Genomic DNA, 70,840 nt, shown 5'->3' with positions numbered 1-70,840 from the left:
TAAGGAGTGGGTAATAACGTCTGGGACTGACTGTTAAGGGTCATAGAGTTCACCCCTGAGGGTCGATGACCCCTGGGTTTCCTCAATTCGGACAGATGCCCTAATGGCCATCTTGGGGCATTAAGAGTTTGTTTCCTCCCTTCTTCCAGCAGGTTCCTTCAGACTCACTCCCCCAGGATGGACATAATAGAGATGCTTACGGCTTTTTGACAGACACTGGGTGGCTTTCATTTTCAGGCCCCCGCTCCCCAACACAAAGAACTCTGTTTCTTGCCTGTAGGACGTTCATTTTATTTTGTTTTAACATGGAAAAAGGAAGGAAAGCAAGAACAGTGTCCTGACAAGCCATAATGTTCTGAGATTGGCTGGACGGGCGGGGAAGCTCTGAGGTTAGTCTGTCCCTTCATCCATTTATTTCTCGATTTTTACTCTGATTTGGGGAAGGCATTTTCGGGGGCCGTAACAGAAAAGGGACAGAGATCTAACAACCCCAAAATGGAAAAGTTTTGAGTAAAGTCACCATAAACAAAGCCAAAGGACAGCAGCAGACTGGGAGAAACGTTTGTTACATCTATGATGAAGCTTAAGATTCAGAATAAAGAGCTGCTGTGAACAGTAAGAAAATGACAAAGAGCCTAGGAAAAACATAGTCAAAGACTGGAGCCAGCACAGAAGAGGAAATACAAATGGGCACTCAAGGGAAATAAAACTAATGTAGGTCGGGACAGCCTGTATGGCAGGACATTGGGACAATGGATCAAATGACCTGTAAAACGCACCTTCCCTTGGACCAGCGATTCCACCTCCAGGCATTTATCCTACACCCATGCATCTGGGAATTACATGTGTACAAGGATATCCGTGCCAACTGTTTGTAGGAGCCAGAGACCGGAAGCAGCTTCACTGTCTCCTTACACAAGCGTGTGCACAGCCATGTAACGGAGCACTCTGCAGCCACGCAAAAGAACATGCAGGCTCACCGGTTCACAAGGTCACCAAACTCTACTACGTGCAAGTTGCAGAGCCATGGGTGGTATGGTCCCGGGTTTTGAAAACTCAAAACATTCTATTTGCACATGCACATGTGACTGACTAGTTACACCAGCCGGCTTGACCTTGGCCAGCTGGGAGAACAGTCCGTGCATGGGATGGCAGGAGCCCAGGTGGGCCAGGCCAGGAGGGGACTAGCGGTCAGACGCTGGAGCCGTATTGAAGGGGGTGCCAATGGGACGGGCTAAGAGTGCAAGCAGGTGGGAGAGGGCCCAGGCGACATGGAGGACCGCAGCCTGACGGGGAATGGAGGTGCGCTGGTACTGAGCGGGGGCACAGGCCTCTGATTTGGGGGAATACAAACTCCCGGAAGTAGAGCTCAAACATCTCAGTTGGTAGAGAGACAGAAGATGAATGTATGAATGGTAAACGGCTGAATGAATGAGCACTGACTAAAAACTGACTTACTGGGAAGGGGCTATCCCAAGGAACCCGATTCGGCTTCGGCTGTGTTCAGCCTGGGACGCCCATGAAGCTTCACGTGTTGATGCCAAGAAGGCAGCCAGACACAGGCGCTGGGGCGGTGGGCAGCGGGACGGGCTGGTGAGCATGGAGCCGAGCTGTCTGAGCTCACGGGGAGTGCGGGCGGAGGGAGGCGAGGGCAGGGCAGGGAGCGGAGGAGGCCTGAGAGCAGCCCAGGACGGCAGCCAGGGAGGGGGCATCTACGGCAGGGGTGCCCCCCTCCCCCACCACGGCAAGGAGGCACTTCAGGGAGGGGGACGGCGTGGCAGGACCGTCGTGAGGGGCTGAGAACGGACCCTGCAGCAGGAACGGCCCCCGTGACCGTGCTGGGGGTGGGTCCTGCAGGGCAGCCTGTGGTCCCACGTGAACACTGACACCACCCTCCGCACCAGCTCTCCAAGTGACAGGCGTGGATGAGCCAGTGCCTGGTCTCCCGCGTTCAAGGGAAAGCAGAGGCCCCGTAGGGACAGGTGAGAGCAGCAGCCCGAGGCACCACGATCTTGTCTCCAAAGCGGAAATCCCTGCTCGGCCACAGCCACCCCAGGCCCCATCGGACGGCATGAGAGAGAGACCGTGGGGTCGACCGACGGGGCAGCTGCTCCTTGCAGGGTGGGCAGGAGCGAGCTGAAAGGTCCGACTCAGTATGCGACACTTTCCTCACGCCGCCTCTCCACTTGGGGGGGACAGGGGCTCAGGGGGAGCGCCAGGCCCTGCGCTGGGCTCACATGTGCTGCCTCCGGTGCCGCAGCTCCTCCGTGGGCGTGAACAGAAAGTCCTGCTGGCAGGCCTCACAGTGGTAAGGCCTCTGCAGCGCCGACGCCTTCTGCGGGGGCTCCGGGGCGGCTTCCTCAGCCCCTAAGGGAGAGGGGAAGGGCGGCTGAGGGGGCGCTCCACTGCGGGCTCTCACCCCCACCCAAACTCCGGGCACCCCAGGGGCTCAGGCGCTCCCAGCCTTTGGGGAATCTGGCTCTGCCTCCTCTGGGAAGCCTTCCTTGATCACCGTGCACACACAGGCAAATCTGCACTTTGTGTCCCAGAGACTGAAAGCGACAGCCTGAGAGGCCCTGGGGTGGGGGCTGTGCACGACAGCGGGCACTGGGTCAGCGTCTGCCCACTGCAGCATCCCCTGGGTAACAGGAGGGTGGACAGAGCCACAGACAGACAGAAACACAGCGGCAGACCCCAGAGAGACCAAAGAGAGACAGACAGAAATGAGAACGAGGTGGCACTCCAGGCCCTCCCCACCCCGGGTGCCAGCTGTCTGTGACCAAGTCTGTATGTGGCACCGGCCAGGCAATCCCCAGTGTGTCCAGCGAGTGCCCAGACGCACAGAAGGCCACCAGGGACAGACAGACAGCTGCGGGGGGCCCCAGGCCCCCAGTCCCCACAGTCGCATCCTTACCCGGGGGGCCGTCCTGCGGGGCCTCAGGGCAGGTGTTCTCATGGGCGACGCGCTCCCAGGGCGTCAGCGGCATGTGCAGGCTGCAGTGGGGGCAGGTCCAGAAGGTGCGGAGACAGTCACTGTACAGGTCCGTGTCGCTCTGTTGGGGGCAGGCCGTGTCAGGGCTAAGCCCCCGTCCCCGCCCCACCACACACAGCCAGGACCCGTACCCCTGGACGAGGTTGGAATGGGGTTGGGGGGAGCTCCCTAAAATCCCATCTTCAGGGGCAGGAGGGTAAGGGGCCAAGGTGGGGTCCATGCTCACAGCGAGGCAGTTGTAGGTGAGGAAGTCAGTGACTGCGTAGCCCCCTTTGGTGGGGTGGGGGGACAGGGTGGAGTTGCCAAAGAGGCCGGGGAGACTGGGGGCAGTTGTGATGGTCTGGGGTCCCACATAGAGGTTCTGGGTTTCCAGCCCCGTGAGACGCCGGAGGCTATAGAGAACCTGAGGAAAGAGAGACAGGAGATGGACTCAGGGAGACACTAGCAGAGCACCTGGATCTGACTGTGCCTGAAGTCCACCCTGGATTTTTCACTTACGAGGGCCAACTGCTTAAGCTAATCGTAACAGGTGTCAGACACTCATGACCTGAGTTTTGTCTAAAACATGCCCCGATGCCCCACCTCCCATCTCAGGCCCGTCTGCTCTGCCACCTGTGGGGCCACATCCAGACCTGAGTGTAGCCTTTAAGTCTGACCACCTAGCTCCTCCTCCCCGACACAACCTGTTCCTCTTCCCCTGGGTCACTGGGTCCCTCCACACCGCGACGAAGTCGTCCTGGATTGCACCCTGTCGCCCACCCCTGCCACGTGTAGCAGAATCAGGATCAATTCTCAATTCCCCACCTAAGAGGTGAGGGATTGGTTTCAAATCTGCTCTGCCCAGTCCTGTCCGACTGGCCTCCATGAGTAGGTACCTTACCGCTTCCCTCGCACACCCTGAATGCCCGTAACTGTTAATGAGGGGGAACCTGCACGGCGCATGCAGTAGGTGATTAATACGCATCTGAGGAATAAGGGCTACAGGGGTTAACAGCATGGTCTCTGGAGCCAGGCTCCTGGGGCAAACCCTGGCTCCAACCCAAGCTGTGGGATCTTGGGTTTATCATCGACCTCTGGTTTGAAAAACCCCGAATGTGCGCACAGTAGGGGCTCTGGCATCCAGGCCTCTGGAGCCTTCCTCCCGGTGGCGGGTGCCCTTCAGGCCCAGGGTGGTGCAGGCACCCAGGCAACGGTACCTTGGACGCCATGAACTGCAGCAGCTCCCTGCTCAGGGCCTCCACCTCCTTGCGGGGGACAGGAGCCGCCTCCTCCTCTTCCTCCTCCTCCCCCTCTGGCTGCCGCTGCCCCCGGCGGGCCTGACGAGCCAGCTGCCGGTCCAAGGCATGTTCCCAGTGGGCACGGAGCCGCAAGGAAGCCGCCAGGAGCCGGACAGCACTCTCACTATCCGGAAGCTGGAGCTCCAGCCAGCCATCGGCCACCAGGCGGCAGCAGTCACCATTGGTGTCCAGGGACCGGCTGAACAGCAGGAGGGACTGGGAGAGAGGAGGCAGAAGACAGGCAGTGGGTGAGGCGCAGGGTGTCATCTTTTTTCATTTTTTTTTAAAACTTGTATTTGTGTTTTCCCAGGACCCATCAGCTCCAAGTCACGTAGTTGTTTCAATCTAGTTGTGGAGGGCGCAGCTCACAGTGGCCCCTGTGGGGATGGAACCGGCAACCTTGCTGTTAAGAGCACCGCGCTCTGACCCACTGAGCTAATTGGCCGCCCCTCAGGATGCCATCGTAGAAGGGCCCAGCTGGGCTCCTGCTCACCCACCCATCCATCCTTCCACTGATCCATCTGTCACCTGGCCATCCATCCACCTGTCCGTCCAATGTACCCATCAGTTCCCTCACCCACCCACCTCTCTATCCACCCACCTGTCTACTCATCCACTTGCTCATCTATCCACCTGTCCAGCCACCCATGTGCCCACTCATCTACCCGTCTACCCAATGTATCCATCCACCCACCTACCCACCCACCCCTCTACCCCCCCAACAACCATTTCCTGCACGCCTACTCTGTGCCAGGGACTCCTCCAGGTGCTCGAGATACAACTGAACAGATGAAGTCCCTGCCTCCGTGGAGCTGACTTTCTACTTGGAGAGACAGACTAGCGAGGACGTCAGAGGAGGATACAGAGGACGTCCTAAGAAGGCAGGGTGGTCATTACCGGTGTGGGGGCAGACGGCTGAGGGAGAGTCCAGTCTTCATAGGCCGGGGTTACACACGTGTATGCCTTGTCACCACTCATCGAATGGTGTCCCTACCGCTATGCATGTCGCTCTATCCATTTTATCCTCAGATACATAAATACCGAACTCTAGTTAATCGGACGTGTGCTGATGTGTTTGAGTGAAGGGCACTGATGTCAAGAACTTTAAACACATCAAGAAAGTTTTAAAAACCCACCTACCGCGATGCGTGGGGAGTGGACAGAGGGACAGGCATGGGATCAAGCAAGAGCAACGCCCCTGGGGCTCTTGGCAGCCAGGGGCTGGGTGCTCACCTCACACTTTTCTATTTTTCTGTTTGAAAACTGGCATGCTCCATTGGGGACATTCCATGGCACGGGGTCGGGGGGGGGTGGACGGGGCGGGACCGGCCACGCATCAATGGTTGGGGGCTGGGTGACGGAATAGGGGGTTCTGCATGTGATTCTGTCTCCCTTGGTGTATGTTTAAAATTCTCCATCATGAACAAACGATGCAGGGGGAGGGGAGACCGAGACGCCAGGCAGCACCGCAGCTGGCGAACCTCTGCTGCCTCCCTGAGGCCCTGCTAACGGCAGTGCTTTGCCCCGACCGCGCTCCGTTCCTTCTTTCTGATACAGACAAGAGCGTCTGGTGCGATCCTTTATATTTATTTGAGTTTCTGCTTACCGTCTGCCTCCCCCACTCATGTGTGAGCCCCACAAATGCAGGGAGTTTTGTCACTTCTGATCACGACTGCATCCCCAGCACCTAGAACAGTAATCAGTGCCTGGCACGAGGTCGGTGCCCGATAAGTGAAGGACTATGGAATTGAGCAGATGAGAGCTAGCTTTCACGGGGCCAGCAAAATCTGAGGCTCGAGGAGCCTGAAGGATTTCTCTTCCCGCCACCTTCCTGGGGGTCAAAGTGCAGGGGTCCTGGTAATGGGGGCACCCATCTGATGAGCAGGACAGGCATTAGGTGCGGCGTGTGGCCCTGGCGCTCTGGCTCGGCCACTTGCTCACTGTGTGGCGTAGGCCAGTGACATGCCCCCTCCCCCCCCAAGCCCCTTGTCCTCTGTGGTGAGATCACGGCCGGGCCTAGAACGGTAGGGTGGCATGCAGCGAGCACACCGTCAGGACTACACTTCCTGGCTGCAGGCACCTATACAAGTGTTATCTGCAATGTGAGCATGTCCTTGGCCTCCACCCAGGTCCGGCCACCACCCTCTTCCACCTGCCACTGCAATCACCTCCTTGCTGGGCTCCCTGCTTCCACCCCACCTCAGATGCTGTCCCGGCTCTGCTCTGAACCTTTCTGGGATGGGGGAGGGGCTCCAGTCTCACCTGCCTCTCTGACCTCATCTCCAGCCACTCTCCCCCTCACTGACTGTTCCAGCTGTTCTTTGTGCACACCAAGCATGTGTGTGCCTCAGGGCCTTTGCACTTGCTGTTCCCTCTGCCTAGGACACTCTTCCCCCAGGGATCCCTATGGCTCCTCCCTCCCTTCCTTCAGGTCTTTGCTCCATCACGTTTTCTCAATGAGGGCCACCCAGATTGCTTATTTCGTACTAGAACCTGTCCCCACTTTCACCCTCAACCCACCCTTCCTAGTCTTTTTCTTCTCCCCATCACTTATCACCCTCTAACATCTCATTTAGTGCTGTCCTGGGTTTAGTGCTAGAGTCCGTCCTCCCCCGCTACATGTCAGCTCCACGAGAGCAGGGACCCTCAGCACTCCTGGCACATGGCAGGCACTTAGCAAGGAACTGCTGAATCAATACCAGAGTGAGAAGAGCAGCCACTCAACAGTGTGCAGCCAGCCCGGGGGCCACCCCCTGCCTCCTGCCCTGGGGACGGTTATCACACCTGGAGAGCCGGGATGCGGACGCAGTTCACCAGGTACGGTTTGTTGGTCTCCAGCAGGGAGACGAAGGTGAGGAGCTGGTGCCTGCTGCTCATCTTGTCCTTGTCGTCTGAAAGGGTCAGAGGACAGCTCAGGCCCACCCCCGCACTCGTCTCCCACTCACACCCTCTGCACCCAACGGTGCCCCGGGGGCTTCCTGTCCCACCTGGGCCATTTACCCACCCGTATATGCTCACACATAAAAGGTCTGTGACTTAGTTGTAAATACTTTGTCATAATGAATATGACTCTAGCTATTTGGTAATATTAAGACATATTGTTCACTTATTAGGAGTATTGCGGGAATGCTAGTCACTATTATTACTGTTATTATTATTACTAAATGACATGATACCTGGGATCTGCTTTAAAATGCTCTGGCAAAAAGGAAAATACAGGAAGGGGACAGAAGAAACAAAGATGGCAAAATGCTGATGGCCACAGAAGCTGGGTGACGGTTTGTCACACTCTCGACTTAGATGATGTATAGAAATTTTCAAAATTAAACAATAAAGGAGAAAAACAACATAATATGAAGAGGGTAAACTGACTAGGAATTTACAGCAGTTAAAGATTAGAAGTTTCATATTCTATTTTTGACGTTTAAAATTATAAACCTTATCTTTTTGAGTCAGTATTTCCCATTTTAACATAGTATGCGCTTTTGTTTACAAGCAGAGAGAGGAGCTGTGTTCAGAGCTCAGACACAGCACACAACTAGCCGTCAGGTTGCGGGGGCAAAGGCCCCCCGGGAGCACACAGGCCTGCTTCTTAGGAGGGGGACCCCTGGCTGGCACCCCGCCTGGCCTGTGAGCAACTGCTCAGCTGAGGTGGCTTTTATGGCTTGGATTTGACTAGAAGGGAGGCTGGACGCACTGCCTGAACGCTGCCTGCCAGCCCCACAGGGGCCCCTGGGCAGGGCAGTATGAGGCCCCAGACCCCACAGGACAGGTCTCCTCACAGGCTCAAGTCCCAGTCCCTGGGTGTGGCCAGTGCTGGGTCAGGTCTGCCAACTATGGGAGGGCGAGGCTCAGCATGGAGGAGAACTCGCCAAGGCCACCCAGCCAGGGCTGGCTCCCCTCCTGCAGGTCCCACCTCAGCAGCCCCAGCAAAGGCAGAGTGTGGGGAGGAACGAAGGGGTAACTTCAGACGGGGGGGTTCTCTCCCCACTTGGGCTCACTGTACCTCGGCGCCCTTCGCCGTCCCTGGCCTCCTGCTCCTGTGTGTGCAGCACCTCGGGGCTGCTGGCGAAGACGCAGGTGGGGTGCAGCACGGTACCCTGCTTGGCCTGGGTGTGGAAAATCTGGAGAGGCCAAAGGCAGGCGTCAGGTGACAGAGGCCCTCAGACCTGCTCTTCCCACTGCTCGGAACGCTTTTCCTCCACCCTCTTGGCCGGGTTCCCTCCTCCACGCATTTCTCAGCCCAGAAGTCCCCCCGAACGGGAAGCCTGTTTGACCACACCCAGGCTGGTCAGGTGCCCCTGCGCTCCCCCAGCCCCCGGGCTCCACCCCCATCCCAGCCCCAGCCACGCTGGCTCATCTGTCAGGGAACAGGTCTGTCTCCTCACTAGACCATGAACCCCATGGATGGGTCACAGTCATGTCCCCAGCACAGGGCAGGTGCTGGAAGCTGTGTGGAATGACCACAAACAGGCAGTAGGGGCAGGAAGCAGGCCCACCTGGTCTGAGTCCTTGCGGCCGCTGTTGAACGGGTCCGGGATGGCGAGCTGCGGGTAGAGGCCGCGGCCCAGCACGAGCTTGAGCAAGGCCATCTGGCCCCGGGTCAGGGCCTGGGCCGAGCTGGCGGCTGCCTGCAGCTGCTCCAGGTTGTGCCGCAGCTTAAACTTCACATCCTGGTGGGAACAGGGGAAGGCGGGGTCCAAAGGGACTTGTACTAGGATACGTGGACCCGAGGAGTTCTGTAGACTCTGGGGCCAGGTCCTGTCCACAGACTCCTGTCTCTCAAGGTGAGGGCAGGGCTGTGTCCCCTCAAACCCCCAGGGCAGGCCATGTCCCCACTCTGGTAAACTCCAGCCCTGTCCCGTCCCCCCAAGCACCAGACGCATGGCACCCCACCTGGATGTCCACATTGTCGCCAGCCCCCCGGGAGGCTGTGCCACCCCGGTCCTCATCACTGGAGCAGCCGTCCTGGTCCTCCTGCAGACACAGCACCTTGCGCCTGCGCCCCCCCACCTCCTCGTGCTGGCGCTTCAGCTGGTACAAGGCCCGGCGCTCCCGGCGCTGCTGCAGCCGACTGTAGCTGTCCCCTGGCTTCGGGGCCTGGGCCCCAGCCAGCAGCCCATGGTCCTCCAGCAGCTCCCTGAACTGGCGCCGCAGGTTGGCCATCTCGTACAGACGGTGCTCCTCTATACCCCGGCGGCGGCACCACTTGCGTGAGTTTCTGCTCCGTTCAGATTTCACCTGGGTGCAGGGACAGACACCAGGTGTCAGGATCTGGCCAGCTGGGGAGGGGCGGGGGCTAACACACCACCCCCACTACCCCCGCACAGGCCGAACACCAGCCCGGGGAGGATGTGGGGCAGGGGGGCGACCCATCGGCCCTCCGTCATCTGCTTCCTTTTCTTCAGGTCTCAGCCCCACTGCCCCCCCGACAGGAAGCCCTCCCAGACCACATTCGGTCAGAGACCCCTCCGGGCTCTGTCCCAGCCCCTTGGCTTCCTCATCACAGCCCGTTCTGGGTGGTCACTGTCTCGGGACGGGTCTCCTGCACCGGACTGTGAGCCCAGGAGCACAGGGCAGGTGGTTTTGTCACCAGTGGGGCCCCAGCTTTGCCCAGCGCAGGGCCAGGCCCGGGCTAGGGGCTCAGGGAACGTGCGCTGGATATACAGATGCCACCCTAGGAGACTGGGCTTTCTCCAGACGGCACTGGTTTTCATCGGTTCTTTAGAAACCCCAGGCTCCCCCTCAAGCCTGGGCGTCCGCACATGTCGGTCCCATGAATGGTGGAGACGAGGTCTTCCAGCCAGACAGGACTGGGGGGGCCCTGCCACCGGCCTCACCTGCACCCAGGTATTGAAGACGTTGAAGAGTGTGAAGGGGTCACCCTGGTCACTCTCCAGGGGCCGCCGAGCTGCTGCACATTCCAGGTTGCTCTGGGCACTGTGGGTGAAGGGTGACTGAACGCTGAGGGCGGCGGCCATGGTGAGCACGGGCTCCGCCAGGTGGAACATGGAGCCCAGGATGAGCATCTTCCCTGGGGGGGGGGGTGGCACCACGCTGAGCTTGCCCGCCCTTCTCTCTCCATCTCACCCACAGAGGGCCTCCAGAGCCAGAGGGACAGAATCCAAGCCACACGCGGTGCTTTCTGGTCATGTGACCTTGGGCAAGGCCTCAGTTTCCCCATCTGGAGGTTGGAGACAAGCACAGTCCCCGCCTCCTCGGGCATGTGGTGGGCACTGGTAAGTGCTGGCTACTCCTGTCAGCAATGCCACCACGTGCCCTGCTTTTCTCTTTACAACCAGCTCCCCCAGAACCCCCCTCCCCACCTTCCTGGCACTCATGTTAACCTGCCAAGGTCATGCCTCTCTCCCCTCCTAGACCGTGACGTCCAGGGGGTCTGTACTCGGCTGCCTGGCACACGGCAGGCACTGAATTTTGTGCCTATCTCAGGATGACTCTTCCTGCCATCTCTGTTTAAGGTGGAGGCAGAGGAAGATGGAGAGGAGGGGGCGAGGGGAAGCGGGGGCAAGGAGCAGGGGAAAGGAGAAAGAACCGGACGGACGGACGGAGAGAGAAGGAAGAAAACCAGCGGGAACCGTAGGATCACGTGGTGCAATACCAGTTCCTGAAGTTTAGGCCCTTCCTGCCTGCCCCACGGTCAGTGGCCTAACCTCACGTGTCCCCACAACGGCCTTTCCGGAAAGTTCCTGTTACACATCTAGCCTCATAAGATGAAGGCAGGAAGCAGGACATCAAGTCTGTCTCCAGACCCCTTAGCTCCATCACCTCGGGCAAGTCCCTCCACCCTCTGTGCCTCTGTTTCCCCATCTATGAAGGCAGTAAGGGCAGCGTCCACCTGCAGTGAGGATGAGCTGTTTCACGCCGGGAAGTGCTCAGAGTGCCCGCCTGGCGGCTGACTGAGTCATTCAGGCCCAGGACCGCCCAGCACTGACTCATCCGTGTCCCCTGCCCTGCAGAGCCCAGGGACAGACGGTGTCAGCCTGCCTGCGGAGTACCTCCCGGCTCTGCCCGCCAGATGACCCTGGGACAGTGAATGACAGCCTTTTTGGAGCCTCACTTTCCTCACTTGGAAAGTGAGCGTCCCTCATTCCTGCCCCACAAGAGATGACGTGCCTGACACACTTGGCAGCCGCCTGACCAAACTCAGGCACTGGCACTCGCTGGTTCCATGCCTTTGGGCATAGCTGTCCACCCCCACCATGCAGCCGAGCCTGTTTCCTCATCTGTACAACGGGGGTGTCTGGAGGCCCTACCCTCACTATAAGAGAATGAAATGACATAAGATCCAGAAAGCCTTTCACTGGCATACAAGAAATGCCCATGGAATGCTCTTTTTCTTCTCAAATCTGATCTTCCTCGCTCTACCCATTTCCTTCAAAAACAAACAGAAATAACCACTTCACAGCCATGCAGACCCTCAGAGGTGGTGCTGTCCACCTCCTGTCCGCACCAAAGCTCCAGTTTACTGCAATGATGGGAACTTGAATGATATTAACACAGGCAGAAGGTTCTATTGCGCAACGTGCTTAGGAAATGGTACCAAGAGTGGTTGTGCTGAGCTGGGAATATTCTGTAACCTATAGATTTCTGATAAAACATCTTGAGTCAGGAGAATTAGGCAAGTCGATCACGCCTGGGTCAGCGTGTTCCTTAGATGGGGCAGGGACGATGCAGGAGAGAGGAAGAGGAAGAGGTTTTGAAATCCTTGACTGACCCACAAGATAGGTGCCAGGGCGGAGCTGGGGACAGATTGGGCAAAGTGGTGCCTGTTTGTTTACTGCTGTATCCCTGGCACCTAGAACCGTGCCTGGCACCAAGGACCTGTGAATAAATGCGCAGGGCCCAGAGAAGGATCAGGCCAGCCCATGAGTCACTTGGGGAGCAAGCAGTACCCTCCACCCCCCCAGTGCCCCGTGTGAGTACCCCAAGGGGCGTCCCTCACCAATCACGACGTCCACAGGCAGCTGGGCCAGCAGTGACCCAATGGGGGTGAGGGCCTCTGAGCTGTCCAGGGCCCCCTGGTCCCGGAGGTAGAGGATGGCTGTTTCTAGGCTGGCAGGTGGTGGGGGCTCAATGAAAGGGAAGGTTCGGGGGTCTCCCACACTCATGCTCTTCATCTGGAATGAGAACCAAACTCCCTGAGAATGGGGGACACATAGGCCACTGTGGAGCACTGAGAAGGCTGAGAGATCACAAGCTGATGACACTTTAAAACTCCTAATGTCAAGGCCATAGTACAGAGGCAGGGGAGAAGGGTCAGTGTCCGTCTCTCTGTCTGCCCAGCACCTCTTTTACCAGACCCTGACCATGGAACGAGCACATGACCTGAGCTGGGCCAATCAGAATCCTTCCCTGACTTAGGAACCTGGAGCTGGTAGAGAGAAGTTCCAGCAGCCTCTCTGGTTGTGAGGGGCCAAGATGGAAGCCCAGACCTGCTGTGGTTCTTTTTCCATTGCCTGGAGATTAGCCCATCCACTGCAGATGGAGAAATCCTTAATTTTCCCTAAATTTGACCTCCCTCCCACTCCCACTATGGATACACAAATGCATAAAATCCCCTTTTCTGCTTACAAGAGTTTGAGCTGGGTTTCTCTCACTTTCGACCAAAGAATTCCCATTAATTCAGAGGCCAGAAGGGTAGCGGGAGGTGGGGAAAATGAAGTGAAACATGTACCCCTCACCGGGCCTCGCACGAGCCAGAGGAAGGCTCAGAGAGCCAGCCTGGGGGTGCTCAGCCCAAGTCTCCCAGCGAGGTGACCTGCTTGCCTGGCCCCTATCTAGAGGCCACCAGACATTCTAGCTGTCCACTTGGCAACCAGCCATTCCACCTTCCTCCCTGCTCACCAAACCTTGACGTTGTCTGGGAGATCACCCAATACCCGTCCAAAGACCTTTAAATTAAAAGTTCTGGGCAGGAGGGCAGGCATAGATTTTTTTTAAAGCTCTCCAGGCAATTCCAGTGTGTGGCTGGGGCCGAAAATCAGTACTCCAATCCAGTCTGGCGACACCACGCCCCTGGACAATTACAGGTCACAGAGTGGGCACATATGACCCAATTCTGCCGACAAGACAGGTTGGGAAGTCAGCCCGGGGGCTTCCAGGAAAGGTTCCCGTGGCCTTTCAATAAGACACACAATGAGGGACAACTTGTTCCTGTCTCTGAATAGTAAAGGAGGAGATGATGCCCACGGCTGCCAGAGCCAGGTGGCATTCATGAGGTGGGCTTGGAGCCTGACAGCCTCAGATGGAAGCCCAGCTCCGCTACTTGCCGGCTGTGTGACCTGGGTCAGGTTACTTTACCTCTCAGTCCATCTGTCTCCTCATCCTTACATTGGAATAAGATGACCTGCCCCAGAGAGTTTTTTGTGAGGATCAAAATTGTTATACACATAAAACACTTAATACAGAGCCTTAGCCCACAGCAAGCACTAGGTAAGTACTTTTTACCATCATCACCATCATTATGAGGAAAGCTGCTGATAAACTGACGTTGGAAAGATAGAAAAAGGCCAGGTCCTGTAAGACATGACTGATCCATTGTGATAACCGAGCCTGGAACCTCTCTATCTCGAGGCTTCTTATTATATGAAACAGTACATTTTCCTTATTGTTCAACCCAGTGTTTTTCAAACAGCAGATTATGTGGGTCAGGAACTCCACGAAGTAGGTCACAACCAGCATTTTTAAAAAATGAAGTCAAACGAATAGAAATTATCAGAGTGTATCACCCGTAGGAAGGGGCTGGTTTGCACCGCTCAAGCACTTGTGAGCCTGCGGCAGATACCCCCCCCGCTCACCCCCTTTCCTTCCCTCTTCTTCCTGAGCGCAGAGACACTTCCCAGCCACCCCTGCAGCGAGGTGTGGCCTGGAAGGAGCTCCAGCCAGGGTGAGTAGAAGGGAAGTGCACCCTTGCGGACCCGGCCCGCAAAGGCCGCAAAGCCATCTCCCACGCTCCTTCCCCCTCGCTGGCCAGCACAGATGATGAACAGACCCCGGGGAGAAGATGGAGCCACAAGAGGGAAGGGGTCTGGGTCCCTGAATAAAGGAAACGCCTGCCAACCAGAGAATGAAAGTTCTGTTGTGTTGGCCGTTCTGGGAATGGGTCTATCTAAGAGAAACTAACTGCTGAGATATGAGCCATGACGTGTATCCAGAAACCCTCCTTTTAAATGCCACTTCTTGGAGGGTTTTCTGTTACAGCTCAAAGCACTCTGATTGAGTCACAAGGTTGTTCCTGTGACCCTGTGGATTTGGAAAACAACTGTCCCCTGAGAGTGGGATCTGACATTTGGCAGTGGCCTGGCCAGCTCTGCCCTTCCTGCCCTGAACCTGGGATTGGTCCTGTCTAAATGCCCCAGCACTCAGGATCCACTCCCCTCCCTGCCAGCGCCTCACCTGCAGCACGAGCGCGTCCAGGGCTACCCTCCGGATCTCCGGGACTGCATAGGGGGCGAAGGCATCGTAGTCTGACTCGGCATAGAGGCGGAAGCAGACGCCGGGGCCTGTGCGGCCCGCCCGGCCCTTCCGCTGCTCAGCACTGGCCTGACTGATCCAGAACTCCTGCAGCCGCTGCAGTTTGGCCTGGGGGTCGTAGCTCATCTCCTTCACCTTCCCTGGGTGGGGAGGAGGGGAACGGGGAGGAAGGACACCTGTGTGCAACAGCCACACGGCCCTGCACACGCCTCCACAGCCCTTCATTCACTGACACCCTCACTTACTCCTTTACTCCACTAACACTGAGCGACAGCTCGGTCTGGGCGCAACCCTGACATTTTGTGAATGTCATTCACATGTCCTTTCACTGATTTTCTCAAGGCTTTGTTTATTCACTGGTTCAGTCATGTGACAAGAATTATGAAGCACCTACTATATGCCAGGCACTGTACTCGGCACTAAGGATACAGCTGCAAACAAAGCAAAATCCCTGGTCTCACAGGGCTGAACAGACACCATATTTCATCAATTCTAAGACCAACCTGTTTTCATACTGTGTACCTTAAGAATGAATGGCATGTCCATGTTTAACAGACAGCATGTGAAAGTTTTCTTCATGGTACATAAAACTGTGGAATGTTTTCTCATCACTGGCATCCCAGATTCAATACTACGAGGTGACTGCTAACATTTATTGAGTTTGTGGGGCTCAATAGGAGAGGCAGGCGGTAAACAGAAACACAAATGCAGGGTCTCGCAGTCGGGGGCAAAGCACTGCCGTTAGCAGGGCCTCAGGGAGGGAGCAGAGATTTGCCAGCTGAGATGCTGCCTGGTGTCTCAGTCTCCCCTCCCGCTGTACCGTCTGTTCATGATGGAGAATTTTAAACATACACAAAAATAGACAGAATCGCACGTGGAACCCTCCTGTCCCATCTGCTCCACAGCCCTAAACTGCCAGCTCCCTGTTCTGGCCGGGCGTCCCCTTGCTGTATCCGCACCTCTCCACACCCCACACGTCTCCCAGGTCCCTGGGGTGGCTGGAGGAGCAGCTCTTACCAGAATCTACTACAAAGCGGATCCCATCAATGGTGACAGAGGTCTCGGCAATGTTGGTGGAGAGAATGCATTTCCGGACTCCTGGGGGGGCCACGTCAAATACCTGGGGGAAGTGAGGAGGTGACATCAGGGACTGACTCGGCCCTTACCGAAGCCCGGGATGCCCCACAAGCACCTCACACCCATATGTCTAAAGCAGCCTCAGCGCCTTCCACTGAATGCTGTCGTCCTCCAGTCTCCATCTCGGAAATGGCTCATCCTTCACCATATCACCTGGGCCAGAAACCTGGGCTGCCCTGGGTCCTCCCCCCGCCCTACCCCCAGCCACACCTCAACATCTTGATCATTTCTTGATGTCATACCATCCTCCCCAAACTCACCGCCCCTGCCCTGGTCCAGGCCCCTGCTTTCCCACCGGGACCCTGCTCCAATTTCCTCCCTGGTCTCTGGCCTCGACTTACCCCCTCCAGTCCATCTTCACATGCAGCAGAGGGATCTGCTAAAGCACAAAATGGCACTGGCCTCACCTTGCTCAGAACCTTCCCAGGGCTCCCCACGTGCTCCGGACAAACCCAGGCACACACTGGGTCCTCCAGGCGCTTTGTGGTCTAACCCTGCATTCTTCTCCAGGCTCATCTCTCCCGACTTCTCCTTCACAATCTAGACCCCAGGCACCCTGCACGCCGTTTCCCAGCTGCCCCATCTTTCTCTCACCCCAGGACCTTTGCACAAGCCCTTCTCTCAGACTCAAAAGAGACAGTCAAGCATAGTGGCTAAGAGTGGGGTTAGCAACTCTGGCCCGGAGGCCAATCCAGCCTGCCCCCTATTTTTGTGACCCAAGCTGTGATGGCACACAGCGTCACCTGGTCAGGCTACAGCTGCGTTCCTGCTGTAGGGCTGAGTCATTGTGACAGAGACTAGATGGCCCACAAAACCTAAAACTACGTCCTCCCTGGCCCTTGACAGAAAGTTTGCCAACCTCTGGTTAAGAGCATGGCCTTGGGTGCCAAATTACCAAGTTCCACAGACTGGCTCTGCTACTTACATGGCTTTGCACAAGTGCCTATCTCGGTTTCTGCACCTGTTTGGTGGGGATGACAGCAGGACATGTCAGACAGGGCTGCAGTAAGGACTCAGTGAGACCCCTGTACAGAGCTCAGACCTGCTGCCTCAAGTGCTCCATACACACCAGTGGGACACTCCTCCCTGCCCGCTTCCTGAACTGCCTTCCTCCCTTGTCTCCTGCTCAAAGTCCTGCGAAGCGGAGCTCCAGGGCCTTCTCCCTCATCAGGAAGCTCAGTCAGGCGTACTCCCCACCCTGTGCAGCCTGCATTTGTGGGGTCACATCCCCCGACCCCACCGCCTCCCCCAGCCCTCACAGCTAGACCTCTCCCTCCCCGCCCTGCCGGGCTGCATGTGACACCTTGTCCTGGTCGGCCACAGAGAGGGCACTGTGCAGTGGCAACACCACCCAGCGCTGCGTGTGGCTGGCATAGGTCTGGGCAGCCTCGAGCACGGCGCTGATCTCGGCCATGCCGCTGAGGAAGACGAGGAGGTCACCCCGCTCCTCGGGAGGGTACTTAGTGTCAATGGCCTCCAGCACCCTGAGGAAGGGCCGCGGGTCCAGCTTCTCCGACTTGGACGTTGTCGGCTCGGCCTCCTGCGGCTGGTACACGACCTGTGAGGAGACAGCCCCAGGCAGGAGCGCGCCCTGTCACTCTAACTCAGGGCAACAGAGCTGGGAGGCCCCAGGCTGACAGAGGAGACATGAATCAGTCGGAAGGCAGACAGCACACTCAAACAGGATAACAAAAGGACAAAGTATTGGAGCGGCTGGACGGCTCAGTGGGTTAGAGAGCAAGCTCTGAACAGCAGGGCTGCCGGTTCAATTCCCACATGGGCCAGTGAGCTGCGCCCTCCACAACTGGATTAAAGACAACAAGCTGCCACTGATGCCAGCGGGGCGGCCGGATGGCTCAGTTGGTTAGAGCCTGAGCTCTCGACAACAAGGTTGCCAGTTCAATTCCCGCACGGGATGGTGGGCCGTGCCCCCTGCAAATCAGACTGAAAACGGCAACTGCGCTTGGACCTGAGCTGCACCCTCCACAACTAGACAAAAAAAATTATTTTTTTTAAAAAGGACAAAGTATTAAGGTAACTGGAAGGCTTCTGGGGTGTTGGCAAGGTTTGATGTTTTTTAATCTGGGTGCTGGCTGCATACAGGTATTTAATTTGTGGAAATCAATTGCGCTATACGCATGATGTGTGCATTCTTTCGTGTTTGAAAGGTGGTCATCCAAACCATAAAGAACAGCGTTGTGTGAAGAGAGCCATGTTGAACGGAGCTGTGACTTCGGTTGAGGGACACAGCCTACTAGAGACCTCGAGGTAGGGAGCTAACTCTCCTTGGCCCACTGTGCAGTGGGAACACCTGGAAGCCAGAGGGAAGGGGGTCCATTAGTGCCATCCATACAGGTCCGCCTCCTGGGGCAGACAGGAAGGTAGGCGGAAGGAAATGCGGATCCGTAAGGACAAACAGAAGTTTTCTGGCACAGGGTCTATCTGTCTGTGTGCAGGATTCGAGTCCTGGCTCTGCCACTTCTGAGTTGTCCTGTGAACAAGTGACTTCACATCTCTGAGCTTCACTTTTACCCTCATGGCTTGTAATTCCTGGCACCGAACTACTGAAGTCGTGGAGAGGGACGCACATGAGCTCATGTATGTTAACTGTGGAGCATACAGTACACACTCAATAAATACTAGCTGTGATCATCATCAATATTACCGACAAAACTATATGCAAGCCACAGAAAGCAGGCCAAGAAACTGGGGGAAAGCTCAGGATACAAATTGCTGGGAAAACTGAAGAGCTGGGAAGCTAAAAAGGATCTCTGCCTAGTCTGGGTAGAGCAAATTGTAAGAGAACCTAAAAAACATGATTTCTGATGAATACCGAACTCCCTCTGTCCCACCTGAAAGGCCTGTCTCTTGATTTCAGCTTCTTCAGCAACAGACGTACCTGGGGGGGAGGGATGTGTAATGAAACACGGTGGAGTCAGGCCCACCCCCAGGACTGCTGTGAGAACGGGACGAGACCGGATGTGTCGAATGGTGTGGTCCCCAGAAAGTCTGCTCTTTTCTTCCCTGGCACACAGTCACCGAGACATGTCACCAGTCTCCCTTGTAGCTAGGTGGGGCTCGGAGAGAAGGGAAGCAACTGAAAGGTCATGTCAAACTTAAAAACAAACTGGACGTTCCCTGAACTTTGGCTCCTCCCCTCTTCCTACAAGTTATGCTTGTACAGACCAGGACAATGCCCCAGGACAGTGGTTCTTACCGGGCGTGGTGCTGCCCCCACGGGACATTTGGCAATATCTGGAGCGAGATTTGGTTGTCACAGCGGGGGGAGGGGAATGTTATTGGCTCCTAGTGGTAGAAGCCAGGGACACTGCTAAACGTCCCACAGCGCACAGGACAGCCCCACAACTAATAATTATCCAGCCCAAAAGGTGAACAAGACTGAGTTTGAGAAACCCTGCCTTACGAGATGATAGAGCAATGAGAAAGGAAGAGCCTAGGTCTCCAAATGACCACGTGGAACTGAGCTGCCCATCACCCTGGACCCGCCGGACTGTTAGAGAAATAAACTTCCATGTCATTTGAGCCTTTACATTTTGGGGTCTCCGCTAATAAGCACTTAGCACTCTTCCCGCCATACTGTAAATGCTCAGAAAACGGCAGCTTTAAAACAGACAGAGAGAGAGAGAATATCCTTATTGATTGAAGGGATGGGAAACAGAGCCCCAGAGCAGAGAGGGGACACGTCCGGGTTTGGCCCGGGGCTAGGCAGGGCACGTGAAGGGGGGGACTCACCGTGATGGGGAACAGCCTCCCGGGCACCTGCACCACAGGGGCACTGCCGAAGTAGCTGGAGAAGAGCGAGATGTTGATGGTGGCTGACATGAGGATGACCTTGAGGTCAGGCCGCTGGGGCAGCAGGCTCCGGAGGATGCCCAGGAGGAAGTCGTTGTGGAGGTGCCGCTCGTGGACTTCATCCACGATCAGGACCTGGTACTGGGGCAGGCTGGGCTCTCGCTGGATTTGCCTCAAGAGCAAGCCCACTGTCAGGAACACAATCTTGGTGGCCGCCGAACGCGTGCTCTCAAAACGGATCTGGTAGCCGACCTGGGTGCGTGGAGGAGGATAGTCAGGAGGACTCTGGGCCGGAACACCAGCCCCTCCCCTGGCCCAAACTGACAACTGAGCAGAGGCCCCCACATCAGACTCTGGAGTCCAACAGGCTTGGGTTCGAATCCCACTTCTGCTACTCAAGTGTCGCTGACTTTGGGCAAGCAGTTCCATCCCTTGGAGACATATTTTTTTTCTTCCAGACGCTGTGAGGATTATACGTGCTAATGCACATAAAGTATTTGGCACAGAGCCTGGTAAATGACATTAACTAATAATACTAATAATTAGCCTTTCTTAGAGTCCTTACTATGCACCACCAACTATTCTAAATGCTTTATGAGTATGTGTATCAACTCATTTCATTCCCAAGCCACCACAGGCTGTAAGAATGATTCATATCCTCACCTCACAGATGGGGAAACTGACATCACTCAACCAAGGCAACACAGCTAAAAAGTACCTCACATCACACACGCATGTGCATGCGATGGCAGAGGAGTTCTAGTTCTAAATGTAAAAGTTTTTAGAAAAATACATAGAACATCTTCATGACCTTAAAGTGGGCAAAGACTTCTTAAGCAGAACCCAGTGTGCCAAGCACAAAAGGAAAATCACAGACTGGATTATATTTCAATGAAAAGATACCATCATCAAACGACACCATTCAGAAAATGAAAGGCAATTCACAAAGTAGGAGACAAGATTTGCAATACATAAATCCTACACAGGAGTCTTATCCAGAATCGAAAAAGACCTATAAATCAAGAAAAAAAGACAGACAATGCCAAAGACAAATGGAAAAAAGGCATGAGCAGACATTTCAAAAAGAGGATCTCCAAATGGCCAATAAATACGGGAAACGGTGCTCGATGTCCTTAGTCATCAGGGAAATGCAAATTAAGATGGGATACCACCACTGGAAAAGCGAAAATGAAAACGATTAATAATGGGAAGTGCTGGTGACGTAGGTGTGTAAAAGGGTATGACCGCTTTGCAAAATGGTTTGGTAGTATCTACGAAAGCTAAACATATACGCAGATCTGATGACCCAGCAAGCCCTCTCCCAGATATACACCCAACTAAAATATGTACCAAAAGACACCCAAAGGCATGTTATAGAATGTTTAGCGCAATACCGTTCACAAGAGCCTAAAACCGGAAATCCCCCCAATTCCGGTACACGTGGTACCTCACCATGGAATACCATACAGCTCTGCGAATGCACGGAGCACACCTATGCTACAGTGTGGGTGAGTCTCACAAAACTAATATTGAGCAACAGAGGCCAGGCCCAAAAGAGAACAGAATTCTTTATTCCATTTATACACAGAGAAAGAGGCAAAAATAATCTGATATTCTATCATTCACTCAGATGTGATAATCTAGCACAAAAGTCCTAATTTATCACTAAGAATAGTGATGACCCTGAGGGCCTCAAGATAGTAAGTAGAAAGGAAACGAGAGGATTTCTGGGGTGCTGGTAAGGTTGATTTTTTTTTTATCTGGGTGATAGTTACCCAAATATATTCAACTCGTGAAAAGTCACAGAGCTATATACCAGAAGTGCCAAAAAAATGTCTACAAGTGGACACTTTGGTCAGCGTTGCTCAAGCAGTAGTTTGCCGTAATCAGAAATGTCTGGACGCTGATGGAAACCACTTCGAGCACCTCTTGTAATTGCAGAAGTCACACGTGACTTGTATTCATCTTTTGTTATCGGTATCTATTGAGTATTACCATTTTAATACAGTTTTCCTTTCTTAAAACGTGTATACATTTTTTGGCACCCTCTGTATTTATGACATGTGCATTCTTCTGTGCGGAAGAGTATTCTAACATAAATAACAAATTTTTTAAATAGGAGAGCCAGGATTAGAACCCTAGAACCCATTAGTAAGGGAGTGTCCTCATTCTTTTTTTATGGCTGCCTAGAAAAAACAAAAAAGATGAATTTTTAGGACTTTTCCAATGTTTTTACTGTTAAAGTGCTATACAGGCAGACCTCAGAGATATCGCGGGTTCCAGACCACTGCAATGGAGCAAGTATTGCAATAAAGCGAACTATAATCTTTTTTGCTGGTGGAGGGTCTTGCCTTCAATTTGCCAAAAACAGCGACATCTGTGAAGAGCAATACAATGAGGCATGCCTTACCGGGTACTGTTAGTGCCTTTACCTTTGGACCATATTGAGGCCAATCGGTAGATACATTTCTAGAAGAATCACCACTGGGTCAAAGGGTAACAAGAGTTTTTGTAACATCAATATTGTCAAGGGCAAGCAACTTATTCCTCAAGGTCACGTGAGAAAAGCCGGAATCCTGTTAGCCCCCACTCACCTGTGCTCCATACTGACTGAGGCTCTCAAATCCGACGCGCTTGGCCAGTGAGATGCAGGCGATTCGCCGGGGCTGGGTGCATGCCACGTGACTGAAGCCAGCGGCCAACAGGTACTGGGGCACCTGAGTGGACTTGCCGCAGCCTGTATCACCTGCCACCACCACCACCTGGTGCTCCTTCAGCGTCTTCAGGATGCGGTGCCCGTACTGGGCGATGGGAAGCGCCGCCCGCTCACGCTGCAGTTTGGCCAGCCGCCCAAAGGCCTGCTTCTGGCCAAAGTCCAGGTAGTGCAACAGGGCTTGGCGGAACTCGGATACTCTCTCCCGCGGCAGGTGCCTGCCCGGCGCCCGAGAGCCCCGAGTGGCAGGGCCAAGGACAGAGAGGTTGATGCGGTAACGCGGGTCGTAAGTTCGAGGTAGGTCGGCCAGTGCGGGGATGCTGGGCTCGGGACGCCCAGGTTCTTTCTCCTCCTTCCTGGTGGTCTTGAGCTTCTGGAATCTCTGTAAACGTTCAAAGAAGGCCCAGAACTTCTGGCACTCCTCAGAACCCTGGCGGATGTAATCTTCATCACGGAAGAAAGCATCCTCAAAGAGACGCCGCGTCTCTGAACAATTCCAGTCCCATTTCTCTGGGGCCTCCTCCTCACCGGGCACGCGGTGGCAGTCCCGGTGATCCCTGCCCTCCCTTGTTCTGGAGGGAGGAGGCATGTTGTACCTAATCACAGCACTGTCACAAAACCGGCCTCAGTTCTGATCACCTGGACCAAACGTTCTCATCCATTCCTCACCTCCTGCAGTGAGACGCCAGTGCTTGCAATAAGGAACCACTTTCTCTTCAAAGAGCTGATTTTCCACCTCATAGATGGCACAGGATCACCACAGGCGACAGCAGAGTAAGTGGCCAGGGGCCTGGGCCATGCTGGTGGCACACAGGGCACCTCATGACTCCTGCAGTGATCTCTGGGATATACACAGTTCACCCTGGATTTTCAGGCCCTGAATGCTTGGGGGAGAGAAGAAACTCATTCATCTTTAGAAACATTTACTGAAAGCCTGCTGTTTCAGAAGCGATGGACTAAGGGATAGTCATGAATAAGATCACCCTGAGCCCCCAGAGATGGTCACCGTCACATGCAAGAGACATGGCATCAGACTGACAATCCAGTGATTGGGGCTGTGTGAGTCTTTGCTGACGAAAAACACGAGGGAGGTGTGGTATAATGAAAAGAGTAAGCCAAGGGTTCCTAACCTGGGGTCTACTGAGCTACAGGACACCTGGGAACCCTTTGAAATTAAGTGCATAATTTTGCAAGTGTTGCATTATGCTATGTATTGCTCTTGCCTGCCTGGCACATCCCGTCCTTCTTTTTCTGATAATAGTACGCACCTTCCTTCGGAGAGCAGCCCTTGCCAGACTCCACATGGTTCTGGTGGCCTTTAAGTCAGAGAGCCCCTATTTGCTGGGCAAGTGACAAAGGCCTGGCCAATCATGGTACCCTACTCTCCTCTGAACCAGTGACTGGGCTGAGAGGTGGACACATGACCAAAGGAGGGCCAATCAGGGCCTTTATCTGGATTTACTGGGTTACTAGGAGGGAAACGCTCTCATTTCATCTACTGTGGCTGGGCAAGGATGATACAAACCCAGAGCTGGTTGTAGTCGCTCCTGAAGATGATAATCTTTCCTAGGTATTTATCCTAGAGAAAAGCCTGCACATGGACACAGTAAGGCATACACAAGGATGGCCACTCAGCCACTGAAAGGAAAGAAGTGGACGAGGGAGGGGGTGAAGCTTGGCGATATTACCTAGTGCTTGAGGCTTCGCGTCCTCCAGCCCCTCCCTTCCCAGCTACGTTAAGAAAATGTCTTTTTGCTTCAAGTTGGGTTTCTGACGCTCAGCTGAGTAAGTCCTAACTAATAAAGAGCATACATACCCTCATATGTGCAATTTTCTGGAGGGGAAATCCATCACTCAGATTCTTAAAGGGGTTTATGATCTTAAAAGGGTCCAGAGCCTTCCACGGTAAAGGCTTTGGTATCAGGCAGATCTGGGTTTGAACCTCGGCTTCCCCATTCACTAGATGTGTGACCACTGGCAAATCAACTTCTTTGAGGCTGCTTTCTTCATCTATAAAATGCAGACAGTGCCCATCTCCAAACATGGCAATGTTTATCACCTCGCCTGGTCCAGAGAAGCCAAATAATAGCTAGTATTCAAGTCCAGGGCTTTCTCCCAGTGATGACCAACACAGGACAAACAGTGAGAAGAGCCAGGGGCATATAACCTGGAAAACAACTGCACCCAAAGGGCCACAAGTCGCCTTCATAATGGTGTTAGCCATGCTTTCAGCTACTCTGCCGTCAGTCTCGCAAGGGTCTTCCTGGAGGAGTTCAGAGACTGGCTCTCTGAGGTCTCAGGGGGCACTCAGGGCAACCTTGGGCGTTCTTAGAGCCAGATACAGGTCTCCAGTGCGCAAGAATTTGGGAACTGGCAGAGAAGCAGTAGTCGTGGGGAGTGCACACGACTTCTTACTCAACACCTGGACCAGGTGATGCCAGAGCATCTTCAGAGGGAATTCCTATTCTAGGAAGGAGGGAAGAGGGAAGGGCCTTGAAGGGCTACCGTGATCGGGAAGCAGTGCTTCTCAGGATGAAACGCAGAGCGTTCTTCTCAGACTTTAAACTGCCTACGCAGGCACGTGGGCCCAACGGGGCATCCCCATGGCTCTCCAGGTGTCTCCCCTTTTAAGCTACCTTTTAGATCTTCTGCATCGATTCGTTTCTCTGTCACTGTGTCTCTGGCTATCTCTCGGTTTCATTTTCCTACCCGTGTGGCCTTGAGAGGTTTTCTCCGCGTCCCTATTTTTTTCTGTCCTCTCTGGCTCTCTCCATCTGACGGTTTCAGCGTCTGGTCGTTTTCAGTCCGTCTCGCTCACCACCTGCATCTTCGTTCCCTTTCCTAGTCTGGTCCTATCTCACTTCACTTACCTGATTTCCTCCCGCTGTTTCTACTTTTCAGTCCGATTTTTCTTTTTTTTTTCTGTTAAGTCCAACTGTCCTTCTCCAGCTGACGCTCGCCAGTCCTCCCTCTGCCTCTCATTTCCCACTTGAACCCTGTTTTCCGCCTCTCCCTTTTCCTCTCTCCAGGGCTCTGTCTACAACTTCCCCGCACGGGTCTGAAGCTGTCACGAGAGCCGACATGGACCGAGCGCTTCCCCATTCATCGAGGACTACTGCAAGCCACTCGTCGGCTTCAAGGCCCACGTGCACAGACCCCCCCCACACACACACACACACTTTTCTCACAAACTTAAGACGGTGCTATTGGCACTGTGATACTGAGCCGCAGAGGTTAAGTAAGGAGTTCAAGCGGCAGTTGAGGAATTCAAATCTCGGGATGCAGGCTTCCTGTACGCCTCTTTCTCCATTTCCCAACGTGATTCTCCACGCGTGTCCGCCCTCCCCCCACCGCCCACGCCACCCCGCTCTCGTCGCTCGCTGTCCCTCCGACTCTCTTCCCCTCGATCCCTCCTCTCAACCCGCCCACGTCGGCTTTGGTCGGCCGCACGCTATTTCACTGTCGCCGCCTTTCCGCATCTCCTGGTCTCTCGCTCCTCCATTTAAACTGTCCTCCTCTCCGGTCTGTGTCGGTTCCCCAGCTTCCATTCTGATCTTCCTACGTCTCCCTCCATCTCCTAAGCTCCGGGTGCGATCGCATTTCTCTCGTGGTCTCTGTAAGCCTCTCCCGGTGGAACCCATCCGCTCCCCGCCCCTCGACCTCTCCCGTTTTCAGCTTCGCTCCTCTCTCAACCGCCTAGTCTCTCGGTCCCTCAATTTGTCGCAGCTTCGTGTCGTGCCTCCATTTCTCGGGCCTCTCTGTCCCTCAGCCTGTCTCAGAAACGCTCCGGCTCCATCTCTGTCCGTTTCTCCCGGCCCCTCGGCCTCTTCCAATACATTCGCTGATCTCGGGATCTCCCGCCACCCCTCAGCTCGCTCCCGGGCTATCCCTGACCCACTCCAACTCCAGCCGCGGAACCACAGCCCCACGCAGCCGCCCCGCCCCCTCACCTCATGAACCGCCGCGAAAGCTTCAACTTCCGGTCTCCAGCCCCTCACGCGCGCGAAGCCCTTCCTGCGCCTGCGCACGCCATCTTCGCGGCTCGGCCCCGCCCCACCTCAGACAGAGAAGCCAATGGGTAGCTGCGAACGCCCAAGTCCCACTCTGCGCCTGCTCCTGCGCGCGCTCCGGCCCCGCCTCTTTTCGGCCCTCGCCTCGGGTGACACCGCGCCCTCTAGGGGTTGATGGAGGCGCTGCGGCGAAGACTTGCTCTGAGACCCGACCCCTAAACAGCCACTTGCACCCCTGGATCGTCCGAACCCTGGAATTTTAATCCAAGGGAGGTAGCCGGAGCCCAGACCCTATTAAAACACTCCCGAGGTTTATTCATTATAATTCAGCATAATTCTATTAATGTATAATTCACCCTGTCAATTCACTAATACATAGTCCAATTCAACGTCCCAGCTTCCTGAAGGCAGGGGCCATTTGTCTTGCAGGTCCTATGTTGTCCACGGGGATTATTAGATGGTTGGTAAATGTTTGATGAGTGAATTTGAAACCAGAGGCCAAACCAGTCCTGGGCTCCTGCTGCTCCACAGCCTCCAGCCAATAGATGGACATAGGAGTTGGGTCATAGAATAAGCGTTTATTATCAGAGCCGCGGTGGTCTGAGAAGGCAGCAGGTTAACACCTCCAAACACTGCGATAACATTCTCAGACCAGCCCGGAATATTTAAGAGACAATCTGGGCATTCCTCCAGAGGGCATGTGGTGGTTCCGAGTGTCTGCATGGAGTCTTCCCTCTGGTGATGGGGCTCTCCAACAGGCTCGTCCACCCAGGAGCAGTGATGACAGTCACCTGAAAAGAGTGCTAGGCCGTAAAGATTGTGATCAGCAAGCGTGGGGGTATTAATGATAAGTTTCAGGGTGATTTTCTTTTTCTTTTGTTTTGCCATTTGAACCCGTATAAAGTACAATTTACAGACGCTAATATACACACAGCACTGAGCAATCATCAGTCAACTCTCTCTAATGCCATCTATCTGGTTCCAAATCACGAAATTAAACCCCATGCCATTAAGCTATCACTTCCTATTCTCCATTCCTCTAGGCCCCGGGCAGGCACCGACCCCGCAGTTTCAGGGTAACTTTCTAAAACAGGGAACTGGGACAGGGGACATTCCAAGCTCAAACCACAGAGAGGAGGTAAATGAATTGCTCAGCTCTAAGGCAGGGAGAGGTGAAGCCAAGGACATTGCAAGGCCTCTTTTGTGGAGGTCCCAACCGGGCCCTGTTTCAAATTTAGTTAAATGAATGAGCAAAGTGAGTACTTTTTCATCCTAGATATGCCAGTCATTGTATAACATGAGGTTAATACTTACTTTTATAGCATGAGATTAATACTTACTTTTATAACATGAGGTTAATACTTACTTTTCAAGATTGTTGGAAAAATTAAATGAAAAATGAGGTACATAAACTTTTTTTTCACTATTGTACATGTAGGCACTCCATAAATGTTAGATCTTTCATTTTTATTATAGGATAATATTGCCATTCAGAAGGTACGGCCTTCAGTTCTGAGTCAGTTCGAGGCACCGGGGATACAGAAGTTAACAAAACAGATAAAGTCCTTGCTCCAGTGGAGCTCACATTTTCATGGGGAGATAGGCACAGAGATAAAAGTAAATATGCTTGTAGTACTATGAGCCGAGCCGTACTACCTTCTCTATGGAGAAAAGCAAAGCAGGAAAGGAATGAGGAATTTTAAGTACCATGGTCAGAGACATCTAGAGAGTAGCATTTGAGCAGAGTGCTGATAAAAGTGAGGCGGTGAACCTTGGGGATCCCTATGGGAGAGTATTCTAGGTAGAGGAAACAGAAAATGCAACAAATGAGATGTCAACAAACTTGGTGGATTCAAGGCCCAGTAAGCAGGCTTGTTGGCTGGAGTGCCGGGGTGGGGAGGGGAGGTTAGTAGGGAATAAGGTGGGGAGAGGAGGATAGAGCGCACACACCATAGCGAAGACTTTGGCTTCTAATCTGTGTGAGGCGGGAGCCCTGGGAGGAATTTGAACAGAGGAAGAACATGAGACATGATCTGACTTAGATTTTTTTTTTAAATTGGGGAATATTGGGGACCAGTGTGTTTTTCCAGGACCCATCAGTTTCAAGTCAAGTTGTTGTTTTCAATTTAATTGTGGAGAGCACAGCTCACTGACCCACATGGGAATCGAACCGGGGACATTGGTGTTATGAGCACTGCGCTCTAACCACTGAGCAAATCGGCTGCCCCCTGACTTAGATTGGAACAGAATCTTCTGGCTCCTGTGTGGAGATCAAACCACAGGGAACCAAGATGAGAAAAGGGGACCAGGGAGGAGGCAGCTGGAATAGGTGAGATTGTGGTGGCTGGATCAGGGTAATGGCAGAGAAGATGGTGAGAAGTGATTGGATTCTGAAGATCTTTTAAGGTAGAACCAGAGGGATTGGCGGATGGATTGGCCATGGAATGTGAGAGAAAGAGAAACATCAAGGATGATCCCAAAGATTTTGGCCTGAGCGTCTGGAAATATGGAGTTGCCATCACCTAAAATCAGGAAGATGCAGGAGGAATGCTGAGAGAGAAAAATCCAAAGTTCCATTTTGAGCATATTAAGTTTAAGTTATGTATTGGACATCGAGTTGGGATGTCAAGTGGGAAGCTGGATGTGTTAAAATAAAAAACAAACAGAGACCAACCTTGAAAATTCCCTGAGCAGACAAAACCAGTTTTGGCATACAAACAAAGCTGAATTTAGCATATTTTGCAAGACTTACCCGACATGAATCATTTCTTGCTTATGCTTCTGGAAATTATAAGCAAAACTTGAACTGTTTCCCAACATAGGTATGATGTAACCACTGACCAATTCCCTATTATTTGAGAAAATGCTAACATTATAACCAATCACTATGAAGAATAAACAGTCACACACCCCTAAGCCTCATTCCTTGTTTTGGTTTAACTGCTCCCTTGCCAACTGTCTTTTGATGTGTGCACAGTAAAGTTTTACTAATTACTACTTTGGTGATAGATTGGTATTACTGCTGTTACTTCTGAACTTTTCACAGGTGTAATTATAAACTTTCGGGAAACAACTTGAACGTAGAGAGGTCAATTCATATGTCATTATCCAAAGAAGAAGGAAAAGAAATTGATTCTGCTTGAAATCTGCAAAAGAGAACTATAAAATTTTAAAGGAAAATGAGAGGAGGTAAACAACAAATATGAAATCAAGAATAAAGTCACAAACTACCAACACTAGGATTGGGTAGCAAACTTGAAACTCGCTCTTGGAAAAACCATTAAGACCCGGTTCTTTGGAAACTTAAAGAAGTCAATACATTCAAACAAACAAAACAAACGAACAAACAAAAACAACTTAACCAAAAAATGGGACTTACAAAAAAACAAAAAGAAATATTGCTTTTAATGATCCAGGGACTTCTATGTAAAAGTTGTAGAGAAATATGTTTGAAAGCTTTCCTGAAATTGACCCTTCTTAACAAAAAGGAAGGCTGACACAAGAAATGAAAATAAACTTTCAAAACACACAAAGATTTTTTATAAAATGTACCAAAACAGAACTCTCCTAAACGGCACCTGGCCCCAGCAAATCAACAGCAGGACTCCCCCCCACACCCACTTTTCATGAAGTTATATTAATTATGTAATTTATATAACATATAAATTACAAATTATATACATTGTAAATTATATAATTTATATAATTCATTCTACAAGACAGTCTTAGTCTTAATAATTCATGTACAGGAAATCTGAACAAAATACCAAGGAATAAAATATGTATTGTTGAGGATCTACTATGTGTCCCTGTGTCAGATAAAGAAAAGAGATACCAAGATAGGGATCGCCACCTGGGAGCTCACAATCTAGTTGGAAGAAAACAAGGTGTAGACAAAGATAGTTTGGCTTTTTTTAAGGCCTGGGATGGATGGAGGAGAGACAGAAATTCAAGTGGCCCAGATGTTGCCCTTGGGGAATTTACAATTTAGATGGGAAATTGTGTTCCAGAAACTTGGAAAAGAGAACACTACTTACGCCCTGGAAGGAGGATGAATCAGGGAGGGCTCACTGGAGGAAGTGTCATTTGAGCAAGGTGCCGAAGGGAAATTTCGGTGATTAAGAGCATGGGCAATGGAGTCAAGCAAACATCTTATCAAATCTTAGCTCTATAATTTCCTTGCTGTGTGATCTTAGGCAAATGACCTCCCCTCTCTGGGCCTCAGCTTATAAAATGAAGCATCTCCTCCACCTCCCTGGGTTGTAAGAATTACCTTAAAGGAGAAACTACCGGTAAAAGGCTGTCCTGGGGTAATGACTCTACATGCCAGTGACACTGCTGTGTGATTTAAAAGGTCTGCGCAGGTGAAATTCTAGAGCAGCCCTGCCTAGTAGAAATTTGTATGATGATGGAAATATTCTCTGTCTGCCCTGCCCAATATGGTAGCCACCAGCCACCTGTGGCTATTGAGCACTTGAACTGTGGCTAGTGCAACTGAGGAACTGAACTTTTTATTTAAATTAATGGAATTAATTTGAATTTGAATAGCCCCTGACAACTAGTGGTTACCAACTGGGCAACATTCCAGACAGTGGCACCAGCTTGACGAAAAGCCCAGAGGCAGGAAGAGAATACTGCGCAGAGGATCTGTATTCGTTTCCTGTGGTTTTGGTAACAAGTTACCGCAAACTTAGTGACTTAAAACAACATAAATTTATTCAATTAAAGTTTTGGAGATCAGAAGTCTGAAATCAAGGCATTGGGAAGTGTGTGTTTCCTCTGGGGGCTTTGGAGAGGATCCATGTCCTGGCCTTTTTCATCTACTGGAGGCTGCCTACCTTCCTCGACTCATGGACCCTTTCTCACATCACGCTAACACCTGCTGTCCTTGTCACACCTCCCGCTACTGACTCTGAGCCTCCTGCCTCCCTCTTATAAGGAGCCTTGTGATGACACTGGGCCCACGGGATAATCCAGGATCATCTTCCCATCTCAATCCTTAACATAATCATACATACGAAGTCCCCTTTGTCATGTAAGATCACAGGTTCAGGGGTTTCGGCTGGGGGTCATTATACTGTCTGCTATCGAGTCTGAGCACCTAGAATATAAGCATGCCCAGTGATGGAGAGACGTCTCGAATACTAAGCCATGGAACTTGAACATGGCCTTTCTTTCAAAGTAAATCCATAACCTGTCACCTTCTCCCCACCTCAGCTGCCAGTACCTTGACGCAAGTCACCATCGCCTCGCACCAACAATGGTTGCAATAACTCCTCACTCCCCTCTCCCCTCCCCCACAGTCCAGTCTCCACGAGCAGCCAGAGAGATCCTCTTAAAATCCAAGTCAAATCAGAACATTTCTCTGCTAAGAATAGGGTTGCCTGATTTAGGCGGGGGGTAAAAAATACACACTGTTCAGTTAAATTTGAATTTCAGGTCAACAACAAATAATTTTTTTAGTACATCTCCCGTATTGCATGCACGGGACATACTCTTGCTAAAAAATGTTGTTGTTGATCTGAAATTCAAATGTAATTGGGAGTTTTTGTATTTTTATCTGGTCGTGGTAGCTCAGAACCCTCGCATAGATCCCCAACATGTGCTATGGCCTAGAAGGCTTTCCAAGTGCGTCCCCCTTCATCTCACACCACTCTCCCTCTGGCTCACTCTGCTCCATCCACACTGGCCTCTGCACTGTTCCTGGAACATGCCAAGCACATCCTGCCCCAGGGCCTTTGCACTTACTGTTCCCTCTGCTTCAAATGTTTTTCTCCCTCCTTTCTTCATGCCTTGGCTCAGATATCACCTTACACAAGAGGCCTTGCCTGGCTGACCTACATCCCTGCCTCACTCAGCCCTCCCTCTTTGTTTCCCTTAGGTTCAGCACGTATCACCACTTCACAGATTCCGTATGTCTTTATTTCTGGGCTTAATGTCTGTCTTCTTCCATGAGGATGTCAGCTCCCTGAAGGCAGGCATGTGTGTCTGTTCCGGTCGCTGCCACAGCGCAGTGCCTATCGTACGGCCTTGCACAGAGCAGGTGCATAATGAATGCTCGTTGCGTGAAGAAAGGAGTAAAGAGTGATATCATTGAGCTCCTGGATCTACGTATGTTAGTTCTGTGAAGCCTGTTTTGTGAAATGGGATGGGAAGATACAAACCAGTTTCCCTCTAGCCTACACGGCCATCTCCGAGACCACGTCATGGCTGGTTGATTTCTTGCTGACCACACTTTCATCCTTGCTCCGTGACTCCTTCAGGGCCCAGTGACACGCAGCTGGCAGTGACCGGCAAAGTTGAGCCCGCCCGAAATACAGGAAGAGCATGGGATTGAGGCAGCTATGAGCAAGGGCGAGTCCCACGACGAGGGGTTCAGCCCGCAGGGCCCGGGCCAGGAGCGCGGAGTGTGGGGCAGCCACGGTCAGCACCAGCCCCATCACATGGTAGGGAGCCCAGCAGACAAAAAACCCCGCCATGATGGCTGTGCCCAGTGGCCAGCAGCGTCGGGCCGCACGGCATAGGAGGACACAGTGGCAGCTGGCCACGACCACCAGTGGCCCCAGGAAGCCAAAAAGAAAGCGGGTGGCGGTCACTGTGTTCTCAGCCATGGCCGAGCCTCCGTAGTCCACCACGCACTCCAGCTGGGGTGGGTAGTACTCCTGGTGCAGGCGGTGGTAGATGGCCGAGGGCACGGTCAGCAGCAAGGCCAAGGTCCAGGCTGCCCCACAGGCTACCTGCACCCTGCACGCCCGCCGAGCCACAGCCCACCAGGGGGGCCTGAGGGCCAGCAGGCAGATGTCCGCACTGAGGGCAGCCAGGAGTAGGACACTGGCATACATAGACAGCAAGGTAACAGAGGACAGGGCCCGACAGCCCACAGCCCCATATGGCCAGTGGCCCCCACGGGCGACGGGCACCGCCAGGAGGGGAAGAGACAAACAGCAGAGCATGTCCGCCACAGCCAGGTGGAGGAACCAGGTGGCACCGACCCTTTGGCGGGCCTCTTTCCTGGTCACCCAGGCCACCATGGCATTGCCCGGCACCCCAAGCAGGAAGACAGCAGCATACAGCAGGAGTGGGGCCATGCGGAGGGGGTCGATGGAGATGCAGGTGCCATCAGGGCAGTCCACAGGGGAATCCAGAGTCTCGCCATAGTGGTCGTACTCGTAGATGAGAGAAGTGTTCTCCATCATGGCCCCAGACACCTGGACAGGACACAAAGGCTGTGAAACCTCAGTGACAAAAACTCTCAGGCCTTTGGATTCCTCAGGTGCAGGAATCCTCGGGTGCAGCCCATTCCTCGGGTGCAGCCCATTAACATCTCAGAAACTAGGATGTGACCACATTAGGACCCCAGCACATTTGAATATTGGAATTCTAGAATACCACGATGTTAGAACTAGCTCACTAAGCATGTTGGAATTCTATAATGTGCCAACCTAGAACCCCGCCCCAGCACATTAGAACATTGGAATTCTAGATTGCCAGTGTCAGAACTGGCTCGCAAGCATTCTGGAATTTTAGAATACTACAGTGTTAGAACCTCAGCTTATGAGTATCTTGGAATTCTAGAAATTTACAATGTTAGAACACAATCATAGTCAAAAATCCTGGAATTCCAAAATATTACACTATTAGAACCCTAGCCAATTACTAGTTGGGATTCTAGAGCAGCTCTGTCCGATTGAACTCTCAATGTCGATGAAAATGTTCTGTACTGTGCTATCCACAGTGGTAGCTGCCAGCCACAGGCCGCTACGGAGCATTTGAAATGGGGCCAGGGAACCTGAGAGACTAAATTTTCAATTTTACTTAGTTTGGTTTTATGTAAGGCTTCAAATGCACTTTGTTTCTTCAGTCATGCCATATTTTAATGGGGATACAGTGCTTGACATCAGTTATGAGTTGGTTTTGAAACAATTCAGTATTATGCCAGCTGGGATGATTACTGGTCTCGCATTCCTTTGGGTTGACTCCGCCAACAGGGGGCAGGTTCCATTCTATTCCAATTAGTGTTGCCGTATATGTCCATGTAGCAACACAGAAAGTGACTCCACTAGCTAAAACAGCATCACCATATTTGTCATGGAAATCAGGTGTGCGTTTCTGGTGAATCTGCCTTGTAATTGTTTGCTGGATGCTTTGAGCTGGGAGACAACTTAGTGCATTTTTGACCAAGGGAAACATCTTGAAGCCAAAGCCTAAGGACAGAACTGCGGCGAATGCAACTGCTGATCTTTTGGAACTTCTACTTCATTTTAATTAATTTAATTAGCAACCCCTGGCTAGCGGTCACCTTATTGGACAATGAAGTTCTAGAGCACTGAAATGTTCGAACAGTCGCCCATCAGCAGCCTGGAATTCCAGAATTTAAAATATTAGACTCTGACTAGCCATCAAGAGGGGAAAAGCTTAATATAGTCACAGCAAAAGTATTTGACTCGGTTCTTCTTCATCTCTATTTTTTTTTTATAAATGATGAAAATTATTAATATTTCTGTCATTTCACAAAACATCTTTTGTTGACATTCTACAAATGACACCATCCAATAGTGTTCCAATACTTTCTTCTTGTGAAGATAGTTTATATAGCTTTTTGACTTCTGGAATATTTGTTATTTCAGAAAGATTTTCCAGAGAAACTTGATGACCTTCTACCTGAGATATTAGGTTTTCTTGATCTATTTGTTTTTCTCCATCTTCAATGTAAACAATTAGAACTGAAGTGTCATTTACTGAGATACCAAATTTTTTCAAAGCCTCTGAAATATTGTTATTTGGGGAAAGGTTGAAAATAATTTCAGTAGATAGAGTTCTCGTCTTCATTTTTCCCAGTTTGTAGAGGTGAACTGCTTTGTTTGCTGCCACAAGTATCTGAAATGGATCAATGATCACCATAGGGTTTATTAATGAACCATCAATGGCACCTTCCATGGCCTTTTTTCTCAAGTCTCCAGCATTTTTTACATCTTTAAATAACAGAAGGGTCACCCTGCATTCGGGAAATAAGTCCAGCTGATGTGTTAACTGCATTTCGTAGGTAAGCAGGATTCGCCGCCTGCGCCGTCCTTCATCTGTATTTTTGAATCTGGTGTGATAAAAGGACCTGTGGAGCAATTTTGTCATCTTTTTTTTTTTTAACATAAACTAGGTCATCATGAAACATGCACACCTCACAGAGGTATGCTTGCTGGGTTTCACAACATGGACACAACTCTGTACCTAGCAACCAGGTCAAGAAACAGAACACTTATAGAATCCTACCGAAGCAAATTATCAACATAATGATAGTGTTAGGAAAACAGGAAAAATAAAATGTTGAAATAAAATAAAATTCTCTACAATTCATTCATTCATTCATTCATTCATTCATTCATTCATTCATTCATTCAACACAGCTCCAGAGTGCTTTCTCTGTTCCAGGCATTGGACGCACAGCAGGGGACAAGACATAGAAACCTCTTTTATCTTGGAACGGCCACTCTAGTGGGAGGAGTTGGACAGTCAGGAATAAAAAAAAGCTAAATACCCAGTATTTCTAAAGGTAATAAATGTTATGGCAAAAGAAAAGAAAAAACAGGGAATTTTTAATTCCCTGTGTTGGAGTTTTAAATGAGTGGTCAGAAAGTGCTTCTCTGAGAAGCTGAGCAAAGCCATAAATGAAGTGAGGGAGGGAGCTGGGGATCTGGAAGAAGAGAGTTCTTGGCAGAGGGAACAGCCAGTGTAAAGGTCCTGAAGTGGGAACATGATGGTCTTGTTCAAGGAACATGGAGAACGCCAGTGTGGCTGGAGTGAAATAGACGGAGAGGGATTAAGGGGAGATAAGAACAGAGATATCAGGGGCCATATGGGACAGTGTAAAGACTTTGTCTTTTACTCCATGTGAGATAAAAGATATGGGAGGTATGGGAGAGTGCTGAGCAGAGAAGCGACATAATCTATCATAGCAATAATAATAACTATTGTTGTTGGTATTACTATTAATATTATTAATAGAAACCACCATCCATTGACCACTTTGTGTCGTGTACCCAGCATTGCTCCAAGCAACTTTAAATATCATATCGCTTAATCCTTACAACAACCCTCTCTGATTTTAATACTATTCTTATACCCATTCTGCAGATGAGGAAACTGAGGCACAGAAAAGTTAAGTAACTTACCTAAGATTACTCAGCTAAGGAAGTAACACAGCTGAGTTTTGAAGTGTGTTAACCTTACTCCAGAATGCTGGACCCTGGAATATTATCATGCAAAAATCTTAGATTCAGGAGAGTTACAAGGCAAGACAGCCAGTGGCCCTGAGCAGACCTGGGTCTGTGACTCAGTTTCAGTTGGCTCTCTCTCTGTTTCCTTGTCTGAGAAATGAGAATCACCTGGGTGAACCTACCTCACCGGTTTTGGGAGGCTTTGAGGTGTTAATACCGTAAAGCACACAGCGCAGAGCAAGGGTTCAGGCAGATGGTAGACCTGTCCGAGTGACCTGACCCTGCGGCTATCTGCTGACTCTCAGGGGTGGCTGGCACTGCCCAGGGCTCCAGCCAGGGTTGACGCCACAGGAAAGACAGAGGGGAAGTTGGAGCACCGCCCTCCACTCCCTCCACCCTGCCAAGTTGTTGCTAAGCGATCAAGCCATTTTGTGTGTGCATGTGTGAAGTTTGGTACTCTGCTTTCATATTATTTTCATCACTGGAGTAAATGTGTGCAGGCTTTAAAATCTCAAACTCTATATCAAATATATGGTACTGGAAAGAGAACTGACTCTGAGTGGTGAACATACAATGTGATATATAGATGATGTAATACAGAATTGTACACCTGAAACCTATGTCACTTTGCTAACAATTGTCACCCCAATAACCTTTAATTAAAAAAAAAAAACTCAAACCCTCACCAGCTTTGTGGCCTTGGGCAAGTCACTTAACCTCTCTGTGCCTCAGCTTCTTCGTCTATTAAATGAGAATAATATACCTACCTTGTAGAGTGTTATGAGAATCCACCAAGTTAATAGGAGTGAAGAGCTGAACTCAGCGCATGTGTTAGCTGCTGTCACTGTTATCTGCTTATCTACTGCACCCTCTCTCCCCATCCTAAGACCCCACCTTTCTCATAAAAATCCAGGACATTTTCTGTGTGTAAGCAATTCAGTTGTGTGTGGTATTTCCCTTTTAATATAGTAAACAGAAATGGGAACATGCAACACCCTCTGCATCACCCCTTAATCTGTTCCTTTTAATGTGTCTTAGGTCTATTTCCCTATATTCACGAACATGGCCCCTATTTTCACAATGGCTTAAAAATCAGTCGATTGTCTGAGCGTGTCATGCTTATTAACCAGCCTCAGGCTGAAGGATTCTTAACGATAATTAACCATGAGTGGATTATTATTTAATACAATAAATTCTACTTATATATTTACATCTACATATAAAACAAAATAATTACCACGATTTTTAGTTTGTAATAATTCAAATAATAGATGACCTTTATCAAGTACCTGTTATATACCAGGCATAACTCTTATAACAACCCTGTGAGATAAACAGTTATTACTATTCCTACATCCCAGAAGATCAGGATTATTATTATCCCCATTTTCCAGGGTGTCAGCTCTTCCCTACTTTGGGCTCTGCTGTGTTCCCAGCACCTAGAACAGAATCTGGCACACAGCATGTGCTTAGGTGATATCTGGTGAGTAAAAGAATGAAGAGGGAAACTGAGGCACAGGGCAGGTAAGAGGTCACTTAGATTTCTATCTGTTCCTCGCAATTACAAGCACCCTTACCCGTGCTCTTGGCACACATGTGTTTGTATATCAGGCAGCCTGGCGGGAGCTTCCGCTCTAGGAAACCGTGGGGCAGAATCTACTAAAGCTGAACATATGAGACGCACACATGTGCTCACCAAAAGACATGTACTGGAACATTCGGCCTGAGATGGGAAAGCATCTGAATATTCACCCACAGGAGAACAAATACATATATCAGGGTATATTCGTGCAGTGGAATATCCTGTGGTATGAGAATGAACGTGGGTGGATGGAATAGGGAGCCAGACATACTGGGAATTTTACTGGATGATGCCATTCACATAAAGATGAAAAACGGGCAAAAGAATTCTATCAGGGTGGGTAGTGACTGGGGGTTAGCGGAGGGGACTCCAGGAGTGGGCTCATGCGAGTTCTTGACCCTGGGTGCCAGTTACCTGTGTGCCCAGCTCCTGGAGATAAACAGAGTTGCCCAGTTGTGAGGTGCGCGCCTTTCTGTGTGTATGTCACCCAGGACAATAAAGTTAAAGGACCTTTCTTAAGAGGTGGAATCGCTGAGTCAAAGGGCTTATTCATTGGGCATGGAATCATTTGATGAGTTTTCCAGAAGCTGCAGGTTTGAGAATGGCTATTTCCTAGACACCTGAGTGTGATAATATATTTGGATCGTTGTAAAAGCTTTTCTACCCAAGTCAATTCCAAGACTCTGGGATTCTGATGTGAATTCCAGTGTGATAGTGATTAAGATTCCATTTCTCAAATTTGAGTTCTTGTGCCCAGCTTCTGAAAAGAATGAGTCAAATAGGCCAAGATTGTAAAACTCCCCACCTTCCTCCTTCCCTCCATCCTTACCTTTTCTTGCAAGAGGGTCCCTAGTTTGGCTAAACGCCGCTGGGAGCACGATCCAGGCCCACAGCTAGGACCCAGGAAGTCTGGAGTCTCTCTCACGTGTCTGGCAGCTGGTGGATTCCTGGAAGTTTGTCCCGTTTGCCAGGGCTCCCATGGGATGCTCCTGGATACCGCCACCTCACCGACCCAGCAAGTCTTCATAACCCAGGAAAAACAGGAGTGACCTTTTCGTGCTCCCAGGGTGTGTTTGTTTGTCCTGTATTCTTCCCATGACTCACATATCCCAAAATTACCGGGCAGCAGATGAGGTCGGAGAGGTCTTGGTGGGTGGAAAGCTAACCATGTTTCCAAGCCAAGACTTGGTGTCACCAGCTTCCTGGAAGCCAGACCTGTATGTCCTTTGATCTGCAGGCCCAGGGGTCTTGGCTTTCCCCACAGGGCCTTCTGAGGCCTTTCTCACCGAGCACCCACTGCTCTTACCCCCCTCTCAGCTTCCAACTGTGTACCCAGCACCTCCTTTGCTGAGCCCCAAGGACAGGTAAACACTTTTCCCGCCTCTCACGTTCTGAGGGAGACAGCTCAGGGTCACATCCTCCACAAAAAGGCCAAGGCCATTGAGTGCAGGGCCTGAGGCCTCACAGGCAGACAGAAAACAAACAAGTCCAATCACCTCTGTGGGCCTCAGTTTTCCATCTTTAAAATGGGAAGATGTTGACCATAGTGGTTATCAACCTCCTCTCAGCATAGCGCAGAGGCTGAGAACATGGACTCGAGAGCCAGAATGATAAGATTCTTGTTCAGGCCCACCATTGATGAGTTTCAGAGCCACAGCACCCCCTGAGCTTTAGCTTCCTCACCTGTAAAGTAGATGTTTTGCTCGGAGCATTCAATGGGCAGAGATTAAAACACACACTACCGTGCTTGGTTCATAGAATACGCTATGTTTGTTAAATTAACAACAAAAAGAATATAACACAAATTCCTGAAATGTACATTTTAAGAATGCAGGCTTAGCCAGAGGAAGTGGCTGTCCAACTTTGGAACCCTTGGTTCAGCAGTTTTTTGTGTGTTTGCATGTCTCTCCGTGTATGTGTGCTTTAGAGGTTGAGGCTTATGTTTATACATTGTTTCTGTTGTGTTTAGAGAATTAAATCATGTTGTTAGAGGAAGTTGTTTCCGAGTCGAGACTGGAAGTCACTCTGGGGTGTCTCCAGGCCTCTCTGAGTGACCCAGTCTTGGCTGAGCCTGGCCTCCGACCCCCGTGGAGGCAAATACCCCCTTGCCCCCTCACACCTCATCTCCCACATTCTGCCAGCTCCAGGCCTCTGTGGGAGTCCTCTCTGGTCTGATCTGATACAAGAGTGTGTTTACAAGAGTGTGTTTCTCAGATCGCTTGATCTTAAACTCCTCAGCCACACCCTCGTCTCAGGGTGTACGTCTCTTGAATTCTGGAAGGCTAACGTTTTCTGGTGTCTCTGAAGCTGGGGGCCCTTCCCTTGGGGCCTGGGGGCCGCTATGGGCCCAGGACGGGATCTCTACACCTCAACACTGGGAGAAACTTAGAGTGAAAACACCCTAGAAGGTTATAAAATTGACCCATATGACATGGACATTTTTGTGGGTCAAAATGCATTAACTTCCAGTAAATCTATGGTGACAGAAAGCAGATTCATGGTTGCCAGAAACTGGGGGGAAGAGAGGGAGAATAAGGAGAGACTGCTAATGGGTACGGGGTTTTCTTCTGGTGATGAAACATCTGGAACTAGACACTGGTGACAGTTGCACAACATTGTGAATATCCTAAATGCCACTGATGGGGAATTTTATGTCATGTGCATTTTACAATTTTTTTAAAGTAATAAGTGAAACTTTATACCTCCTCACCCCAAAATAGTGCAATCTCGTAGAGTTCAACCTGATGGAATTCTAGAAGTCTGAAAGAGTGAATGGCTAAGATGAGAAAACCAGTCTCTTTCGAACAATATATATTATCATGTGATATTTGTTGCATGTGAAAGAATGTATGGCACATACATGTAAGTCATAAAGTGCAACAATTAAACATCTGTAAAAATCAGCATCCATCTTGGAATCTTTGAATATGTAGATCAAGGGTCAATCAAGTTTTTTGGTGAAGGGACAGAGAATAAATATTTTGGTCAAGAGGTCACGCATGGTCTCTGTCACAACTACTCAACCTCCCTGGTGGAATGCAGCAGCCACAGACTGAATGGACATGGCTGTGTTCCAATAAAACTTTATTTACAAAAACAAGCCGTGGGCCAGAGTCAGCCCACAGGCTGGAGTTTGCTGTCCCCTGATCTAGGTCAAAGACTCGAAGGCTAGAGTGTTGGAATCACAGACTCTTAGAACATTGGAGTCATACAATGTTAGCCAAAGGGATCCTACAATGTTAGTCAAAGACTGAATCACAGGATTCTAGAATGTCACACCAGAATCTTGTAGTGTTAGAAGTAAGGTTCCAGCTGTTGGATGTTAGAATCTTGTAGGTAGTCTAAACATTAGTTAAGGAATTCTACCTCTGAGTTGTCCAATACAGTAGCCAATGACCACGCGAGGCTACTGAGCATTTGAACTGTGGTAGATCTGAGATGAGAGGTGCTGTGAGTGCAAAATACACACCAGATTTCGAAGATTTGCTACCAAAAAAAAAGAAGAATGTGAAATCTCTCAATAACGTTTTATATTGATCCTATATTGAAATGAAACTCTGGGTCTTGGGGAGCCTGGTCTCAGAAACAGGGGATTTGGGGGGGAAAGCAGAACACAGCAGACTTAGCCAAACCCATCATCCACTTCCCTTCCTCACCACTTCCTCTTCAGACGTGTTGACCCAGCATGTGCCTAGGCCCCAGATTTGGCAATTGCCTGGGTTTTCTGCTCACTTCCCTCTAGGGAAGGACGGGTCAACACCAGGCAGAAGCTAAAGAGAAGTTACCTCGGAGAAGCCACTTATATCCCACTTATTGGCCTCCAAGTGTTTCTAGAAGACCATTGTGGGGCTCAGCTCTTGGGATAGCATCTCCTCCCCAAATCAGGATGAGGGAAAGACCTCATTGCTTACATCCCACTCCCCAAACTAGGAAAGCTAGAGGACGGCCAGAAATAGGGATGGAACATGGGGGTGGTGAGGCAGAGGAAGTCAGGGAGAACTTCCTGGAGGAGGCTGTGCCATGAAGGAAGGTACAATAGGGACAGGGATGGTCTTTTATAAACAAGCCAGGCAGCTGGGAGACCAGGCAGGAGGAGAGGCAAGGACACAAGCAGGAAAGGATGGAGAACTTGGACCAGACAGGGTGTGGGGTGGGAATAGGGTGGCATCCAGCATGGGTCAAAGGGACTCCTTCCCCTGGGATGGGGATGTAAGGGGTGAGGGAGGCTTAGGAGAAGATGCCAAGGTCAGGTTGGGCCAGGTGAGTGGGTGTGGAGGCCACACCCTGCAGAGAGCTGTGAAGATATCTGCAAAAGTGAGAAGCAAAAGTGAGTAGCATGTTCAAGAGAAAACTCTAGAAAGCCAACATTTAAGGTCAGAGGAAGAAACTTTGTGGAGGAGTCAGAGAATGATCACACAGAGACAGAGAGACAGAGACACCAGGAGAGACACATGCAGAGACAGACAGAGATAGAGACAGACAAAGAAAAACAGAGACAGAGAGAGTGAGACGCACAGAAAGAGAACCAGCCAGGCCTGGAGCCAGCCTAGGAGGAAGGCAGCAGGAGGGATGCTGGCAGTCAAGGGAGAAGGGACATCCAGGATCACGAGGGTCTTCCCGGGGCTACCAGGTGACCCCCATTCAGACCTGAAGGTAGTTGGGCTCAGGTCTTCCCCTCAATGACCTTGTTGCCAGGGGCTCTGCACAGGAACCAACATTTACTATCAAAAACCCCACATGGCCTTTTCTGGAAGCACAGCACAGCACCTGTCCATCTAGGAGCTCTTTTTACAAAACAATGTAATAGACATTTATCATTTATATCCCTCACCCAGTGATAACCCTCCTCCCCCCATCTACTACCCCTCTGACATCACATACAGCCATTATATTTCCACTGTCTCTATTCCTAATGCTGTACTCCACTTTTTATAACTATATATATAGTATATAAAATTGTAGTTGACATTTATTATGGTTCAGCTTCAGCTTCAGGTGTACAGGGCAGTGATCAGGCATCTACATCATCCCTGAGGTGGTCTCCCTAACGAGACAAGTGTCCATCGGATACCCTACAAAATCTTTACATTATTGATTACGTTCCCCGAATTGACTTTCGTATCCCTATGGCAATCTTGTGGTTACCAATTGTGGTTTCTAATCCCCTCACCTTCCCCCTTATCCCCACCCTCCCTCCTATCTAGCAACCCTCAGTTTTTCCTCTATGTCAGACAGCATCTTTAAATAAAAGTTGTACCCAAGGCCGACATGACAGTGCAGCATCAGGCAAGAACCCAGCCTTGCGTCCCATGCTTTAGGCTGTTCCCTCCACTGCACTCCTCCTGCTTTTGGAAAGAGCAGGAGGTCAATACCTATGACATCTAACTCGGTGGCCATGAGCCCTGAGTGCCTTCTGAGTGCTTGAAATGGGCCAGTCCAAATTGAGCTGTGCTGTGGGTGCAACATACACACAGGATTTTGAAGACTTGGTACCAAAAAAAAAAAAAGAATGTAAAAGATCTCGTTAATAGTTTTTCACATTGATTACATGTTAAAATAAAAATATTTTGGCTATATAAAGCAAAATATGTTACTATATTATTATTATTATTTTATATATTAAATATAGCAATATGATGTAAATATATCATATTAATAGCATTAATATTACTATACTATGTTAATACATATATACATGACTATAGTATAGTATGTGTTCTAATTTTCTTTGTGTGTGTGTGTGTTCTAATTTTCTACATTATATAATATAGTTATATATTTCTATATTATATAATTACTATATAATATATTGTTCAGATAATAGATAATCATAACATATAATCGTACAATATATAATATTCATATAATATAATTAACATTCATGTCATTGTTAATACATCATTATATTACATTATTAAATATATTATTATTATTTCATCTGTTTCTTTTTAATTTTTTAATGTGGCTACTAGAAAATTTAAAACCACTGACGTGGCTCGCACCATATTTCTGTTGGACAGCGCTAGTCCACACACTATTTCTAGCCAATCCCCCCACACGCACACAAAAAACACTAAGCAGAAAGGTTGTGACGTCAAGTATACACAACAACATTTCAACATTTAATTTTATTTTCATTATTCAAGTGACGGATGCTAGCTTTTTAAACAGTCAAAAACTTACACGCTCTATGGATTCCACTGATACAACATTCTTGGAAGGGCAAAAATTATAGAGATGGAGAGCAGTTCATGGTTGCTGGGGACAGGCTGGGGGTGCTGGAGGGAAGTGGGGTGGCTAGAAGAAGGGATCATGAGGGATCCTGCTGGTGACGAAAGTGTCCTGTCCCTGTATTGTATCAATGTCAACATCCCGGTTGCGGCTGCGTAAGTCGTTTTGCAAGACGTTTCTATTGAGGGAAATAGGTCACCAGCGCAAGACCCCTCTATGTTATTACTTACAACTGGACATAAGTCCACAATAATGTCAAAATAAAAGGTTTAATTATTTGTAAGTGCAAACAAACAGTAGTTTACAAAATAAAAGTCAAATTCCTTTGTGACCCCATTGTCTGGAGATACCCAACCAATGTCTACCATGGTCAGCCTTCAAAATGTATTGCTCACACTTGTTGTTCCCCATAACCACATACCATCTTTTTACTTAAAGCTTTTTCGAAACTTATTTAAGTAACATTGCTCTTCACTGTTTTTCTTGAAATCAACTCACTTATCAAAGCTTAGTAGATCCGTGGACTTTTGCTTTGTCCTAAACAAGAATAACTTTCCAGATGCCAGATAACATTTTTTTCCCAAGTCTGCATGACATAAATACAGAACTATTCTTTGAAAGGTTAGAATGTTTCTCTTTGTCTATTCTATGTGTCTAATGTATTGTATTCACACTTTCTGCCTGTGCAAACGTGTCGCTCGTTGTCTGGGGGTCCTCCAGGTGTATTGCTTTCTGTTTGTTTTCAATGTCCTTGCATGAAAAGAAAGGTTCCGTGCCCCTAGAAGGAAGTATTGACCTTGGAAACGAGGAAGGATGAGGAGATTTCACCTGGGAAAAGAAGGAGACGAGTTCAATACCAGCTCACCCAGGGCTGAGTTCAAATAAGCAGAAAAAAATGGACTAGAAGAATGGTGGAGCCATGTGCCTCCCTTTACACCGCCTGGCTCTTCTGGGCTGTGTTATCCGCCGTGGAGAGCGTGAAAGACTTGCTCTCCCTAACCATGGACTCTTCGGTCAACATATTCCGGAGCCTGGAAGGGAGGGACTTAAGGATCCGGGAGTGGAAGCCCTGGGCGGCGACCACATAGATTATGGGGTTGATACAGCAGTTGATATAAGCAATGGAGACATTCAGAGAGTCCAAACTGGACGTGACTTTGTAGGTGCTACTGGCCGTGGGGAAGAAGGCCATCATTACCCCTGTCACCTGGTAGGGCAGCCAGAAGACGAAGAAGCTGATCACCACTGCTGCCACCACCTTGAGCGTCTTGGTGGAGCGCGTGGCACTGCGGCTCCACGTCCGAATCAGAAGGAAGGTGTAACAGATTGTAAGTGTGACCAGCGGCCACAGGAAGCCCATGACCAGCCGGAGGATAGCCACGCCCCTCTGTTTATGGACATCATGTTGGCCATAGTCAACAACACATGATGTCTTGGGTGGAAAGTATTCTTTGTGCACTTTACGATATATGAAGGAGGGTATGGTCAGCAGCAGGGCCAAGCCCCAGGCCACACCACAGGCCACCCAGGCCAAGTGGGGCCCTCTGTAGTTCTGGCACCAGATAGGATTAAACACCAGCAGAAAGCGGTCTGCGCTGATGGCGGCCAGAAGCAAGATGCTGGCGTACATGTTCAGCAGGATGAGGGAGGGGAGGATGCGGCAGGCAGTGTCATCCAAGAACCAGTGTTGGTCCTGGACGATGTTCATAAACAAGATGGGCAGTGCCAGGCAGGAGAGAAGGTCAGCCACCGCCAGGTTGAGAAACCAGATGGCGTTGATGGCTCGTTTGGCCTCGAACCCCGTCACCCAGACCACCAGGGCATTGCCTGGCACTCCCACCAGGAAGACGACCGCGAAGATCACCAGGGCAACCACATTCGGAGTGCTCAGACTACCGGAGTTGGAAGACTTATCCACTGATACGTCGGGGTCCAGGGAGAAATCATAAAGGTAGGAATCAGTGGTGCTAGTTTCCATGGAGTCCTGGGTGGAATCAGAGAGGCAGGGAGAGTATGAGTCGGCAGACAAGTGCCAGAGGCCCATCAGAGCTACGTGGTTTGGAGCCCATCACTCCACTTCTCTGAGCTTCAGGTTCCTCTAGGGAAATGGGGGACTGCTGAGGGCTGAGAGCCAGGCAGGTGTCACAGCACTTATTAAAATACTGAAAACCCTTCCATGCTGATTTAACTCCCTGCCACCCTGCCAGCTCTCCCTGAAGTACCTGAATTTCCCCCATGATCCAGCCACCAAATGGTTAAAGCCTAGGCCTGTTGCCACGTGTGGTCACAACCCATTCTGAAGGGTCAGTGCCTGTGACACACTGCTTCTTAGACATTTTTAATGTCACCAACAAACTGAGATGATATTACTAGAGAGTTACCCACCACCACCACCGCCACCGTCACCCCCGTTTGCTGCCTTGCACCCCCTGAGGCTGCTCTGTGTTCTCTGGGAATGGTTACCCAGAGAAGGCAGTGGTTGAATAGGGTCTCACATACTCAGGCACAACATTTAAGGGGCAGGGGGAGATGGAGCACTGAAAAAACTCAGTCATCAAGGTAAACAATATCATAATGCAATGTTTTAAAGAATCAAAAACAGGGGCCGGCCCGGTGGCTCAGGCAGTTAGAGCTCCATGCTCCTAACTCCGAAGGCTGCCGGTTCGATTCCCACATGGGCCAGTGGGCTCTCAACACACACATACACACACAAAAAGGCCAAAAAAAAATGTAAAAAAATATATATAAAAAAAAAAATAAATAAACCCTTTCTTAAAAAAAAATGATTAAAAAAAAAAGAATCAAAAACACTTATTTGAAAAGCTGTATGCACCCCCACGTTCATTGCAGCATTATTCACAACAGCCAAGACATGGCAAGAACCTAACTGTCTTTCAATGGATGATTGGAGAAAGAACAGGTGGTACATCTATAAAGTGGAATACGACTCGGCCATCAAAAAGATGGAACACTGCCACTTGCAACAACATGGATGGACCTTGAGAGTATCATGCTAAGTGAAATAAGTCAGATGGAAAAGGACGAGAACAGTATGATTTCACTGATATGTATGATATAAAACAGAAAGCAACAAACGAACCAAACAAAACAAACTCATAGACATAGACAACAGAATGGCGGTTACCAGAGGGGAAAGGGGGTGTGTGGGGGAGGATAAAGAGGATAAAGGGAGTCAAATATATGGTAATGGAAGGAGACTAGACTTCAGGTGGTGAGCCCACAATGGAGTATACAGATGTCGTATTACAAAGTTGTATGCCTGAACTTTATATGTTAAACAATGTGACCCCGATAAATTTAATTTTTTAAAAAATCCACAGTGAGGGGTGGCCGGATGGCTCAGTTGGTTAGAGTAAGAGCTCTGAACAACAAGGTTGCTGGTTCAATTCCCACATGGGATGGTGGGCTGCGCCCCCTGCAACTAAAGATTGAAAACGGCGACTGGACTTGGAGCTGAGCTGCGCCCTCCACGACTAGATTGAAGGACAACGACTTGGAGCTGACGGGCCCTAAAGAAACACACTGTTCCTCAATATTCCCCAATAAAATTTTTTTAAAAAAGCTTTAAAACAGAATTGTACACCTGAAATCTATGTAAATTTACTAACAATTGTCACCCCAATAAATTTAATTAAAAAAAAAAAGAATCTACAGTGGGAAAAGTTTGAATAAAGACAGGCTGCTGCAATTGCTTATTCGTTTTATGAGGCTGCGTTATTTCAGCCCACAGATTACACTCCCAGCTGGGCAGCTCTTTGCAGGATGACAGGGTGCATGAAAACATATCAGGCGCTATGGGGTTTTATGTGCAGTCCTGCTGTTTGAATTTTGGAGGTTTGTGGGGGGTGTTTTTGGGGGGGCGGTTGGTAGAGCTTTGTTTACTTTTTCAACTTGGTTCAAGCAACAGGAGGATAGTCTGTTAAGCGTAGATATGCTGCACATGTGTCCTGGTGCTCTGGGTTCCAGGATGGCTCAGCTCAGATCCCAACTGTTCTACTTGAAATCTTCATGGCCCTCAGCAAATTCCATGACTGCTCTGTGCCTCCATTTCTTTCTGAGTTAACTCCTAGCAGCCTACTGGTTTTCATGGTCATCATTCCAAAACCTCAATCTCAGAGCAGAGAGAAAATATTTGGGGACAGCAAGAGAAAGAATGAGAAATGGGAATACGAAAGCGATCTTTACTTTGCTGGAGGGAGGGCAGAAAGGATGAGAGGAACAGAGAAGGATGTGAGGTTGAGAACAAAGATCATGGTCTCTAATTACCATTTGCTATTCAAAAGAGACCAGTCTCCTTGGGGAAGGGCTGACTCCTGTTCTGGGGCAGGAAATATACAAGAGGAGCCCAATACATCTCATATTGGAAAGTAAGGAAATCTTTAATGGGGACACAAGAGACAGCTTACAACGGCTCCCACTAGTCAAAGATGGGGCAATCTGAGTATCTAATAATAAAAATAACTGTGCTAAGGTGAAGCACATCAGTAGATAAAGAGCTACGAGTTTATATTGATAATTAGAACAAGCAAACCCATTGGTCATCTTTTTGTTCTGGAAAGGGAAGGAATCAAGCCTACATCCTGCCATTTCTAAACAGAGTATATTTCAGGGAAATAAAAAAGTAGCATGGGAAGGTCGTTTTTTAGAGAAGAATCTATGGGAGGAATGATAGAATTAAAGAAAGAATGGAACTGTAGGATGATCTCCGACAACTGATTGAAACCATCAGATGAAAACTTGACGGGAATTCCACAATTAATGGGTTGGGCTGGCACCCCAAACCCACCAATCAGCATCAGCACCCTGGGAAGAGAGGCAATCAGACATTGTGTTCTATATAGAAAAGACCCAGTACCACCTACAAAGTAATTGTTTTAAAAAATCGAACGTGAATCTAATCAAGGTTCTAGATCTAAAACTACCAGTTTACAGGAAAAGCAGGGGAAAGAGGAACAGAATGAATAACACCGCAGGGATGAAATCAACCCAATCAGGCCGAGGGAAACTCAACAGGACAAATGGTCGGGTTTCTCCCACTAGTAAATGGCCTTTTTAAAAAAGGAAAGGAATGTGTCATGGGTTAAAGAGAGATTTAAGAAGCCAAAGGCAATATGGGGACCTCACTTGGATCCTGAGTAGAATAATCAACTGGAAAATAAAACATTTCTGAGACAATCTGGGACACTTAGAAACAGACTGGATGTTGGACAATAGCAAAGAATCAGTGCCAGTTTTATTGAGGGTGATATGGGACTGTGTTTATGCTAAAAAATAAATAAAAGGAGGAAGAAGGCTGTTTCAGATAGAGATACATAACTGGTAAAATGGGATATCTTGGGTTTACTTGAAAAGTTTCCAGCCAAAGAGAGGGAGAGAGAAAGGAAGGAGGGAGGGAGGACTCTGGATGACTAAGAATGTCAAAGTGTTTATAACTGTTGAAGCTGGGTGATAGGTACCGTTGGGTTCACAATATCATTCTCTCCACTTTTCTGTGTTTGAAATTTTCCATAATAAAATCAAATAAAGAACAGAGAGGTCCTGAACACGTCTTCACAGACAGAGCTGCCAGAAATGTTATGCACCCCCCCTCAAGAGAGAAAGGGTGCCGAGAGTGGCACCTAGGCTGGAGAGAACCTTGTAAGCAAGCCTGGGCCCCACAGGCACCAGACATAGTAGGAAAATCTCTGTGCAGGGAATGGAATGATCACATTAAAGCAGTATTTTTTGAGCACCTACTTTGTGCCAGGCATGACCTTGGGTCTTTCAAACCTGACCACAACCCTACAAGTAGGTTCTATTAATATGCCCATTTTATTGATGAGGAAACAGAGGCACCAGAAGGAGCAGTACCCTGTTCCAGGTCACATAGATAGGAATTCAACCCTGTACAGAGTGGGCTACAAACCCAGGCAGGCTGCTGCTGACCATCTCCAAGGACAGACTCTGGACAGGGAAGGACCGTTCAGGGGAGAGCTCTGGGGCCCTTGGAGCTGGCCCATCCCTGGAGGCCATTTTGGCACCCACCCAGGGAAAGGAGACAGAGAGAAATCAAAGGTGTCATTACAGAAATATTCAGAGCTGTATTTTCAGTACACCTGAATTTGCAGGGTGAGGTTTATACCCACTGAAACACCCACCTCATGGATTAAATAAGATAAAAAATGTTCAGGGGCACCTAGCAACGTGCCTGCCATAGAGAAGGGGCACAAGGAATGGCAGCCAAGGCTATTATCACTTATCGATACTATGATTGTTGAAGAGCTGAGCTCTTTCTCTGAACCAATCTTCTATTTCTTGTCCCTTTATGTTGCCCTAAGGTCAGCCAAGCTGATCGTAAGGGGTCCTTGCTGGTAGAGATATATTAGTGATTAAATTATTCAAGGGAGGGGGCGTCCAGATGGCTCAGTTGGTTAGAGCACGAGCTCTGAACAACAGGGTTGCCGGTTCGACAAGGCTGCCCGTTCAATTCCCGCATGGGATGGTGGGCTGCGCCCCCTGCAACTAAAGATTGAAAATGTCAATGGGACTTGGAGCTGAGCTGCGCCCTCCACAACTAGATTGAAGGACAACGACTTGGAGCTGATGGGCCCTGGAGAAACACATTGTTCCTCAATATTCCCCAATTTTAAAAAAATGGTTGACACAGTACATTTCTTTTTTAAAAAAAGAAAAACAAAGAATGGGGGCCGGCCAGGTGGCTAAGTTGGTTGGAACTCAGTGCTCCTAACCCCAAGGTCACTGGTTCGATTCCCACGTAGGCCAGTGAGCTGCGCCCTCTGCAGCTAAGATTGTGAACAACAGCTCTCCCTGGAGCTGGGCTGTCGTGAGCAGCCAGAGATCAGCGTGAGCGGCCAAGGGCTGCTGTGTGCTGCTGTGGGCTACCATGTGCTGCCATGAATGGCTGGTGGCCAGTGTGAGTGGCCGGCAGCCATCATGAGCGGCCAAGAGCCGCTGTGAGTGGCCAACTGACAACTGGAGACCGACTGCCTCAGCCGGCGGGAGCACAAGGCTCATAACACCAGCTTGGGCCAGGGAGCTGTGTCCTATACAACTAGACTGAGAAACAACAGCTTGGACCGGAGTGGGGTTGGGGGGAGGCAGAAGAAGGGGCAGGGAGGAATGGAGCCCTGATACAAGGTACAGAGTAGATGAGGCTCGAAAAAACACTATGTCGAGTGAGAGAAGTCAGACACAGAAGGCCACATATTGTAGGATTCCATGAATATGAAATGTCCAGAACAGGCAAATCCAGAGATAGAGGGTGGGTTAGTGGTTGCCAGGGGCTCGGTGAGGGGGAATGGGGAGTGACTGTTTCATAGGTGTGGGATTTCTTTTCGAGGGTGCCGAAAATGTTCTGGAAATAAATAGAGGTGGTGGTGGCACAACATTGTGAGTGTACTAAATGTCACTGAAGTGTCCACTTTAAAATGGCAAATTATATATTAGGTGAATTTTACTCAATTAAAAAAAATGCCAGTGTCATAAAGACAAGGAAGGGCTGCAGGACCGTCCCAGATGAATGGGAACTAAGGAGCCAGGACCACCAAACGCAATGTGACAGCTTGGCCTGGAGCCTGGAGCAGAAAAAACAAATTCACTCTACAGGGCATTATTTAGACAATTGGGCAAGTTTGAATATGGTCTGTAGACGAGATACTAGTACTGCATGGAATGTTAAATTTCCTGACAATGATAATTGTGCTGTGCTCGCGTAGTGAATGTCCTGTCCTTGAGAAACAGACACTGGGGTATTTAGATGCAAAGGGGTATAATGCCTGCAGCTTACTCTCAAATGGTTCAGAATAAAGATGGTAGATGATAGATAGATAGATAGATAGATAGATAGATAGATAGATAGAGATAGAGATAGAGATAGAGATAACAGATAGGGCAAATTTGGAGAAGCTGGGTAAAGAGTATATGGAAGTTCTTTGTACTATTCTTGCAATTTTTCTGTAAGTGTGAAAATATTTCAAAATAGGAAGTTAAAACTGTTGAAATATTTTCATTGGTAAATAGCACCGGCCCTGAGCCATCTCCCCCTGTCATTCCCCCCACCAGCACTCCTGCTACTCTGGGATTTTTTTCCCTCCAGGTCTCCCTGCTCCAGTCATTAAATGGTTAATGCCAGGCACAGCCGGAGGCCCCAGACCCTGCTCAGGGGGGTTCTGCAAGTTGTCAAATATTTTGAAAGTCCTCCTTGGGTGGGAGACATGAGGCTAACTTTTCCTCTGCTGACTTCACAAGCTCTCTGCCATCCTTGGCTGCAGAATGAGTCAGACCCCAAAAAAAGAGCTCCATGCTTCCTACACACACACTCTTTATCCCTCCTCTCATCAGATGACAAAACTCCTTTCCTGGAATGAGCTCACTCTGCCATTTCCTCTCATGAGTACAGAGAAAATATGCTGATTCAAACGCTTGGTGGTTTCCATCTGAGACTTGGCAAATGGCTTGCAAAGTCTGGCTTTTGCAGCAACACTAGAGATTGGACATAACCAAAGTGTCCAGCAAGAGGGGACTGGCTAAATTAATGATGGCACATCCAGGCAACAGAATACTATGTAACTATCAAAAAGAATGAAGAAGTTTATGCACTGATATGGAAGGGCTCCGAGGTGAAATAGAAAAAGCAAGGACCAGAAAATGTGTAAAACAACGAAAAGAGGAAACTCACCTCTTACTTCTCCCTCTCTCTCTCTCTCTCTCTCTCTCTCTCTCTCTCTCGCTCTCTTATTCTGTGTGTGTGTGTGTGCGCGTGTGTGTGTTGCACAGTCTAGCTCCAGAAGTAGACATAGGACACTTGTAATAGTGGTGCCCCCTGGGGAGGGGAAGTAGGGGGTGGGTCAGGCATCAGAAGGAAGCTTTTCACTGTATGTGCTTTTGTTCTGCTTGTATATAGAACCATACCAGGAGTGCACTGACCATTCCAAAAAATGGGTATTATATAGAATATATAAAAGGATTTGTGGTTCTACAATTCTGTGAGTCTAAGAAGATTCTAAGAGTATTTCTTCATTGCATAAATATTAACTGGCTAGTAGATTGGTTCCTGGTACGTGTCCTCAAAGAGGTTACGGTCTGCATGGAGAGAGTTCTCATCCCCAGTGTCAGAGACAGTAACACACAGAAGGCAAGTTCTGCTTTTTTTCTGGAACATTCCCCCCCCCATTCCTACATGGACGCAACGTCTTTAAACAATCCACCCCCAGACCCACATGAAACCATTCTAGACTGTATCCTCTGAGCAGTGGGATACAAGGTGGCAGTGGGCACCTCAGTTCTGATTTATCTTCTTAAATGTGTACAGCATCTGTGTTTCCAAATCCCTAAGCATTAAGAAACATACACACTCATATTTTGAAAATCACGTACAAAAGACTAGCCTCCAGATTCTTGTGGATGCAAAAAACTGTTTCTCAGGTTGGCAAAAACAAACGTGATATAACTGCAGATGAAGGTGTAAACAGACAGAAACTCTTGTGCACCGTGGATGTGAAACGTAAGTTGGTATAACGTTTGGCAATATCTGTTAGAAGAAGCATTGCCAGTGTTCTGGAAACCCAGATGTGGGTTCGAAGACATAATTTTCATTTTAAAGATAAAATATTAGAAACCACCTAAATCTCCATTGATAGGGAACTCCCACTAGAATATTATACGGCTAATAAAAAGAAAGAGGCAACTCCCTTGAAATACATGGGGATGATAATGATACCTTTCTCATTGGTTAAGATGAAATTAGTAAGTGTGAAGTGCATAGCACAGTGCCTGGCAAGCAGCAGGCGTTCAATAAATGCTGGTTAATAATATATGATATTCGTGAAAAAAGCAAGATGTTAAGATAATGTGTGAAACATAGTTCTATTTGCAGTGGCTGGAGGAAGGATAATGTTACCTGCATTGAGCATCAACTGTCGGCCAGGCACCGTTCTAAGAGGTTTCCATGTATTATCTCATTTAATTTAACAATCCTGTTGTCAACCACTCCCCCCACCCCCCAAAAAAAGGTTTAGGCTCTAATAAAGAATAAAAAGCATTTCTTTGAGCAAAAGGAGTTGCAACTCCAGAGATATAAATTCAGAAAGCAACCTAAACTGGTCTCCAGAGAGAACAAAGAAAGGCAGGTTCATAAAGGTAAAAACCACAAAGTGTAATTCTTTCATGAAAAGGAAGACAGGATGGCTGGCTAAGTTCACAGGGCTGGGTTAGTTCCAATATGTACATGAGGGGGGTGAAAAACTACAGGAGGAGGTCAAGTCCATGGGTGTCTCCCGCTGCTGTTCCAGGCTGTTTATGGCTGGGCCTTGAGCTGAGCTTAGCAATTAACAGCAGCTCTGAGAACGAAGGCAAGAGATGGACCCAGGCCCCTACCCTAAGAGGTCCACATTCTAAATTTAACTGACCCTCTCAGCAACACTTAATCCGTGGTTTTTCATTATCACTATGATGTAGGTTCTAATTCTGTAGGATTTTTCTCCCCATCTTAAAGATAGGAGAAGGAGACCCAGAAAAGGCAAGTCCCCTCAGCTATTCCACAGACAGGCAGAATTTGAGCCCTGTTTTAATTTGAACCCCTGTCAAATCACTCCTTACTTCATTCCCCATGCATTATCCTTGAGCACCTACGGATGGTTTCTGGAAGGATCCACCACAAACTGGTGCCTCCGGTCACCTCTGGGGTGGTGATGAAGAACCTGAGACTCCGGGGAGGGCAAGGAGAGTGACTTTTCACTGAATACCCTGTGGTAACTGGCACTATTTTATAGGGAAAAAAAAGAAGTCAAGCTAATGGTGGGCTCTGTTCTGAAGTCCTGTTGGCTCAAACCAGGTCTCAGAAATGGGGTGAGGGCAAGGAAGCAACGCCAGCCCCCTCCCTGGTTCAGCCAGTGTGTTCTCCCGTTTCCCCTTTCACCCGCATGAAGGGGAGACCATCTGGCTACATCAGAGCCTGCTCGCTTGGCTGCGGGCCTCAGGGCACAGGTGTGCAAGGGGACCTCATGTAGCCTGGACACCATCTCCTTCTGATGCTCACAGAACCCAAGGGACAGACTGGTTCTGCCACCAACCACTGAAGGACCCGGGCCATCTCTGTTCCTGCCTCAGTTTACCCATCTCTACAATTCAGAACACCTGACCACCCCGATGAGTTAACTTGACCAAACTGGTTTCCTCCCCACCTCCCTACTTTCGCTCCTGCCATTCCCGCTGCCGAGATCCTTCCTGGATCTCTCCACTCGAGGAAGGAAGTCATCTTACACACACATTTCCTGGCCTGGAGAACCTTTGGATTCCAGCCCATGGCCTGGCAGTGGCTCCTTGACAAACTTACTCCTCAGCAGCCAGGAGTGGGAGAGTCTGAGATGGGGGTGAGGGAAGAAAGGGGAGATGGAGGACAGGGAGAAAGAGAAAGAAGAGAGAGAGACAGCAAGGAGCAGGGGGGCCCAGAGAGGAGAGGGCGAGGTGGAGGGTTCCTGCACCCACACCCCTTGGAGACTCACCATCTTCAGGTCTCCCGAGTTTCCCGCTGATCAAAGGTCCCTCATGGCTGAGGGCTGTGGTTTTTAAAACCCCAAGGGAGGGTGCAAATAGCCAGGAAGGAAATGACCCGTCTCTCTCCTCTAAGGTTCTCATTGGTCTGCACGCTGGGCATCCCGGCTGGGGCTCCTTCTGTGGGGCACAGAAGGGGGTCAGAGGAGGGAAGCCAGGGCTAGGTAAACTGAGGAAGTTCCCTTCTGGTCCAAGGGGAGAGGAAGCCAGACCTCTAATCTAGACTTGACCCCTCTCTGGGCCTTGATTTCCCATTTCTCTCCTTCTAGGGCCCCAGGCAGCTGCGGAAAAGCTCAGGGGTCCAACTGGCTTAAACACCCCTGGAGTTCTGGGAAGCGGGGCTGTTGAGCCCAGCCATTCAACCAGGTTACTTGGAGGCCCAGAGAAGCAAAGCAGGTGTGTGGAAGTGGCCCAGCGCTTGAGGACTGTTAAATCTTCCTCCCTGGGGCTTTGAATTTGGCACCCCACCCCACCCCAGCCACAATCATCCTCTCCAGCCTCATTCTGGGTTCTCATGGAAGTGTGCTGGAGCCTGGATTGAGGAAGGAGCCTAGATTAGTGTCCCATTGTTGCTATAACAAATTGCCCAAAATTGAGTGGCGAAAAACAACAGAAAAGTATCCTCTCCTAGTTCTGGAGGCCCAACGTCTGAAATCAAGGGGTGGGCAGGGCCACACTCCCTCCGTAGGTTCTAGACGAGGATCTGTTCCTGCCTCTTCCCGCTTCTGCTGACTGCCCCATTCCTTGGCTCATGGTCATCACTCCAATCTCTGCCTCTATGGTCCCGTGTCCTTCTCTCCTGCTGTGTCGCAAACCTCCCCCTGCCTGCCTCATATAAGCATGCTTTTGATTACATTGAGGGTCCCCCTGGATAATCCAGGATAATCTCCCATTGCAAGATACTTGATTTATCTGCAAAGTCCCTTCTGCTACATAAGGTCATGCCACAGGTTCCAGGAATTAGGATGTGGACATCAGTGGGACCTGCTCGTCAGCCCACCACAATGAGAACGATGAGGAGGAGGAGTACAGACTCAGTCTCATTTCCCCACGCTGTTCTGCACTTCTACACCCTATCACTCACATTCTTCCTACACAAATAGTGTTTGTCTACAGCAACCTCCGATTTGGAACGGTCAAGCTTTCTTTTCACTACAAAAGTAATCCATGTACATTGCAAACCTTTGAACAATTCAAAAACGCACTCCCCCCACCAAAAAAAAAAAACAAAATGCTTTGAGAAAGCCCCTGATCGCACCGTTCTGAAATTCCTACTGTTTCATGTGTCTTCACCCAGACTTTTTAAAATGTGGTATTTGTATTTGGGTACGGACATGCTGGGGTACGATGTTCATCAAGCTTTTAGTTCCACTAAATGAAGCCATGTGTATGGTCTACATTACTCAGCAAGGATTTTGAAGATAGATTTGTGGGGATTTGGTGCTGGTAAGAATGGGGGTGTTGTTATACCGATTCTGACCTCAAGGGGGCGCTTGAGTTGAGGGAGACTCAGGACACCAGGCCATCAGGCCTCTTGATATTTTAGGACTTTGGACCAAAGTTGCATATTGCCTTAAATCATGAATTCTTCACATTTTCTCTGCCCTGAACGTTTGGTGAAGTTATGAATCCCTTCTCAGAATAACTTTTTTGCAACGTTTTATTTTACTGTAATTTCAAACTTAAAGGGAAATAGCAAGGAGAGTAAAAGCAACGCCTATATGCCCTTTACCTAGAGTCCTTCATTGTTGCATTGGCCCTGTGTCTTTAGTATGCGTCTACTGTATACTTGTAAGGGTGGAGCAGGTATCAACCAGGGTTCTCCAGAGAAACAGAACTAATGGGAGAGAGAGAGAGATTTACTTTAAGGAATTGCCTCATGCAATTGTGGGTGTTGACAAGCCCTAGGAAACTAATGCAGAACGTCTATGTCTTTATCTATATATCCACATATCTGTGTCTATATATTTATTTAGAATTTCCCTGAATCATTTGAGAGTAAATTGGAAACATCATGCCTCTTTGCTTCGCCATGCTTCAGTGTGTATCTCTTGGAGAGCAAGGCTGTTTTATCATAATTACAGTGAGCTTTTGAAAAAGGAAATGTAACATTAGTACACCACCATTATGTAATCTGTGGTCTTCGTTCAAACTTCATCAATGGTTCCAATAAAATAACGTAGTTGCATCACTACTTTTTTTCAGAATGTTTTTGTAAGTACATTTCAAAACACCTTGTTTCACTTTAATAGCATAATAAATCCATTGTTCATTTGAACCTTGCTTATTTAATCACTTTCACATTGCTAAAACTTTAGGTGGTTTTCAATATTTTTGTTCATACCATAGTGCACACCTCGTACATACATCCTGGTGCCTGTGTACAAGTATTTATGGAAGATAATTCTCTAGAAATGAAATTGTAACCCTAATGCTGGTGTCTATTCATCCTCTTACTCAAGACACAGACTGTGCTGACCACTACAGCAGCCATCAGCCACATGTGGCAACTAATTGAAATGTTGTGAGTCCAAATTGAGATGTGCTGTGAGTACACACTCATCCGATTTCAAAGACTTACTGCAAAACAAGAAAAGATTGTAAATTATCTCAATAATTTTTATGTTGTGTTTCATATTAAAATAATATTTTGTATAGGGGTGGCCAAATGGCTCAGTTGGTTAGAGGGCGAGCTCTGAACAACAGGGTCGCCAGTTCAATTCCCTCATGGGACGGTGGGCTGCGCCCCCTGCAACTAAAGACTGAAAACAGCAACTGGACTTGGAGTTGAGCTGCGCCCTCCACAACTAGATTGAAGGACAATGGCTTGGAGCTGATGGGCCCTGGAGAAACACACTGTTCCCCAATATTCCCCAATAAAATTTTTAAAAAAGAAAAATTTATGAACTCATAAAAATAATAACCATCATAATATTTTGGACAAATTGGGTTAAGCAAAATATATTATTAATTATATTATAGTTATTATTATACATTAAAGATCATTGTAACAATATAATATAAATATATAAATTAACATTACTATGACCATAATATATTAATATACATTAATATCATTGATATTAATCTAATATATAACCATATTAATATGCTACTATTATTATTTCATCTATTTCTTTTTACCTTTTTAATGCAGCTACCAGAAATTTTAAAATTACCTCTGAAACTTGCATTTGTGGATTACATTATATGTATTTTTATAGGACAACACTGCTCTAGAGCCTTTGTGCGAATTACAAAGAGGTGCCCTTTTCAGGTAGTTAGAGCCCCATGCCAGGACACACACATAATTTGACAAGGAGAGCCACTTGTGAGTGTTACCCTTAAGTTCATATTTCTCTCACATACCATATGCAACTCATGGCTTCTACTTTGGGGTGGAAGGTGGCTATTTGAGCTCCCACTACATCCCAATAGAAAGGGAAAAAGGAGTCAGCGATGTAGATGTCGAACGTTTTATGGATGAGGCTCAGAAGTGGCACACTTTACTTCCCACTCGCAGCACGTTGGCTAGAACGTAGTCACCTGGCCACACCTAGCTACAAGGAAGGCTGGGAAATCTGGTCTTGAGCTGGGTATTGCAGTGTCCTATTAAAACTCTAGTCCAGTGAACAAATGGAAAAATAGCTATTAGACGACAACTAGAAATCAGTCACAAACAACGTCAAGAAGGGTAGCTTTAATTTAAATCAGACAATCTTATTACTGTTTAAATAAAAAATTTAGCAGAGGAACATGTGTGAGAGAAGAAGGATGTGCTAATGATTTTCTTCTGGTTTACTAAAGAAAATTCACACATACTTACATTTTTCCGGAAGACAGGGATGTCAATTCAAATAATAATATTTATTAAGTCAGACAACTGAGATACACGAACAGCCCACCAAACCACCCTCACTTCTGCAAGTTTGAGGGTCCCCAAGACCCGTTCAGGTTTGATCATTTGCTAAGATTCTCAGAACTGTCTGAAAGCGATTATGCTCATGGTTACAGTTTATTACATCAAAAGGATAGAGAGTAAAATCAGCCAAGGGAAGAGATACATGGGACAGCATCCAGGAAAGTTCTATCCCCATAGCTTCCAGTTGCCCTCTCCCAGAGAAGTCATGGACTGCTCTTCCTCAGCAACAATGTGTGACAATACAAATGGAGTACTGCCAACCAGGAAGCTCGCCCAGGCTTTGGTGAGTCTTTTTGCTGGGACTTGGTCATGTAGACCTGGTTAGTGACCAACGTGGTAATCTTGGTCTCCAGCACGTCTCCAGCACCTCATGACCCAAAGCCCTCACCCTAACTCACACTGTTAGATTATCATGAGTGGCCCAAGGCCGTAAGTAAACAAAGACACTTTCATCAGGCAGGATATTCCAAGGGTTTAGGACTACCTTCCAGGGGCTGAGGGCAAAGGCCAGAGCTCTCTTTGGGACAAGGTTAAATTTTTTACTACACAGCAACCAATCATAATGACAGACTTTTCTGGGGTTAAAAGTTACTTACAGGGCAGCAGGTAGCTCAGTTGGTTAGAGCGCGAGCTCTGAACAACAAGGTTACCAGTTCAATTCCCGCATGGGATGGTGGGCTGCTCCCCCTGCACCTAAAGATTGCAAATGGCAACTGGACTCGGAGCTGAGCTGCGCCCTCCACAACTAGATTGAGGAACAACAACTTGGACCTGATGGGCCCTGAAGAAACACACTGTTTCCCAATATTCCCCAATAAAATTTTATTAAAAAAAAAAAAGTTACTTACATAGGATATAGCAACTAAATCTGAAGTTTAGATACCTTGTAAGATCCCTTTGTTAGACATATTTACAGGGGCATTTTTATGATGCAGGATCATGTCTGCTTTCCTGAAATTGTGGAGGGAAAGGGTAAAGCTTTCTTTCTTATCTTGCTGAAATTTGTTTTCACCAGGAGTTAGAAAGACCTACAGTTTCAAAATAATTGAAATGAGATTCTTTCAGCTAGCACTAAGAGAACAAAAACAACAAAAAATGGTAGGACTGACAACCCACAGAGTGGGAGACGATACATTAGCAAAGAATTTGTACCTAGACTCTATAAAGAATTCTTACAAATCGTAAGGAAAAGATAACCCAATAGAAAAATGGGCCAAAGGTTTGGTCAGGCACTTCATAAACAAGGATATCCAAAGAACCAATCAGCACATAGAAAGGTGCTGATGACTCTTCTGGTCAACAGGGAAACACAAATTCAATACAATGTGGTTCTGCTATACACATACCAGAAAGGCTAAGATGAAAATGACGGAAAATATCAAGTGCTGATGATCCTGTGGAGCAAGTTGAACTCTCATACACAGCTGGAGACAGTGAAAAATGGTGCAACCACTTTCGGAAACTGTATGATAGCTACGTGTGAGAAATACACCCCTAACCTTTGACCCAGCAATCCCACTTCTAAGTATTTACCCAACAGACAGCAAGCATGTGTCAGCAAAAGAATGTACTAGAATGTTCATTGCAGCTTTATTCATAATAATCAACAAGTGGAAATCAACCAAAAGTCCATCAACAGTAGAAAGGATAAATATATTGTATATTCGTATAATGGAATACTATATAACAGTAAGAAGAATGCAAAAACTAATAGTAAAATAACGATACATGCAACAAACAACATAGCTGCATCTCAGAACCATGCTGTTCAGTGAAAGAAGCAGACACTACACATACATACTGTATAATTCTGTTTATATGAAATTCAAGGACGGACGAAAGTAGATTTTGTTGTTATAATCCAGGATAGAGGTTATTTAGAAGGGGTAGAAACTTATCTAGAGGGGCACTGGGGCAGGGGATGGAGGGCTGGAAACATTATTTTCTTTGATCTGGATGTAAATTACAGGGACACTCAGCTGTGAAAATTCATTATGCTGTACCTTTATGATTTGTGAACTTCTCTGTGTGTATTTTACCTCAATAAAAGTTGTGGGGTTTTTTTTTAAGTAGGCCTGAGAGGCTTAAAATTTACACAATGGAAAGGCAAGGAGAAAAGGATCATGTGGCATATTGTTTTGTAACCACAGTTCCTAGCACTGGGCAAAGCCTAACCCCATCTGGAAGGGCTGGCTAAGCAGGCGGCTGCAAGTACCATACCTTCACACCTTAAAGAGAAGCAGCTATGGCCAGCCACCACCTTGCTGGCTGCCACAGGAAGCCCAAAGCCAGCCAGATGTTAGCCATCTATGCCAAGGTGCCTCAGGTGTGGCCACAGTGGCTTCTGAGGCAGGACGTGGTGGCCCATCAGCAGCAGTGCTTGGGCCCCCACAGCCTTCCGATCCTGGCCAGACTGACTCACCAGAGCTTCTGGCCCGGCTGAACCTGAGAACCAGGGGGTGCAGTAAGCACCAGAGGGGGGCTTGGAGCTGAGGATGCATCAGGCAGAGAGCTTCTGGAAGGCTGCTGGAAAACACCACCACCAGCAATAATAATAATAATAATAGGCAACACTCGCTGAACGATTGTCCCGTGCCAGGTGCTGCTCCAAGCACTTCACAATTACTAAAGCCGTTTAAGATAAGAAGTGTTAACCCTGACAGAACTTAGAATGGGAGCTTATATTATTCCTACTCTGAAAATTCTAGAAGTTTCTAATTCTAATGCTGTAAGTGTATGAAGAGTATAGCATCTCTGATCCTAAAATGTCAGTTCTAGGATTCTCTCTTTTTTTTTTTTAATTGTTGCTAATTTATTTTTAACTTATGTGCAGTAAAACCCACTCTTCCGGGTATACATTTCTATGGGTCTTGACAAAAGCATGAGTCGTGTAACCGCCACCACAAACAAGACACAGAACAGTCCCATCACCCCAGAAAATTCCCTTGGGCTGCCTCCTTCGAGTCAGCCCATCCCCCACCTGTAACCCCTGGCAACCACTGATCTAATCTCCCTCACCATAGTTGCCTTTTCCAGAACATACAAGAAATGAATCTTCCGAATCTGACTTCTTTTGTTTAACGTCATACGTTTAAAATTCATGCATATCATTGAGTGGATCACAAGTTCCTTTTAGTAGCTGACCATGGTATTCCATTGTATGGGTGTAACCCAGGCTGCTTATCCGCTCACCAGTTGAGAAATATTTGAGTTGTTTCCAGTTGGGGGCAGTAACTAAAAAAGCTGCTGTAAACATTCTCATCCAGCGTTTTCTGTGATCTTAAATGTTCACTGCTCCAAGGTAAACCTAAGAGTAGGATCGCTGGGTCCTATGGTAAGTATATTCTTAGCTCTATAAGAAACTGACTATCAGTTTCCTGCAGCTGCAGTAACAAACGACCACAAACTGGGGTGGCTGGTTAAGTCAGTGGGTTAGAGTGTGGTGCTAATAACATCAAGGTTGCCGGTTCGATCCTTGCATGGGCGCCCTTCTTTTAAAAAAAAAAAAATGACCACAAACTGGGTGGCTTAAAACAATAGTAATTGATTCCCTCACAGGTCTAGAGGCCAGAAGTCCGAAATCAAGGTGTGGGCAGGGCGGTGCTCCCTCGGAAGGTCCTAGGAGAGGGTCCATCCTCACCTTTTCCAGCTTCCGGTGGCTCCAGGCGTTCTGTGTGGCTGCCTCGCTCTAGTCTCTGCCTCTGTTTATGGCCTGTGTCTATGTCTCCTCTTCCATCTCTTGTCATTGGATTGGGGGCCAATGTAGATAATTCCAGATGACCTCATCTTGAGACCCTTAACTACATCTGCAAAGACTGTTTTTCCAAATAAAGTCACATTGACCGGTTCCGGGTGGATGCATCTTTTGAGGAGACACCATTCAATAGATTACAGTGATAGTTTTCCCAAGTGCCTGCGCCATTTTGCATTCCCACCAGCAGATTGTCTTACTTTAAAGATCCTAAACTGAGAGGGGTTAGGGGGAATGAGGAGAAACGGGTCAGGTGGGGCTACGGCACTTCCTTAGGTTAGCCATCTTCAAGGCCGTCTTTTAGCTCCTCGCTCCCCAAAGTACAATCCCCAGCACCCAGCAGCAGCATTTCCTGGGACGCAAGAAAGGCAGAAACTCAGGCCCCGCCGCCACCCTGATGAATTAGAACCTGTGTTTTAACAAGAGGCCCAGGCGCCTTATGGGCTATGGAGCGCTGGGCTAGAGCTTCACTGGGAGAAATTGTTCAAAACTTCCTGTATTACCCTCACTACATGGATGGTGGCCCCCTGTGTGGATGTTTTAAGCCCTCTCCATTTTAGGGTCTATCTCTATTGTTGGTACATACATTTGCAATCAGCTGAAAATGAAGGCAGAGATGTTTTCTTGGAAATAAGCAATTATATAATTCTCTCATGTTAAATTGTTTAATATGCCCTCCAAGAAGAAGACAAAGTCTAAAAAAACAACAACAACAACAAAAAACATGAGACAAATGAAACTAGAACTAGACCGAGAGAGCTTGACTTTCCCCAAAGCAGCCTCTGAGACAATGTCTTGGGTGGTGGTAGTTTATTTGGGAGGTGATCTCAAGACACAGAAGTGAGGAAGGAGAGAACGGAGTCAGAGAAGGGAGAAAAGCCAGGGAAGGATGTGTTAGTCAGTGGGGTACTGCTATGAGCAACTGGGGCTCAATCCTGCTGGGGACCCTCTGAGGAACCAGTCAGGATCTTCCCACTGCAGCACAGGGAAGCTGGGGCACTGGTGCCCTCCCTCCCATCCCCCTTTGCGTATGGGTTGCTCCAGGGGACATTAACTGTCCCCACTCACTTTTGGGGTTGCACCAGGAGTCCAGGTAAGCGGAGTGATACAGAGAAAGCTGTAAGGAGACACATGGGTGCTGAGCTAAGGCTGTCCATGTGCTGGAAACTGCCAGCCCCAGGGGGGGTGAGCCTGGGTGGGTCAAAGGTGGGGAGGGGCTCACGGATGTAGTGTATGTGGTGGATGTAGTGTCTCCTACTCGCGGATGACCCTGGGTAATTTTTTTTCTTTTACCAAAAAATTGTCTCTGCTCTAGGCAGAAGCTGTAATTCTCATTCTGCCCATGTGTTTTTGGTGAATAGACATCGTTTCTCTACTTCACCTCAGTCAATGTTCCAAGAAACCTAATGTAAAACTATCAGGTTTAAGGAGCCCTGGATTGTTACCTTTTCTGAAGTGCAAAATTGTCAGCACGCCCAGGAGGCTCAGCTTTCTCTGTCAGGCAGGGAAAAACTATACCCAGTGAAGTGGAGCTAATAGGGCATGTAAAACAAGCATAATAAATATCCTTAGAGAAATAAGGGAGGATATTGAAAACTCAAAGCAAGACGAGGATGTTATGAAGCAGAAACTAACTGGAGATAAAGGCTATGAACAGTGTAATTATTGAAATAAAGAACTCAAGAGGTGTTCTTTGGCAGAACAGATACAGCTAAAGAATACATGAGTGAGCTGAAAACACAATCCCAAAAGGCATCCGTAAAGGGCAGAGAAAAACTCTAAGGAAAAAAAAAATTAAGATATGTGGATGATATAAATAAAAGCCCTAACTTCTAGCATATAGAATCTCTCTGAAGAAGAGAAAAAGAGAGAGTGGCTAGGGAAGCACTGTGTGGAAAATGTTAACTAAGAATTTTAAAACAAATATCGTTATTATAAATAATAACTAAGAATATGAACCAAGAACGAAAGACACAGTACTTCGATACTGAAATGCTTACTGCATGATGAGCAAGACAGGTGCGGTGAGGGGGGATAACAAAACCAGATAAATATTAGCAAAATTTTAAAATATCGAAGAACTAGAGAAAGTCACAAAAGTCCCGAGACAGAAAAGAGGAGAGATTACTTATTAAAGAATAAGAATCAGATTGGCATCAACTTCTCCACAGCAAAGCTAGATGCAAAGAGATAATGGAGGAACGCCATCCGCATGACGATAGATTACATGTCCGAATGTGGAATGGAATAGCCAGATGATGGATTATTTAACTGGAGGGTGACAGTCAAAAACTCAGAAAATTTTGGGGCCGGCCCGGTGGCTCAGGCGGTTAGAGCTCCACGCTCCTGACTCCGAAGGCTGCCGGTTCGATTCCCACATGGGCCAGTGGGCTCTCAACCACAAGGTTGCCAGTTCGATTCCTCGAGTCCCGCAAGGGATGGTGGGCTGCGCCCCCTGCAACTAGGACCTGGAGCTGAGCTGCGCCCTCTACAACTATGATTGAAAGGACAACAACTTGAAGCTGAGCTGCACCCTCCACAACTAAGATTGAAAGGACAACAACTTGACTTGGAAAAAAGTCCTGGAAGTACACACTGTTCCCCAATAAAGTCCTGTTCCCCTTCCCCAATAAAATCTTTAAAAAAAAAAAAAAACAACCTCAGAAAATTTGCCTCCCCTAGTCACTCTTTGAAAGAACTCAGAAAAAAGAAACGGAATTAATTCAAGAGGAAGAAACAAGTTGTTGGAAACAGGTGAGAAAAAAAAAACAGTAGTGATCACAAAAAGAAATCCTTGTCCATACAAATTTGTATATAAAACTCAGCGATATCAAGATGTAGGTGGAAGTGAGGGAAGGAAGGTGAAGGCATGCTTAGGTTCTTGCCTTGTTTGATTCAAACATTGATAAGAAAAAAATAAGTATTCATATTGTCCCTCAATAAGTTAGGGGAATCACTAACGGGATTACAATGAAACTTTCAAAGCAGTATAGAAAAGTAATTGATATATTCAGTGAAAGGTGAGAGCAAAGAATTAAAAGAAAACAATGAGAGAGCATGGTATTGATACCAAAAACAAAGGCAACGAAAGCAGAACTAAACAAATGGGGCTACATCAAACTAAAAAGCTTCAGCAAAGCGAGGAAACCATCACTAAAATGAAAAGGTAACCTACCTTTTTATTTATACAACACTATAGCCAAAAAAACACACAATCTGATTAAAAAGTGAGCGGAGGATCTGAATAGACATTTTTCCAGAGAAGACATACAGAGGGCCAATGAGTACATGAAAAAGTGCTTAACATCACTAGTCATCAGAAAAATGCAAATCAAAACCACAATGAGATATCACCTCATATCTGTCAGAATGGCTACTATCAGTAAGACAAGAGATGACAAATGTTGGTGAAGATGTACGGGAAAGGGAACCCTCAAGCACTGTCAGCGGGAATGTAAATGGGTGCAGCCACTATGGAAAACACTGTGAGGGTTCCTCAAAAAATTAAACATAGAACTGCCATGCGATCCAGCAATCCCACTTCTGGATATTTATCTGAAGAAAATGAAAACACTAACTCAAAAAGATACATGCACCCCCATGTTCATTGCAGCATTATTTACAATAGGCAAGATATGGAAGCAACCTAAGTGTCCATAGATGATGAATGATAAAGAAAATGTTATATTTATACATATATATACATCTATCTATCTATCTATCATCTATCTATCCATCTATGCATATATATATATAGGCATATATGCCTATATATATATATATACACACACACACACACACACACACAATAGAATATTATTCCGCCATTAAAGAGAAGGAAATCTTGCCATTTGGGACAACATAAATGGACTTGGAGGGCATTATGCTAAGTCAGACAAAGAAAGACAAATACCATATGATCTCACTTATATAAGGAATCTTAAATAAAAAAAAAAGACCCTCCTTCATAGCTACAGAGAAGAGATTGGTGGTTGCGGGGGGTGGGGAGTGGGCAAATTGGGTGAAGGTGGTAAAAAGGCACAAACTTCCAGTTATACAATAAACAATTCATGGGGATGTACTGTACAGCATGATAGCCATAGTTAATAATACTGCATTGCATATTTGAAAGTTGCTAAGAGAGTAGACCTTAAAAGTTCTCATCACAAGAAAAAAAATTTGTTACTATGTATGGTGATGAATGTTACCTAGATTTATTGTGGTGATAATTTCCCAATATGTACAAATACCAAATCATTATGTTGTACACCTGAAAATAATATCATGTTATATGTCAATTATATCTCAATTTTTTTAAAAAAAATAATTAAGAATCCACAGAGGTCTTTGCAATCAGGGAAAACCTGGTATGAGACTCTAGACAAGCTTTTGACCTCCTCTAAACCCCATTCCTTATCTGTAAAATGAGGGGAAGAATATTTATCTCTTGACAACCTACTATCTACGATAAAGAAGCACATAAATGTGTGTTGTTTGATTTCAAGAGAATAAACATTTTATATTTCAGAACCAGGAAGTCAGGTACGTAAATTGTGAAACATAAATAAACATAAATCCCCACCTCAGATACAAAAGAATATTTACCTCATAGGCTTGGCAGAAAGTCATGATCAAACGGGAGATCTCATGATAAAGTTTTTTAAATGACCGTAGAATGATTGTTGCAATTGAACAAAACAGCTAAGGATGAAAAACCAAAGTGAGATGTTTCATTAGTAAATCCATTAAGTGTATAATATAGTTACTATGTACTATGCTATGTACTATTTTTATAACTTTATTGAAGTATAATTAATGTACTATAAACAGCACATATTTAGAATGAAATATGTCCGTGAAACCATCACCACAATGAATTTAACAAACATTTCCATGACACACAGAAATTTCTTTGGGGTCCTTTGTCATCTATCCTTCCTTCCACTCTCGTCCTCAGGAAACCACTAACCTGCTTCCTGTCATTGTAGATTGCATTTTCTAGAATTTCCTATCAGTGAAATCATACACTATGAGAGGATTGTTTTGGCCTGGCTTCTTTCACTCACTAGAATGTTCTGGAGTTTCATCATGTCGTTGCATGCACCAGGAGTCTATTCCTTTTTCTTGCTATGCTGTATTCCGTTGTACAGTGTGGTCGACAGAAAAATGATCCCTGGATGCTCCATGCCTATGTAACTGACCCCCCCAAAAAGAAAATCTGGACATCAAGGTGAGCCTTCCTAGTTGGCAATATTCTGTGTGTGCTGTCACGTGACGTGGCTGGGAGAAAGGTGCTGTCCACATCACTCCACGGAGAGAGACAACTGAAAGCTCGATCCTGGTCTCTCCTGGACGCAGCCCTTTTTCTTTTGTTGATTTTAAGCTCTGTCCTTTCACTGTAATAAACCATAAATGTGATGAAAACAGCTTTTCTGAGTTCACTCTTTCTGCCATGTAAGGACACAGCAAGAAGATGGCCGTCTGCAAACCAGGAAGTGAACCCTCACCAGACTCGGACCTTGTACCTTGATCATGCACTTCCTGGCCAGCCTCCAGAACTATGAAAAACAAATGTTTGTTGTTTAAGCCATCCAGTCTATGGTAATTTGTTATAGCAGCCTAAATGGACTAAGACAGCTAGGTAAAAAAAAAAAAAAAAAAAAAAAATCTCCAAATATTAATGGCTTAAAAAATATCTTTTGTTGTTGATCACAAGTCTCCGGGTCAGCTGGATGGTTCTTTCGGTCTTGGAGGAGCTCATCAGTCAGCTGTGGGTTGGTAGGTGGTTCTGTTTGTGGAAGTTGGCTGGATGTCCGTTGGGAGCCCTACGTGTATTTAGTGCATTCTCCAGCAGGTTAGCCCAGGCTTATCCCCGTGGCAGTGGAAACTTTCCAAGAGAGCAGACAGAAGATACAAAGATTCTTGAGGCCTAGACTCAGAACCAACACAGTGTCACTTCTGCCACATTCTATTGGTCAAGGCCTGTCAAATCGTAGGCGTGGGGAAACTGACTCCATCCCTTGAGAGAAAGAACTACAAAGTCACGATGCAAAGGCCATAGGTGGGGGGATTGTGGCCACTTTTTCTTTCTGTGACCCTAATGGGCACCTGTGAGCCTATTCTTTTATATAAAGAGAAAGAGAAAGCAAGCCCAATTTCTAGTCAAAAAAAATGTCTTTCAGAGGAGATCTGTAGAAGGAGTGACCAATGTTTCAGTACCAAGAAACAATCCGTCTGTAACAGTCATTAGAGACGTTCTCAAACACTCTGGCTCTCCTTCTGGACACAGAGTGGAGCTCCACATCCCTGCCTGTTTGAAGCTTGGCAGGGCCATGTGACTTACCTTCCCAGTGGAATGTGAGAGGAGAGACTATGCGCCCCTTCAGTGTGGAAATTTTAAGAACTCGTACACACTTGACCATGTTTTGAAGTTTCCCTTGGCTGAGGCGACTAGCTAGTGGCTGTTTCCTCAGCCTGGATCCCCAGGCTGATGAAAATAATGTGGAGTAGCACTCCCAGCCAACATGGTACATGAATGAGAAATAAACCTTTGTTGTGTCAAGCCACCGGGGCCGGGGTGGGAAGTTACTGCAGCTTAATGTAGCTTATATGACTGATATGTCACTCCAGGTATTTTAAGCATAAAGGGGTCTAATGCAGGGAAATCAGTGATTTACAAAGTCACTGCATGCAGCTGCTATGGAAAACAATTTGGCAGTTCCTCAAAACATTAAGCATAAGGGTGGACGGGTGGCTCAGTTGGTTAGAGTGGGAGCTCTGGGCAGTGGGGCTGCCCATTCGATTCCCACATGGGCCAGCAAACTGTGCCCTCTGCAATTAGAGTGAAGTCAAAGAACTGCCGCTGAGCTCCCGGGTGGCCAGATGGCTCAGTGGGTTGGAGGGTGGGCTCTCAACCACAAGGTTGCCAGTTCGACTCCTTGACTCCTGCAAAGGATGCTGGGCTGCGTCCCCTGCAACTATCAACAGCAACTGGACCTGGAGCTGAGCTGGGCCCTCCACAACTAAGACTGAAAGGACAACTTGAAGCTGAATGGCACCCTCCACAACTAAGATTGAAAGGACAACTTGACTTGGAAAAGTCCCGGAAGTACACAGTGTTCCCCAATAAAGTCCTG

General features: G+C 48.2%; 5 protein-coding genes across 11 annotated transcripts in view; all 5 read right to left on the bottom strand.

Annotated features, from left to right (window-relative positions):
- Positions 1–26,476, bottom strand: part of DHX34 (DExH-box helicase 34) — a 28,530-nt gene extending 2,054 nt beyond the window's left edge. Inside the window, exons 1-16 of one of the 5 annotated variants that reach the window (XM_081030599.1) lie at positions 26,377–26,476; positions 22,308–23,310; positions 19,654–19,965; positions 17,204–17,458; positions 15,781–15,883; positions 14,686–14,903; positions 12,233–12,407; positions 10,110–10,303; positions 9,166–9,510; positions 8,769–8,942; positions 8,276–8,393; positions 7,054–7,160; positions 4,189–4,485; positions 3,219–3,395; positions 2,915–3,053; positions 1–2,367 (exon numbers count right to left, since the gene is read on the bottom strand). The exon at positions 1–2,367 is cut by the window's left edge and continues 2,054 nt beyond it. In XM_081030599.1, coding sequence (XP_080886725.1) covers positions 2,234–2,367; positions 2,915–3,053; positions 3,219–3,395; positions 4,189–4,485; positions 7,054–7,160; positions 8,276–8,393; positions 8,769–8,942; positions 9,166–9,510; positions 10,110–10,303; positions 12,233–12,407; positions 14,686–14,903; positions 15,781–15,883; positions 17,204–17,458; positions 19,654–19,965; positions 22,308–23,015 — 3,456 coding nt within the window. In that variant the 5' untranslated portion in view covers positions 23,016–23,310; positions 26,377–26,476 and the 3' untranslated portion in view covers positions 1–2,233. The other 4 variants (XM_081030596.1, XM_081030597.1, XM_081030598.1 and 1 more) reach the window with 4 other exon arrangements.
- Positions 26,477–32,340: 5,864 nt separating this feature from the next.
- Positions 32,341–39,232, bottom strand: C5AR2 (complement C5a receptor 2). Its single transcript, XM_081031597.1, has 2 exons — positions 39,059–39,232; positions 32,341–33,644 (listed from the first exon to the last, which is right to left on the bottom strand). The coding sequence occupies exon 2, from the start codon at positions 33,630–33,632 to the stop codon at positions 32,616–32,618; it is 1,017 nt and encodes a 338-aa protein (XP_080887723.1). The 5' UTR covers positions 33,633–33,644; positions 39,059–39,232; the 3' UTR covers positions 32,341–32,615.
- LOC308489907 (cytochrome c oxidase subunit 7B, mitochondrial-like) lies at positions 33,689–34,626 on the bottom strand (the record flags this gene model as incomplete). The annotated part of the gene is made up of 2 exons (XM_081031524.1): positions 33,689–33,768; positions 34,389–34,626. The coding sequence occupies 2 exons, from the start codon at positions 34,624–34,626 to the stop codon at positions 33,689–33,691; spliced, it is 318 nt and encodes a 105-aa protein (XP_080887650.1).
- On the bottom strand, positions 34,945–35,472 carry LOC308489985 (EKC/KEOPS complex subunit TPRKB; the record flags this gene model as incomplete). The annotated part of the gene is made up of 1 exon (XM_081031598.1): positions 34,945–35,472. The coding sequence occupies one exon, from the start codon at positions 35,470–35,472 to the stop codon at positions 34,945–34,947; it is 528 nt and encodes a 175-aa protein (XP_080887724.1).
- A 5,100-nt stretch (positions 39,233–44,332) lies between the features above and the next one.
- Positions 44,333–56,055, bottom strand: C5AR1 (complement C5a receptor 1). Of its 3 annotated transcripts, none has more exons than XM_081031595.1 (3): positions 55,983–56,055; positions 45,659–46,444; positions 44,333–45,288 (listed from the first exon to the last, which is right to left on the bottom strand). In XM_081031595.1, the coding sequence occupies exons 1-3, from the start codon at positions 55,983–55,985 to the stop codon at positions 45,115–45,117; spliced, it is 963 nt and encodes a 320-aa protein (XP_080887721.1). In that variant the 5' UTR covers positions 55,986–56,055; the 3' UTR covers positions 44,333–45,114. The 3 variants fall into 3 exon arrangements, with proteins under 3 accessions (XP_080887721.1, XP_080887720.1, XP_080887722.1); XM_081031596.1 differs by having other exon boundaries at positions 44,339–45,288; positions 45,668–46,444; positions 55,983–56,021; XM_081031594.1 differs by having other exon boundaries at positions 44,338–46,444; positions 55,983–56,021.
- Positions 56,056–70,840: the final 14,785 nt, after the last annotated feature.

The sequence above is a fragment of the Rhinolophus hipposideros genome (assembly GCF_964194185.1).
Source record: "Rhinolophus hipposideros genome assembly, chromosome: 21".
Lineage (NCBI taxonomy): Eukaryota > Metazoa > Chordata > Mammalia > Chiroptera > Rhinolophidae > Rhinolophus > Rhinolophus hipposideros.
Note: the sequence above shows the minus strand (reverse complement) of the source record. Positions and strands in the feature narration are given on the sequence as shown.

Bases quoted from the DNA above. Each gene is read 5' to 3' on its own strand.
- C5AR2 (XM_081031597.1), bottom strand. From the start codon at position 33,632: ATGATGGAGAACACTTCTCTCATCTACGAGTACGACCACTATGGCGAG.